General features: G+C 49.2%; 2 protein-coding genes across 4 annotated transcripts in view; one reads left to right on the forward strand and one right to left on the reverse strand.

Moving 5' to 3' along the window:
• The window catches only part of AGPAT2 (1-acylglycerol-3-phosphate O-acyltransferase 2), a 25689-nt gene extending 23440 nt beyond the window's left edge, over window positions 1-2249 (forward strand). The window contains exon 6 of the mRNA XM_075015116.1: window positions 1-2249. This exon is cut by the window's left edge and continues 450 nt beyond it. The gene's annotated coding sequence lies outside the window, so the exon portion shown is untranslated.
• Window positions 2250-3525: 1276 nt separating this feature from the next.
• Window positions 3526-36730, reverse strand: EGFL7 (EGF like domain multiple 7). Of its 3 annotated transcripts, XM_075015114.1 has the most exons (11): window positions 36502-36730; window positions 30001-30070; window positions 24700-24772; window positions 19761-19958; window positions 17019-17141; window positions 16105-16217; window positions 13702-13797; window positions 11218-11397; window positions 7830-7897; window positions 7281-7443; window positions 3526-4593 (listed from the first exon to the last, which is right to left on the reverse strand). In XM_075015114.1, the coding sequence occupies exons 4-11, from the start codon at window positions 19838-19840 to the stop codon at window positions 4571-4573; spliced, it is 846 nt and encodes a 281-aa protein (XP_074871215.1). In that variant the 5' UTR covers window positions 19841-19958; window positions 24700-24772; window positions 30001-30070; window positions 36502-36730; the 3' UTR covers window positions 3526-4570. The 3 variants fall into 3 exon arrangements, with proteins under 3 accessions (XP_074871215.1, XP_074871216.1, XP_074871214.1); XM_075015115.1 differs by lacking the exon at window positions 24700-24772 and having other exon boundaries at window positions 7830-7894; XM_075015113.1 differs by lacking the exon at window positions 24700-24772.
• Between the last annotated feature and the right edge of the window lie 34209 nt (window positions 36731-70939).

Genomic DNA, 70939 nt, shown 5'->3' on the forward strand with positions numbered 1-70939 from the left:
ACCCTGGAGCTGCTGGGAAGCAGGTGTTACAGAACACATTTAAAAGCTCTGGTGTTGGCTGCAGTAAGCCTGGCCCTTGCCAGCACTGAACCATTAGATGCCAAAGACCATGTTCCATATGTCTTTTCAGCCTTTAGATAATTAAAACCCACTTTGATCCTGTTGCTGCTGGAAGAGGTGAGAGTGCGAGGGGTCCAGGTGGAGCTCTTCCCATGGCTGTGCTCTGCTTGTAGGTCCTCAGCATCTTATGCCTAAGGAATCGGTCCCTGCCAATAAGTCTAATTCGCAGCTGAAATTCAGCTTCTAAGCTCTGTCTTGTTCATCCCAGCTGCTCCCCTCTGACAGGATGGACTCTGCTAAATCAGCTTGTTTTGGTGTCTGTCTTTGCACACTTGGCATATGGGTTGCTGCTCAGAGACAAAGATGGGAGACCAACCACTCTCTTCCCCACCTTCTGCCATGCTCCTCTAATTTAAGGACCTGGCAGGGGTCTGAAATGTACAGAAGTCCCGAGGCAAGGTTTGCACAGATGTCTGTCCCCTACTTGCTTTCGAGACCAGTGAATTCCCCACCAGTACTTGTAGTAATCCTGCATCCTAAGGCTTTCTGTGGGAGGGCTTCTACCCACGCTTCCTTCACATTCAGCAGGTCTGACAGGTGGCCCTTCTAGGGCTGGCTGTTTTAGATGCTGCTCTTTAGTGAAGTCAACATTGTGTCCACTGAGTGAACCAGCTTCATGAACACTGATTTAGGGATGGATGGGTGGGAAACCTAAAAAAAACCCAACCCAATCTGATCTCCGGTGTTGGGATCAAACCTACGAAGACACTCTAGCCTGATTACTACCATGATGTAAACTCAATGGGGACTTTATCTCTAAACCAAAATCCCCCAGGGAAGGGATCTGTTAACATACCTCCATAAGAGCTGCACTCTGTTTCCAAGAGTGGAGCAAAACTAGAAGGATGAGACAAACCCACAAAGACAGGGACCCTTCTCTTTTCATTCCCACTTTCATATTTCTGCCTGCACCCCTGACTTAGTATTTGGTTTTGTTCTCTACCAATAGCTGCTTGGATTTTTTTTTTGTTAAGCCTGGGGCCAGGTACGATAGGCTGAGGGTGGATGTGACGCCTCCTTGGTATTTGTTGTGTTCTCATGCTCTTGCTTCCTGAGAGGTCTTTTTTTTTTTTTTTTGTGCAGCGTTTTCAAGCACCACTTGTGAAGCATTGACCAAAACCTGGTGTTTGCTGTACAATCCTGTGTTGGCATGTCTGCCTTACTAGGGTGGCTAATGTCACCTGTGAAATCAGTGATGTTCATGCAAAATGAGTTGGATGGGAAGGGTGTGATGGCCCTGAATCAAGGTTTCCCTCTGTCTGAATGTACCTGCTGGGAAGCAGCAGCTCGGGATTCCTGTTGAGTCTGACAGATGGGTGTGAAGGATTCCTGGTAACCTGAGTTTTTTAGCCTCTTCTCCCCCAGGTGTGGAAATGAAGAGCCCCTCCACTAGAGGAACAGCAGAGATGTTTATGTTCCTGAGCTGGGCTTGGCCATGAAAACTCCCAGGGATTAGCTTAGAGGCCTTGTGGGAATGTTGCCTTCAGCTGCCCCAGGCAGTGTTTCTCTTTGCATAAATGAATCTCTTGCAATGCATCATCCCCTTGCCCGCTGCTTGGGGAGAGGCGTGCTTCATGGTTTTTCCATAAAGTACACCAAATCAGATGTGTAAAGCACTAATGCATAATGGAGAGAAACCAAATAGAGAAGGTGGAGGGGGGTAGTTAGCTCCACCTGGCCACAGAAAGAGCTGCAGTTACAAATGAATAGTTGAGTATGTGCATGGTACGATCCAGATCTGAGATGTGAAAACCAGAGGGATGGCTGGCTTCCTTTCATTGGGTCTGACCTGAAATCACACCAGCACTTTCTTTGTCTGCCATCCTTCTGGAAGGGAGGGAAAGGCACGATAACTGAAGCATGCGCCAGGCTCTGGTGGAGCATTCCGAACTCCTGCCCAGCAGCTCTGCACTAGGTGAGCAGCTGGGCTGGTTAAGGTGATTGTAAGCCGTGGGTATTTTTCTTCAGCCAAAGATGACTTTGTATTAATGTATAAATCTAATCCTGCTTTGAGCAAGGTGGGAAAAGGGATTGAGTGTACACAAAGGCCGTTGTCTGTTCAGTTTTTAGCTGTTAAATAATGTACATTTGATCAAAAAATTTTTATAAAGCAGTTATTTAACTAGAAAGTCTAGTGTGGGGTTTTCTTTTTTTTAAAAAAAAAAAAAAAGTTCAGGTGAATTCCCTGAAGGAGCTCCCTATTGTGTATAGGTGGTGTATCCAGTGCTGTCCAATTCATGCTGGGTATCTGAGCATCTGCCTCACCTGCAGGGGCAAAAGTTCGACTAAGGTGAAGTCACAGGGAGCTGTGAGCACCAAAGCTGAAGGGCCGTTCCTGCACCTCCCCTCTCACAGGCATTGATTGCGATTTGTGAGGTACAGGTTTGAGCAACAGTCAGCAGGCATGACCGTGAGGCTCACTGCTGAAGATGCTGCTCTGATGGCCACTTCTGTGGAATATTGTTTGTGTTCTCACAAACCACAAGGTAGCTTGGGCGAGGTGGGCCAGGCGCACGTGGCCCCTGTTAAAGTGCAGGAGCAACTCTTGCATAGGGGAGTCAAATATGGTACTACAAGCATCTGCATGGCCTGTGGCAGGCCAGGGTGTGAAGCCTACATGGATGCAAAAATCTATTCCAGCCTGTGCTGCAAACAGGGTCTGTGGAGATCCATGGAAGGTTGGTGGCTTTCTTTTGTGGGGGGGCAGGAGGGAAGAGAATAGGCTAAATAGTAACAAGCTGGTCATTGGAATGCTTGTAGGCAAAGCAGTACACCGACCCAAGTGTGTGACGGGAGCTCCTGCGTCCTCTTAGCCCTGGGGAATGTGCCACCTCCTCCCCATACAGAACCAGGAGATAGGAGGAGAAGCAGCAGCTCTTTCCTGCTCCTGAATAGCTTCTTTCACCAGCCCTGCCCCTCTGCTACTGTGGCTCCAGGACAGCTGACTAGGCTGGTGGAGCAGGCTGCTCTCCAGGAGACCCGCTGCCAGCTCTCAAGGGTTTCCATTCCATGCCCCTAAGGAGGGCAGCTGTTTGTACCCCCACCCTCCTGCTGAACCCCACTCCCCTCTGCTGGTCATGAAGGGGACGTGCTCCTGCCTTGCCAGGCTTATGGCTGTATTCGTGCAGGCAGGGGTGACAGAGATACGTCTCCACCTGCTTCTTCTGACTTGGGTCTATGTGCATTTCAATCAACCAGCAGCTGCCCCTGTCTCCATCCAACCTCCCTGCCTCTGCAGTAATTGGCTGGCTGTAGGCGGGAATGAGCAACGCTTCCTTGAGCAAAGTTCTGATGGGGTAGACTAATGCCATCTCACATTTGAGGGGCAGTGAGCCTCCTTCGCATGATGACTCAAGTCTGTCACGTGCCTCTTATTAACCAACCAACGACAAGCCACACGAGCTGTACAGCACATAACTTTTAATGCAAACTCTGCACCAGTGTATGGGGCTTGGCTGAGACTCCAGCTGCTTGCGGGCAGGGAAGTGGTGTACTATAGAAGACTCGCTTAGTTTTCTAGAACTGGTGGGCTCCTTCCTGCCCCAGCATAAGGAGTAGCAGGAGTGCTGCAGCCTTCGCCCCTAGCACTGTGCATCCATTCCTACTTTAACTACAGTGGTTCTGCCCCTCCTGGCTAACAGGCCAGGGGCTGGTTTGCCTCATCATGTAGAGCAGGAAGTGGGCCAGGCATCGCGTATGAATGAAGCTAATTTTTAAGATGCAAAAAGATTCTCTCTTCCCTCTTCTCCCACCCACTAGCATTTTAGTCCTCTCATGAGGAAAGCCCAAGGGCCAACACTGGACCTGGGCCATTTTGAATCTGTTTTTGAGTTCCGGCACCAGTGAAAAGGAATGGTGCAAAAGCCTGGGAGCCGAATCCAACGTTCCTGTCTCTCCAGCCCCTGCTCCAACTGTGAAGCAATAATGACTTAGGCAAAACTGCCCCCTGGCGTGGTAGGAATAGAGGGGTCTGATTTCTAAGGGCTCTTCCTCCTTAAGAACAGACTTCTAAGCTAACCAGCTTCTCCTTGCACAGCTTATCCCATACTGCTGTACTCCAGTTGAATTTGTTTCTGACAGTATGTTAGGTGAAGTCCTGGGCCAACAATTAAGCCCTGCAGGGTTTCCCTTTTGCAAGTCTCTTGTGTGGTACTGGCTGATGCTGTGCCAGCTGGACAACCCCTTGGAAGATGCCATGAGGACAAGGGATGGACACACAGCATTTATTTTGTTATGAAAGGCCCAATCCTGTTTTTCTAAGAATCAAAACTCTTGGTGACAGCTTGTAAAGTGGATTCATTTTTTGCCTTTCTGCCAGAGTTGTAGGAGACACTCAGAGGTTTAACACTTTCTTCTGCCCGGCTGGATCAAGAGGTGCTGAGACAGGAAATGGTTGGGGGGGGGGCGTTATCCATGCACTGCTTCCCCCAGTGAAGTGCCACTCCTCTTACTAATGTTCGGTCTTGCATGAACCTGAAAGCAGACCATTGCAAAGCCAGCATTAGGTAGGGGCAGGCTGGGTCCCAGCACCAGGGCTTAGGCCTGATCTGATCTAACTTCTGAGGGTGGGACTGGGCTTTAGTTTTCAAATTGTCTGAGCTGCTGACATTTTATGTTCAAGCTGAGGGTGTTTCTTTGTTAAAAGGCAACAAGTCCTAAATGTCGATGTCCTAAGCATTAATGGGTAGAATCCTGGCTGATACAGTGTGGGAATGAATATAAACCCAAACTTCTAATAACATCAAATGCTAAACAGCTGAACCACAGACAAACAAACCAGCCCCATAAAATCTTAATATTAGCTGAAAGTGGTCTCTCTTCCACAAAGCATTTCCCCCTTTAATGCTTCTATCCCATACTGCAGGGGGCTCAGAATTGCAGCACACAGTATGAAAGAGGTAGCCAAAGGTCACTCTTATCTCAGTACTGTGGGGCTGTCAAGCTTTGCCAGGCCTGATGCTAAACCAAGAACAGCTGTTTGTGCCTGTCTGTGACTGGTGATTTCTTACTACACTAAGTACCTCATCTGCAGCACCATGCAGAAATGAAACTGTGCCTGCAACAGTGCCCCCCCCCCCCGCCTTTTTTTAAAAAAAGAACAACCTTATTCAATGAGGATGGAGGGGAAATTCCAGACACTTACTGCAGTCTCAGGTTTTGCACCCTCATTACTATTTAATGTAATGTGATGGGTCTTTGTTCCCATCTTATGTTTTCAAAGTTCTTATTTTAAAAGGGCAGAAATGTCCTTCTGCCTGGAGGTGGCCTGGCACCACTTTAGTTGCTGGTATGAACTTCAAGCATCATCACAAGGTGGGGTGGGAATATTCATAGATTCCTAGGGCTGGAAGAGACATCAGGTCATCCCATCAGGATCATACCCAACTAAATCATTCCAGCCAGGCCTTTGTCAATCCTGAATTTAAAAACCTCTAGGGATGGGGATTCCACCACCTTTCTAGGTAACACATATTCCAGCTTACAGCTCCCCTGTCCTGTGCTGTGCTGGTGATAAGAATGGCTATGTGTGAGACTGAGTTGGTTTCTGATAATGATGCTACAGAGCAGCTTCTGTAATGCTTTTGCTGAAACAACCTTAAATGATGGGAAAATACCAGAAAAAGCACTGCAACTTTTCAGCTGGTTCCTGTTCTAAACTGCCTCTCTCTGGTAGGCCCTGTGTTCTTACCCCCATAAGCAACAGCTATTGGGACTAGGTATATTGTAGGCCTTTCTTTACCATTTAGAGGCAGGATAGCTAATCAGGCATTAAGCTGTGTTGTTGCTGTACACCAGTCCTGAGCAGCCAAACGATTGGGTTTCCTTTCAAGTTTGATCAAACGCAGTTAATGGAAAACCAGGCTATTAAATGCACACGTTGTAAAAGGCTGGCAAATTGCATACTAAAACAAAGCACTTAAAATTGTAATGGGAAATAAAACATTATATTAGCACAAGTGACAGCATTCCACTGAGGGCTCTGTACATGGAAATTAATGCAGCTGTGTGAAAACACCACCCTCCATGAGGCTTCATGCTGAAATTAACAGCCAGCATTATGTTGATACTTATGTCCATCATGGAAATTGATACAGCTTGGTGAGATATTAGCTGGATAACTACAGCTGCCATGAACGTTGTGGGGGGAATTAAGCCCCAGGCATGGTCTTTATTCAGCAGTTACATTTTTTCAGTAGCTGAGGTTTTCATCAAATGCTTTTGTCCAAAGTTGTGGTGTGATTTGGCCTTTTCTAAACAGTACTGATTTGCTGCACCACAGAGAGAAAATGTGTTTGGTGCATGTTGCTCCTGAAAGCTTACAGTGTTCCTTGTACTCATGAATCTGACTAGTTCTGCACTCACCTGACTTACTTGAACATACTTTTGGATTGAGTTTTGCTAATGATTCAGTTCTGACATTATAGCCACAAACCCCAGAGTCAGAGGCAGTTTCTGATGTAGACGCCCATGGAGCCTGAACAGCAGCAGCAGGAAAAGGAGCTGAGATAATATGTACCCTTGCCGCTGCCCAAAAAAATGCAATTCCCCATGCTGCTGTTTATGATCTTTGGATGCTGCACAAAGGGATCTGATTCAGCACCCACCCAAACAGCCTTGAAATGGCTGTTTGCCACCATCTTTTATTAATTACGTGCGGCTGGTTTGGGAGTGAGTGGAAGCAGATGAACTGTGGCAAAGCCATCACTGATGCAGTTGGGCGGCATGCATGCGGCATGTCCGCTTTACAAAAGGGAAGCCAGCTGGCATTTTGCACTTTAAAGGGCCAGGTTTTGTGCATTTTTAATGGCTGAATCCAAGCATGTCTCTGTCCTCCTCCCACAGCTCCCCCGGGTGGGCGTGGGGCTTTTGGAAGTGAGCCTGTACAGCTAATGAACAGGTGTGACATTCCCAGCGTGCTCCCCCGAAGTGCAGGCGATTACTGTCCTGTTTAAGTAAAAGGGTTCTGAGAGGCAGAGGCGGTAACGTGCTCCCACAAGGTCAAGCTGGGATAAGAATTCAGGAGCAGGTGGCCATGGCGGTGTCACTGAAACAGCAAAAGGTGCAGCAGAGAAGAGCATGTGCTGGCACAATCTCTAGCTCTGACCCAAATCAAGGGGCTTCCCCTGGCTGCGCCTGGCCCACCTCCTCCTGCCACTTACACGTCTCCAGTCGCTCCTCCAGGAAGGAGATCTGTTCGCTCAAGGAGTCGATTCTGTCCAGCTGCCGCAGGGTGTGGAGCAGCAGGCTGCTGGCATCTGTGCTGGTGTCCTCCACTGCCGATGGCAGGAGGTTATGGAATGGAGCCAACACCAACTGGAGTTTCTTTAGGGAGAGAAGGAAAGGAGACGGTTAGTGTTCATCCCGCTACGTTACACTCAGACCACCCAGGGTGCCTTGCCCTGCAGCTTGGAGAAGCCACACAGGCTCCACCCCCTCCAGTGGCGGCAGAGGGGAATGGTAGCCGGGGGTGACTCGGGCTCTCCCCGAGCAGATTGTTCCTGTGTTTGCTGCAGGCACCGGGCCATGCAGCTGGGCTGGCTGAGCCCAGAGCGTGAGACTAGAGTAGGTGGCACAATTAAAAATAGACGTGGGGCAAAGCTGTGACCTGCTGCGCCAGGAAGCACCGGAGCCAAACACGGTGGCCCTAATGAGAGGGGCATGGGACTAAGGCTGATGCCCAGTGGCCTGTGTCCCTGGCAGCAGCTCACCTGCTCCAGCACCTCCACCCGGCTCCTGAGGGCTTGCATGTCTTCCCTCAGCTCCCTGGAGGCGCCTGCTGGGAGCAATCGACACAAACACCGCAGGAGTTAGGAAAATCCCCACCACCACCTCAACCAGCCTCTGCAGAAGCAGGCTGGGATGGCGCAGGCAGGGCTGCCACCTCTGCCCTGCAAACACCCTAACAGCACAGGGCTGGCGGTGTGGACTGAGCCCCAGTGGATCTCCCACCAGCCTGGGACCACCTGGACAAGAGGCAGCATTGGGGGGGTGGGCGGCAGCCGGAGTGTTAACCCAGAGGCTGCCCGACTGGGGGGAACCAGCTGCTTGTGTTCTGTCCCTGTGGCAGGGTGGGGCCAGGAGAGGAAAAGACAGGAGTGAAAACAGAGCAGAGATGGAGCTGACAATCAAAGCGGGAGCAGCTGAGGAGTAGGTTGCCCTAAAGCAATTAGGGCCAGCTGATCCTACTCAGGGCTACCTTTATAAGCCCTTCTCCACGCAGGGTTGGGGAGGGCGGTTAAGGAGAGTTTGGGAGGTGAGTGAGGAGAAGGAAGGCGACTTAGAGGAACACCAGAGACCACAAAAGAGGAGAGGAGCCTCAGCACCCCAGGGGGGCTGGGCTACCCCAGTCCAGGGGAGGGCCTGTAGTGGCATCAGATACTGTGAGGATCAGGTCAGCTGGAGGAGCCAAACAAAGGAGGGGACTTGCTGCCACGGCTACCACTAGTGGAAGGAGGTACCGGGGGAATCGTTCGGGGAAGTGGCCCAGGGAGAGGCGCTGCAGCGGCCAGGGCGAAGGGAGTCAGCGCTCACGGGTAGCGGCCATCCAGGGTCCTGTGCCGGAACCTGGAATGAGTGGGTGGGGACCAGGTTCCCTCCCGCCCAGACTGCCCCCTGCCCCAGCAAGAGTAACGGGGTTCACATGTTGGGGCCAGTGGACTGAACAGAGGACCTGGGGCCTAGGAATGAGACTGACCCTGCCACAGTCCCCCCTAAACGTGGAGCGCTGGCCTGCTTGGTGAGACCACGGTGCTGCATGGGGTGTTCGTGGCTCAGCTGCCGGAATGAAAACAAGTGGTGACAGTGCAGGCTTCCTCTAGCCCAGTCTATGTGCTAGTCAGAAATCCCCACAAAAAGTCTATCAGCGGCCCACCCTCTGCGCTTCCTGCTGCCTAAGCTAACCCAGAAGCTGTGGAAAGGGGGTGGGTAGCAGCCTTTTCCGCCCATTGCTATGCAAACGCAGGCCAGCCCGCAGAGACGTAGCGCTCAGTCACGTCACCAAAAACACCCAAGCAGTCCCATAGCACCTTAAAAACTCAACTTCATTTCTGAGGTAATGAGCGTTGGCAGGCGAGCCCCCCAGTGACTGCCTGCTGGGCGCTCCTTAACCTGCTCTCCTTCCCAAACCGTTCTGCCCTCGGGCTGACAACCCCGACGAGCTCTGTGCTATTAGTTCGCGCTGCCTCAGTTTCCAGGATCTGCTTGGGCCGCAGGGCACGGTCTCATTCACACACACCTGCCACAGCGTGTGCCCTCTATGCGCCTGTGAGGGGTTTGTGATACAGGAACCCCGTGGGGGAACATACACAGTCCGCCCTCCATAGCACTGAGCGGCCCTTTGGGTTTTTGCAGCACTACGCCACACCAGACTCTCCCCTGCCGTCCCCTGGCAGTCGGTCTGCGGCGGCCACTAACACTACCGCAGCTCTGGCCTAAAGCAGGCAAGCAAGCCACGTGTACAAGCCATGCCTGTATTTGCTGGCGAACGTGGTCTTTGCACTGTCACAAATCAGGAGGCGTTGGACCACGGAGACCTGACCAAGCCGCAGCCTGGGACCATAACCCTGCGGGCAGGTTACCCCACATGCTGCAACAGCCTCTGCCCTTCCCAGAGCAGCAAAGCATAGGCCCAAAATGTGCGCCTGGGGGCGGGGGCACAGCAGGGGAACTGCCTTTGTTCTGAGCAGAGAAGACGAACGCTTCGCATGCTGGGCTGCCCGACACTGATTGATCCCTGGAGCCGCCTCCTGGGCTTCCACCCCAGGCTATTAATGAGCCGAAAGGGCCTTGGCCAGAGAGGTCCAGGTCCCAAAGGCATTTGACAGTGATTCGTTTTCATGCCTTGGCTTTGGCAGGTTCCCAAAGGGCAGTTTCGGGGCTTGCAATGCACCGGGCCCTAGCGCTCCGCTCGTCCAGCACAGCAGGCCGGCCCCGACACCCAGCCCACAAGAGTGGGCAGTAGCAAGGCCCATCAGCAAGGGGGCACCTCCAGGTCCCATGCCAGTGAGCGTCCTCCTGCAGACACTGGGTAGCACTGTGCTTTCCCGCAGTGAGCTGGACGCAGCCTGAGCGCCAGCAGCAAAACCCAGACGACTCGCCCCCATCACCTGCTGGGGGGAGCTGGTGTTGCTAGGCAGTGCCAGGCTGTAGTGTATGTCCTACCGGTCCCCCAGCACGGACAGCAGCCACACCGGGTTGGTGCCACAGCTGAGGGGAGTCAGCCACAATGCCATGGACTTCAGTGGGGCTGTAGCTACCCCACGGGAAGAGTAAAACGGCACCTTCTCCCTGATCACAGGGCTGTGCCCCGCTCCTCACCCACAGCAAGGGGGCTCAGCCAGTCAGGATTTCCCCTCCCTGGGCTCAGGCTGTCATTGCTTCCTGCTACCGGGCTCCATTCCCCATTTACTTCTCGTAAAGTCACAGGCCCCCATGAATTCTTGTTGCCTGTGGCCTGGCCGTGATGGCTACTAAAAATAAGCATGACCCATTAGCAGTCTGTAGTGAGCGAGTAGCAGCCAGCAAGGAGGGAAAGGCCCTGCGAGGGAAAGGGTCCTGCCCCTGTGGCTCTGCAGACAGGAAAGCAGAAAGGTCTGGGCAGGAGGGATCCCATCCACAGCCGATCGGTTGCCAGTGCTGGCCGCAGCGCATTATTACTCACGGTACGAGTTTGAAGTGTCACAGCGCGTACCAAAAGTAATAATGGGCCGGCACCAGCGTCGCCGCCGTGCCCATCCTGGGGGCGCTGCAGTCCCACGCAGAGAAAAGACGACGGTGTGTCGAGTTGCTCCGGCGACCGCTGAGTTTCTGGCCTGGCTGTAACTGGCTTCCAGTGTCCCTAAGTCTCACCAGCTGGGTGTCTCACCCAAGAGTCACTTAAACCTCACACCAAGATGTTCTCCCAAGGTCACGGGCCAGGCATAGGGCAGCTGACTGACCGAGGACAGGCCTCAGAACCTGACCCAGGAATCCTGCCTCCCAGCCCCCCGGCTCTACTCCCCCTGCCTCCCACACTCCAGTTACGGACATGCAATTAACACTCAACCCAGCCTTACACTGCCCAGGAAGAGTTCCCATCCACGCAGACGTGGCTGTTACCTGATCGGTTGAGGGCAGGGGTGGCAGAGGCCTGGGTCTCAGGGGGTGGGTCCTGGGCGTGGCATGATTTCCCATCAGCGGAGAGCCTCTGCCCTGCCTGACAGGCACAGCGATAGCTCCCAGGTGTGTTGACACAACGCTGGTGGCAGCCGTGGCTCCGGCCGGTGCATTCATCCACGTCTGAAAGCACAGGGGATGGTTCGGAGAGGCTTGGGCTGATGTGCGCCAGCGGGAACCAGCCCGTGTTAAGCTGGTGACATAAGTCAGCTGCTAAATCTCCAGGGCTCTGTGCAAACCCTAAGCTCTGCATGGTCCCCTTGCAAAATCGCATCCATGGCCCGGGGGGGTTAGTGGTGGGACAGCTACGACCACAGAGCTGTCAGCCATCTTTTGTGGGAGTGCTGAATCCAGGCCACAGGCTGGGAGACCTGTGTGGTGACAGCAGGCCAGATTCCTTGGGGAGCTAGAGAGAACCCCACAGGGTCTGTCCGTACCCAGCACCCCAGTAAAGAGCCTCCTTTGCTGTCCATGCAGCCACCTCAGGTCTCTCTTCTAGCAGGAGTTAAACGTCGTGGTCCCAATTCTCCACTGTGTGACTCCCGTTTTAGGCCACTCTTGCTATCCCAGGTAAAAGAGGAGCAACCCTATGACACACAAGTCCCAGCGTGCCTGAGGAAGGGCAAAACCAAAGCCCCTGCTCTGAACAGTCCCAAATGCCAGCTCTGGAGCCACACGTTCCTGGCTTGGGTGTAAGTCGTCGTACTGGTTCTGGGGCTCAGCTGGTCAAAGTGATCAGCCCTCGCAGGGTGTGTAAAGCCCAGTGCCCTCACCCCATGCAGGGACTGTTAGAGCCGGGCCCACAAGGGGATATGAGCATGACGGGGCCTCGCCCAGGCCTGGGCATTTCTGCTCTAGGCACCAGGAGAATCACGTCCACTCTCTGAGCTGGGCACCAACATGACACGACAGTGTGCCTGGGAGTGCTGCCTAAACCAGTGTGTCAACGCCACATGAATGCAGGGAGCTTACCAACGCACCAATGCTGGTGAAAATCAGGGCTGCTTTAACAGCTGTGATTTACACCCCAGGGGGACCTGCCTCCACCAATGCACTTGACCTACCAGGCCTCTGATTCAGACTGCGTTTTATGCCGGTCTAATCCGTAGCTAGTCCTGCCTTCCACCGCCAGAAGTGAGCAGAGATGCAGCATTGAGGGCTGAGGAGCCGTTGCCTGCGCTATGGTGAGATTTACTTGAGCTGCGCTGGCCTGGAGCAGCGACAGCAACGCACAGCACTCGGGGGGTATAACAGCGTCGCTCCGTTGGCATCGCTGGAGCCGGGACTGATTTCACACCAGCTGCAGTTTGGGCGGGTCTCTGCCAGGGCGGAGAGACTGCCACCCGAAAGACACACTGCCTGGCACACCGCCTGCGCAGGAGGCTGCGATGGGTTTCAATTCCCAGTGGTGGGGCTGGGCTGGGCAGGCCTATGTGTGACCCAGGAATGGTACATGAGGGCCCCAAACTGAGGCCTCCCAAGGGCATCGAGGGGTGGACTTTCAATGGGCGTAATGCAGCTGGGAGCCTGTCAAGTCGCAGGCACATCCCCCCCCAGCAGAGGCTTTTCAGCAGAGTGCAGTCGCAGCTCCGAGCACGAGCGGCAGGGGCAGGCAATGGAGGGAAGTCCTGGAGCACGTCCCCCAGGCAGCGCCTCTAAATCCATGGGGCAGGCTGAACTCCTCACCTCAGTCTGGCAGCTACAAGCTAACCTCCACCTCTCTCTGCTGGGGCAACAGCGTTAAGCCAGCCAGTCCCTTTGGCCGGCTGCATCTCCCCGCTTCCCGCCTGGTGGCCTGCCAGAGCACTGAACAGTGCTCGGTCCCCTCCGCTGAACTTCTCACAGGCAGCAAAGTCAGCCAGTGGCAAAGGCCAAATCTCCCATCGCGCCCCCCCCGAGCTCTGCCAGGGAAGCATGGAGGTTGTTTTGCACAAGCGTTTGAGGTGAAGGCACAAGGGAAGGGGCAGGAGATGCGTGACGGCTCATTATGCGCCTTGGGTCCAGCACTGACTCCTTGAGAGGGCAGTGCCGAGGTATTTGAGGTGCTGACATGAACCCCAAAGCGAATAATGGAGGCGCCATGCAGCTGACTGCTGGCGTCATGCGTGGGCACGTGCGCTGGGCCCACCTTTACAGGCAGGGCCATATAAAGAATCTATTCCAGCTCACAGAGCATGGAGTTACTCTCTTGGACAAAGGGGAAGGGGCCTGAGCCTGGAGGTGCACAGCGCAGGAGCCGACAGAGGAAACCATTAGGCCTATACCCCCTTCACAGTGCCACTGGCTGATCCAAGAGATTATCGTCAGCTACTGCAAATCTCCTTTTACAAGTCACCTGACTTATCCCCTCCCTGCCTGCACCCCCAGCATTGCAGGGCACTCCAGAGCCGATGCTCGTGTGCAAAACAGGGAATCCAGAGCTGTTACCTGTCTGGCACGATTTCCCCATCCACCCTGACGGGCAAGTGCATCTGTCTGGGGCTGAGCAGCTCCCGCCGTGTTGACAAGGCAACCTGCAAATTGCTGTAAAACAACAGTGCATGGTCACGGTGTTGCCAGGGCAAATGTCTGGGTCTCCTGACACATGCAGACGCGTCCGTGTACCCACCATCGCAAATTCCTGGTGTCTGGGAGATTTTAGTACCCAGGCAGGGGCCTTCTGCATTCCATCCCCGCCAAATGCAGGAGAACGTTAAAAAGGAGCGAAAACAGGGCTGGATCCTTGCTTGGCATTGAGACCCATAGCTCCATTAATGTCAGGCAGAGGACCCCACCCCACCAATGCAACAGTTTCCATGTGAATCGGATCTGTATTACACTCCCTAAGTGGAACTTCCAGCAAGGCCAAAAGTTCTGCAGGAGCCAGGTGGTGCAATACACCACAGGGACTCGCAGAGGGTGCAGGCTGTGAATGCATCACTCCCATGGTCAAGCAACCAGAGACCATGTGTGCAAAGAGCCGCTCCCAGCGGAAGGAAGAGGCTCACTGTTTGTCCTGGGCTGGTCAGAGCTCCTCGAGCAGAGCAGAAAGGAGGATCTGGCCCCAGAAGCACAGTGTTTTCATAAGGCACCTCTACAGGTGGAATCTCTTGAGTCCGGCACCCTCGGGACCTGACCGGTGCCAAACCAGAGACTTTGCCCAACCACAGGACGTTGATATTGTCTGACAGCATCATCACCACTCCTGCTGCTTAGCAGGCTCTTCGAACAGGGGTGTGCAAAGTCGGGGGTGTGAAATTTAATAAGCTGGGCACAGCATAATCAGTGGCTGGGTCTCAGGTTCATCCATCTGATTAAATATGTTGAAATAGGTGACTGCTTTTATGTCCTGTGTGTTCACATTTATCTACTGATGAATGAAGTTTTTACGTCCTACAGACTTGCTTTCTCTTGCATGTGCTGAAAGGTGTTTGTTTGTTTTAATATGAACTTCAACTTTCCATCCGTTTGGATTACATACAACAGGTTGAAGGGGGCCCTGCTAACTGCAGGGATGAAAAATGAGGCCTGACACAAAAGGTTTGCTCAGCCCTGCCTTCGAAGACAGAGGTAAAGCACAGCTATATAACAGCACAGCACGCTGGCAGTCTGGACTAGTGACTGTAAATAAACTTTATGGAACTGTGGGAAACGTGGCCACACCCATAGTAAGTGGACCTCCGGATAACTAAAATCATTCCAGATTATGGATGTTGTCAGACGAGACAGTGCTGAACTGGAGAGGCTCAACCTGCAGTAACTCCAGGAGCTCATCAAATGAAGCAACAGCTCTAGGATAGAGTCTAGAGTGTCACTGAGGCAGTGCCTGGAAAGCAGAAGCGCCTGCCTTTCCGCCGATGTCCGCTAGCTCCACAAACAGCCTTTCCTTGGCAGCTTAACCCCTCTCACCCCTGGAAAGAGGAAGATGTCCTGAGAGTTTTGCTCTTCTTTCCTCCTGCTCCCTGCCCCGTCTGCAACAGCAGCAGCAGCAGCAGCAGCTCTCAATCAGTGATGGGCTCTGGGGAGCATTATTCTAGTTCAGTCTGGTTTGATCTGGTACGGGAGGAGAAGCTGATGTGCTTGATGTCTCATTAGTGCCATACATCACCATTTCCCCCCTGAAAACCGAGCTGTTCCATTACTGCTGATTTATGTGGAAAAGGGTTATTAATTTTCCTGCTGGTCTGAGCCAAGCTCCTAACACTGTATGGCAGAGCAAGGCAAGCAGAGCAGCACCGAATGGCTAATGGAAACAGATTTGTCCTCACATGTGGGGGCTGGAAGGATTAGTGTCTGCTTACAAGAGAGAACGGCACTGGGTTCAGACAGGGCCGGTAATGAGCGACTGGCTGGGCAGGATTTTCAGGCACACTCTGCTGGTGATGGGAGAGGTGTAAAGTGCCCACTACATGGTGTAACCAGCTCCGGTCTGTGCTGTTTCCTTCCCACCGGCAGTCTCCACTAGTACATTCTCTCCTGCCAGCCACCAGCACAGCTGCTAACAGTTTTCACGCAGAGATCTCCGAACACAAAACTCTTTGCCACTGACTTGGTGGGGCCATGTGCAAATCACACCCTTCTTGGCATCTCAGTTCAGCCCCCTGTCAGAAAGCTGGCCAAGTCAGGAGCAGCATCCGCATCTTGACTCATGCTCAGCCCCTGCAGCTGTCCATTTCCGGGCTCTGGGACCGATTCTGTTCTCATTTACACCAGTGGTGATCAGGCAGAAACCCACTAGCATCCATGAAAATATGGGCATAAAATGGGTGTAAGGGAGAACAGGACCCATGCGCCGCGGGGGAGATGCTGCTGTCTCATCACGCTCCGTAGTCTCTCCCTGCACACCTTTACCTTTGCTGCATCCGACCGCGTGGGTGTTCACCCGTCTCCATCCTGGGCAGCACACGTACATGGGCTGGGAAAGTCTCCGGAAGGCCTGGCGATAGGCAACAACGTACGTGGTTCTGCAATAAGGTTCAGGAAAGGAGTTAGCGACTGAGCCTGCGCAAGGTACAGATAGAGCCAAATCCTGTCCCACCTTACTCTGCAGGTTGGGGAGTGACTTGGGTCTTACGCTATTGTGTCAGCCGGGCCATGCCCACTCTCTGCCACATGCTCCCAGGAGTAGGGGCTGTGCCCTTAGCCACACCCCAGAGCCAGGCAGCACTGTCTCCCCACTCCCAGCAGGCAGGGTGTAAGAACCAGGAACAGTGCCAGGTTAGCATAAGGGCAAAAGAGGCAGTTGCCCTGGGATCCCCAGGCATAAGACGCCCCAAGGCTCCATAACTCCATTGTGTTTAAACTATTCACCTTGATGGAACAAAAGAAATGTGTCATGTCGCTCTTATTTTAAAATGAATTTAAGTGTCATTTTATTATACATCATGAGAAACAAGAAGCATGACTAGATTTTAAAGCATACATAATGATGTTACTTTAATGTTTTAATATACTGGGGGCTTCTTGTGACTGTTTTCTCCCAGGGCCCCACTTGTTGTTAATCCGGCCCTACCCAGGAGAGATTCAAATGCTGCACATCCGATTAGCACAGCACCCATCGTGGGCAGCCTGTGTTTCTATTGGTGGTGTACATCCACACATACCACGGTGCATGACCAAATTTATTCCACACGGGGTGGACAAAACTTGTGGGAACACAGATAAACCTTGGACTCAGCTCCCCCAGAGACTGTAATCTGACCCTGGAGCAGAGCGGCCATTCCAGATGGCGCCCGTCACTCGCTGAAGCCAGAGGCTCTCCTCACCTGTACGTACTGCAGAGCCGATGTCCCTGGCACGTGGTGAGGTAGGGCTGGTAGACAGGCTGCACGTAGGACTCCACATACGGCACGGCTCTGTGGCGTACCTCTGACAAGCACACTCTGCGGCTAGACAAGGCACTGCGTCTCAGGCAAAAGGAAAACGCCCAGTGGAAAGCGGGGCGGGTGTAGAATCAGGCCCAGAGGCAGGTGTTGGAATGCAGGTAAGGAATGTGATGTGAAAATCTCAGCATGGGCCCAGTCCAGCTCCAGGGTGAGGGGATGCAACACTGTGGCCACCTGTGCAACTGTGCCCTCTTCAGCCAGTGCTGAATTTGGCCCCTGGGAGACCCAATTCTCAGCTAGCGTCAGTGGTCCCATGGCTTCGGCGGAGCTGCGCCAATTCCCCCTAGCAGGGAATCTGGCCAAGAACCTCGCAGAGGGTCAGGTATGCTGCAATTGCCAAGGCTCCCTTCAGCGCTGGAAGGAGTTACAGGTACAATTGGGGTGAGGCGCTGATAGGGGCTGCCACGGATTAACCCAAGTAAAGCCCATGGAAATCAGCGCTATGTCCCGTCCCGCTGCTGTGGGCTCCACGCATCTGTGAGCTTATCCTCCTCCCATCTCGCATGAGGTTCTGCCCTCACCATAAGGCTCCCTTCTGCCCTCAGCACTGCATGGCTACCTCTACCGTTTGGGTGGGCCAGGCAGGGCTCCTGTAAGCACCATCACTGAGAACAATGCTGCTCGTTCCAAGCCTGGGAACAGATATCTGCAGCGAATGGGCTGCTGGAGTGGGTGTAATGGACTGTCCCGGAACAGAGTCCTATGAAGCCTGCGGTGAAATCACCAGGCTAAAAAGAAGAATCCAGATCCCCTCGAGGGGAATCATTTTCCCATGAGTAGCAGATGACCCCACACCAAGATTAAAGGGGACATGACAAGGCTGTAAGAAAAATCATTTGCTTTTTAGCCGGCCTGCAATTTGTTTGCATTCCAAGATTGTGGCAGAACTGAAAACCACACCTCAGTGAGGACCAAAAATCAACAGCAAGGGCCAGATTCTACTCAGTGGGCTAAAATCCCTTCCAAGCTCTGGACTATTGAGATCAGGATCTGCCTCCTCCCCCGCTGCCCCAAGCACACCACCCCCAAAGCAAGACGTTAATGAAATTCACATCCAAAGAGTTCTTGGTAACAGGTTTTGGTACTATTTTGCCTTTGGCCAGCTGGAGAGGTTCTGTGCAGCTGGACATTGCCTGGCACAGATCTTAGCCTCTGATGTAGGAGCCCATTAAGAAACCCAATTATTTGTGTCAGCTTCCCTGCCACATTAGAAACTTGAATTCAAAGTACCGAAAATTAACACTAACATCAGATGCCTTCCATTAACTCAGGATAACCCATTTCACCCTGCTTGGATTAGTGGGTGGGATGAGGCAGTTTTGCTGACATTCTTGTAAAGATATATGTACTCTGGGTGTGTACACATCAGCAGCCAGCCTTCCTTCTCAGTGTGTGTGTACGCATGTCCGTTCATGCACCTGTGTGCCCACATTTCCATGTGCATGTGCACAAGACAGAGAGATTCAGGGTGTGGACTTCATTACTACAGGACTGCAGAAGATTCAACGCTGTAGGAAGGGCCGGATTCTTCACTGGAAACCTAACCAGAAAAGTCAGAACTACAAAACTGGGCTCCGCAAATAAGTGTGTTAACTGGGGCCAGGAGTCAAGTTCAGAGTTCCCTACATTTCAACATGGCAGTCAGGAGGGAGTTTTGCTTTGGTACTGAGATGCGGATTTGACTCCTTGGAGAGCTGAGGGTTCACCACACAGCTCATCTCCAAATCTGAATTTCCCCGTGGTTCAGTGTGTTTGGAGCCAGAGATTTTGTTCAAACCCATTAAATAAATAAATAACGATAGCAACAATACAACAGAAGTTATACATGACTAGACAGGGGACAACAAGTCTCATACTTCAGGGCACAAACTCTCACTGTGGCCAGGAAGAAATGGTTCCACCATCTCCAGCTGTACACACTTCGCCAAGTACATTAGGGTTGTGAGATTTTGCCCTAATCTGATGTATCACATATTGGCTGTCAACAGCGAGTGAGCTGCTCTGTAACAACAAACCTGTTTGTCACGACACACCCTACAATAACAAAGCAGACACTGAACTTGGTGAACCAGTCATTTGTGCGTACATGCATAGACATGCATACAGGGGTGTGCACCTGGAGTGTGTATGTGTGTGTGAACACCTATGGATGGGTGTGGTGGTGGTGTGTGTGTGTGTGTGTGTTTATGCTTGAGTGGGAGTGTATGCATTCAGGTGTGTGCACTAAATACACAACAAGGAATCATTAGCAGCATAAATGCTCGTTAGCTCTTTGACTCCTCCCCAAGCCAACTGGCAAAGACACTCTCTTTGTATACACTGCAGGGCACTAAACTGATACACTTGAGTTGATTTGGAGGACTTTCTGCTTGATAGACAGCAAACAAATACCAAAGATGGCCAAGACCTCCACTACCCCCGGAAGAACCTGCACAGTATTCTCATGCTTGGCCCCTCACTTAGAAAGCTGCTCATTCACCTGCTGCAGACTTGCTGAACTCAGCTTTAATGTCTCCTTGCACCTCACCCCCCGAACGCCAAACTATTGTAGCCTGCAGAGGAGCCCAGCGGGATGCGTACAGCAAGCCAGACTTTTGAAGGATGGACAAAGAAGAGGCTTACCCTGGACGGGCAAAACACTCAGTGCCAGTCACACCGAGAATGAAGACAAATCCGGTGAGGAGGCAGCTGATTCTCTGCATTTCCTGTCTTCTGCTGGGTCTTTCTCTCCTGCTGTGCAATGCAGTGTGGTATGAAGGAGTGTCCCTTGTGGATGGGGAGCACTGGCTCTTACTGCATGTCTCTTTTCAACGGGGAACCCTGGAACCAAAAGAACAACAGCTTTACCATGCTGGGAGGATGACATCTCAGTGCATCCTTTGGAGCTATAGCAAAAGGAGCTCAGGGAATAAGATGTATTGCCACTTTAACTCCACAGGATTGGGAATTCCCCTGCTGTGCACTAGCAAAGCAGTTCAGGATTTGCTTTTACAGTGTGCGCTAAGCAGATTTTAAAAGTGCAGGGGAGGCAGAAATGATCATTTCGTGGTGAGGTCCCTGGCGTGGGACTAAGCAGATGGAGTTATTCCTCGCTCAGTGGACTCCTCACATATGAGCAGAGGGAAATCACGTATGCTCTTGGTGCCCCACTGGGCAATGAGGATAGTAATATCCTTTGTCTCTTTCAACCCTAAGCATTTTGGGACAGCACTGGCATTTCTTATTGGTCTGGCCAGCATCTGGATGGGCTACATATTACTGTGCTGTTGCAGGTTGAACCGCTCTAGTCCAGCACTCTCTCGTCTGGCAACATCCGTAATCTGGCATGATTTTAGCTAGCCAGAGGACCACTTATCGTGGGTGTGACCAAGCTTCCCGTGGTCCCATACATTTGTTTACAGACAGTAGTCCTGGCTCTCGGTGATCTGTGCTGCTATTTAGCTGCAGTTTACCCCAAATGTCTTCTAAGAGTCCAGTAAGTAGTGGAAGTGGTGATAATGATGCTAAACAATATTGACCTCCTCTGATCCACCAGATTCTATGGTTCGGTACCAGTCAAGGCCGTAAGGTGCCAGCCTAGGGAGGTTCAACCTGTAGTAACATAGGAATCACTCTCATGGGTTTAAAAATAAACAAACATCACTAATGCCAGCCACCTACTGATTACAAGTAACCCTACAATAACAAGAGCATGTGTAGCCCTTCCCTCAAGAGTGAGTTGCCCTGTAACAACAAACCTGACTGTCACGACACACCCTACAATAACAAAGCACCCCTGCAGCCTGTAGCTCACAAGTCACTTCTACAATAACAACTCAGGATGCATGTAATAGGGTGGTTGCCCTGCACTGATACAGAAAGGGTTAAAACACTCTGGGACAGGGCTGTCCCAGGAGCCAATCAAACATAAGGCATGTGGCAGCCAATCAGAACCCAGGAGGGCTGTACATAAAAGAGATGACTGGCCAGGGTGAACTGATGCTCTTGCTCTATCCTGAGAGGGAGAGGAATCTGGCTGCATGCTGGAGTAGGGTGTCATGACAGAGCAGTGCTGGGGAAAGGCAGGGTGAGCCTGGGGAGCTCTGGCCTGAGTTAGCCCAGGCTGAGGCCTACTGACAGGAACCTGGGGGTGGAGGAAGGTGCTAGGGCTGCAGGAAGGCAGCAGGACCTAAACCCCCTTGCTAATGCTGAGTGGTCATTTCAGACTGAAGATCTGGGCCCACATGTTTTAGGAAGATTTTCGTTTTTCTAGGGGTAGAGTAATGGCTTATTGAGCTGAGAGAACATCTGTATCACTCTGAAATATGTGCTAGTACCAGGCAGGGAGGCCCACACACAAATCTACACTGTAGCATCAGAAAGCCATGTGATTCTCACCAAATGAAATAGCAAAATCAGGTCTCCTTTCCTCTTAAACACAAGGGTCCTCTCCAGTGCTTTAGATGCTACATGTGCTCTCTGCAAAGTCAATACTAAGCAAGAGGGGAATAAAGAGGCATTGATTCTGCTAGCAAATATTTAAGGTGGCATCCTACCAGGTCAATATCAATATCTAATTTAAACAAATTATTGACCTCCAAGTGATAGAAATTAAAGGGAGAGGTGGGTTGGGGGAAAGCCAAGCTCAAATTTAAGAAGGTTGAAGAGGGTCAGTCTTTCTGTTTATACCCCGTGGAGCAAGCCACTCGTATTAGGCTTTTTGTTTTGATAGTACATAGACTAGCACAGCTCCCTCTCTGTTACTATTCAATGTATTAGGCTCTGTGAGCTCAATAAGATACATCCCACATATGTGGGGCAATGTCACACTGCTATCACAAAAAGCTTGTAAAAAGGGAACTCAAGGCTGGGAGTAGAGTTGGAACAATTTAAGCTCACGTCATGGCATCTCTTTAGAAGAATTTCCAGCTCTCCAGATCTTCAGCTGGTGTCAAGTGGCAAACCTCCACTGAAGCCCCGTGCGACACCTGCTGAGTGTTTGGTTCAAAGCAGCAAAGATGCAGCTAATAATGGTGATGGGGCATGAACAAACACTTGGTGGACTGGAGCCTATGTCCAGATGTACCCCAGCAAGGTCAGAAGCAGCAAGGGAGGTCTGGGAGCATACAGGGGGAAGTGAGATCTAGAACAGAGGAGAAAGCACTAGAGAAAAGATAACACAGGCCCTTGATCCAAACACTCTTACTCAAGGAGTGACCTGATTAGCTCAGCTGCAGTGGCTGAGGGCATTCCTATTACCAGCTGGATAATATTGTAGAGGACAAGTGAGACAATGTTCAGGCACAAAAACACCCTGGCATAGCCAACAGCTTCATCCAAAGACCACTTAAAACTGGCAAGTCCATTGACACCAATGGGATCTGGACTGGGGCCCTGGGGAACAGGAGGGAAATGGCCCCTAGAAGCCATTGAGAAGGAGAGAGACGGCTTGAATCCAGTTAAACTCCTGAGCTCAGTTTCACCCCTGAAATTCCCTGGACTAGATTCATCGAGTTGAAGGCCAGAAGGGACTTTATAGTCACCTGGCCCTTCCATCCTTCTTGCAGTGCAAGGAACTGACCCAGACAGGCCTACATTTTGCATACACTTGATATGTAGAATACACTGTGCAAATCTGCAACAAAAAATGCAAAAATTAATATCACATAATATGGAAAAACTAACACTGCCTTCCCCATGATGCTGAAAGTTTGTTCTGGTTTCTTGCCCCTGGGTAAATACAATGATTTCACTGGGTTGTTTTGGGGACTGGGGAGGGGGGCGGTCTTTTTACTACTATCCCCTTGGGAAATACAAGAGATAAAATTAAGTCTGTCAGCAGCCTTTTGTCCCAGCTCCCAGCTCCTCACAGTCAATGGTTCATTACTGGCAGCAGGAGCGCTGCCCAGCTTTGTACAGCTGTGTACTAATAAGCAGATTCCATCTCATGGCAAGTAACCGTGAATTTTTACTTCTTTAGACTCAACCAGATCCTCAGCTTTTCAATGGGACAATTAACCCTCTCTGAGGATCCAGCCAGAAAGGCACAGCTCTGACACCATCAGAAGGCAGATGACTCAACCTCCCTCTTCCTGTGAAGGCATGGAGACCACCATCACATCACTTTTTTGTCGGATTAATCCCAAGTAATTTGGTTTTAGGATCTTTGATCGTGTTGGCTGCCTCCCATGTGCCCCCTTGTGGCCAGGCAGCCTGTGCAGTGCCCTCTCTCTATTTTGCCCTTCCTCACCTGGAAGCCAATATACTCTTCCCTCCTTGAGTACACACAAGCCAATCTCAGTACAGCTCCTGTCTCTCCAGGAACCAAACTTGCTCTCAAACAGCTGCTTCTTCAAGCCAGCTGCAGCTCCTTCACCTTCTGTTTCCCCTCCCCAGTTCCTACCCTTCACTGTAGCCACCTATTACTCTTTACAGGGAATTACTTGACCCTGTTCAGGTTGGACTCATCCTGCTCTGAGGCCTGGCTTAGCTCTAGGCTCTCCAGCTATGGGGCAGGCCAGCCCATTACTGGTGCCAAATCATCATCAAGTTGTTTTGTTGGATCTTTGAGGGGAGAACCTTGTGCTTGGCTGCCTATAGAGAATTTCACCCTCTAGCTAGTAATTCATGGTGCCGCCCGCCACAACTCAAGCACAGATTCATTTACAGAAACAACAGCAGCATCCACAACCAACAGAACAGAAACTCGTTTGCACACGTCAACACACTTGGAGACATCTTAGCCAGGGTCATCAGACCACTCAGCACATTCTAACTCTCTCCGAGCCCACCTAGACTAGTGTACAATGCAAATTCATCTGCATGGAGGGTGGCAAAGGATGAGAGGCAGAGGTCTCAATGGACAATTGGTTTTGTTCTGTTTTTAAGAATCAAAGACATAAGTCAGAATGGACTCAGCATCCACTGTGCCTTACGATCACCATTGTTCAACATCAGATAGAAACCCTATCTTGCTAAATTAGAGACGTTTTAATGCACGTACTAAACGAGGACCCCTAAGAGCTGCAGAAAAATGCCTAATACTTGTTTGTCAGATTGTAATTTACCACTGGCTTTTCTCTGAGAGCTTTTCTAAAATGACTGGCAGTGGTTACAATGCTGCTTCTGTTTATGTCACAGAAAAACCTTTGTATGATAACAAAGAAACTTCAACCCAGGACATATTTGCACACTCTCCCTCATCTTAACAGTGTCTTGAGCTTTAGAATGTAAAGCATGTTGCTGTCTTTGTACTAAACTATCGCGTGTAGCAATATGCTCCTGAAATGTTAGGAGGCTTCAAAGCTTTGTCACACAAGTCTCTGTAGCCAGATGTGATTCCAGTGGCTGCATCTGACTTTTATCCAAAAGCATATGCTAAAATTCCTGCCCTCAGAGCTGTTGCCTAAACTTCTGCAGGAGCCAAAAGAAAACATTATCCCATGTTGTGTGTGTCAAATATGCTACTCTCTCCAGCTCTGCAGAAGAAACCCAAACACCAGCTAAAGACTACTATTGAATCATTGTGTCAAGGTCTATGTTCTGCATCGTGCCAGGATTCAGCGCCGCAGCTCCCATTCACCTCAGCAGGAGTGCAGATGGTCCTTCTGGATCCATTCTGATGTTCTTCAGGTGGGACTTCTGGGAATCACATTCTGTCAATAAAGGGACTGATCATACATGGGGATGTGTAACTCTTCTGGACTTGAGCAAGAGACAGGGCAACTTCCATAGGGACGAATCCCCAAACTACTCACAACAATTCTTCCTCCAGACTGCCAGGGCTCCTCTTTGCACCACAGCCTGTTGCAGCAGGGTACTGGGTAGCTGAAGTGTCATTCACTAAGCCAGTGCTCCGCAATCGGTGTGCCATGGCACACTGGTGTTCCACGAAGCAGTGCTTAATATGCCTCAGAGCCATGTGCCAGGAGTGCTGTCTGCTGCTCCGTGCACGCACCCCAAAGCTTGTTGGAAGAAGTGTGTGGCAGAGGCTCTGGGTCAGCAGCAGTTAGAGGTGCTGCTCTGGGTCAGCACTGAGTTAGAGTAGGTGGGGGCTGAGGTTGCCTCGCTCTGGGAGAGGGCACTGAGGTAGAGCGGGGGGCGGGAGCTGGGGACGCCTTGCTCTGGGGAATGGGTAGGGGATTGGTTTCTATTTATTGGGTGTGCCATGAAATTATAACTAGTGCTGAAGTGCGCCATGAGGTATAAAATTTGCTGAGCACTGCACTAAGCATATTACAACCAGATTCTGCAGTCAATGGTGCTAAAGATTAGATAGATGGATAGCTAGATGGATAGAAAAAAGGAGCAGTGCACATGCTCTAATTTTTTTCCATCTGTGTGGAATAACTGTTGTTATGTGCACCAAGGCATGAGCAAATGTGTACCACCAGCAGAAACATGAAGAGCTGCTATGAAACACTAACCCTGCCAATCTGGCAGACAGATAAACGTTTCAGATGCAAACTTCCCCAAACTCAGCCGTGTCCCATTAAACAGCTGACATCTCTATTTTTTAAAAATTGGTTAATTAAAAAAAAAATTCCATTCAAATTCTGCCTTCCTGGTTCACCAGGAAGATGTATCTCCTCTCTCAAGTACAAAGGCCAGAGAGGGGCAGTCTAGGCTAATGAGTGGGCTGCATGAGTGGTCTTGCTTCACCTCAGTGGGTCACAAGATTGTCCTAACCCAGAGGGTAGGGGGTAGCTTTGCTAAGTGTGCTGGCACACCTAAAACCTGCAAGCTGTGCTGACTGCACCGCAGCAGCATTTTGAATGCAGAGGGAGTGCTTGGCTCTCATAGTCACTGTCGTGTGCAATCACCGTTCCCCTCACTTCACCTGCCCCCGCTTTGCGTGCCTGTCACTTTAGTAACACTAGGAGGAAAAAAAACTATGTGGACTGAAACCAGCCAAATCGTGGGCAACAGTAAACAAAGCGTCTCGTGGGCCACAGGCCGAATCCTGATGGGCCGCAGGTTGTCCACCACTGGCCATGACAGTCAGACCTGAAGGTGCATCACCCGCTTATGACAACTGTCAACACCCCTCAACTTCCTGAACTGCAGACCTGTCCCTGTCTTCCTGGGACCCCAGGAGATGAGAGCAGGAAGAGACCTCAGCGTGCATCTAGTCCAGCCCCTGCTCAAATGAGGACCAACCCCAAGGGAGCCTGCAGCTGGCTCCTCCTCCTCCTCCGGGCATTTCAGCCTCAGAGCCGCTGGAGGGAGACCTTTCCTAGGGGCCAAGCAGCCCGCGGGGATTTCTGAGCTCGCCGGCTGCACGAGAGGAGCCGAGGGTGGCGCGCGCTGCAGTCCCAGCGTCACCAGCTGGGGAAAGCCCAGGCCCCCCGGCTGCTCCACAAACTCTCCGCCTGGCCCAGTCCGAGCGCCCCGGGAGGGCCTGATCCTGCGGCTCTGGGACCCGCTCCTGCAAGGCGCGCGAGAGTTTGCAAATGACCCAGTGCTCCCCCGACGTTGCCTCTTTGCAAGAAGGAGCCGCCCCAGCCCCCGAGTGAGCCCCCAACGGACGGCGCACGAGGAGAATCCCAATTGCAAAGGGGTGGGAGCAGTGCGGTTTGCAAGCCCAGGGTTTAGCGCCCCCCAACAGGTACCCTCCCCGGGTAGAAGCCTACTTACTTTGCCGGCCCGGCAGGAGGAAGGCGAGCTTGCACCGAGCGAGCCCGCCCCGAGCTCGCCAGCTGCTGCGCACACGCCGAGCTCCTGCCCCCGGCTTTTGCCTCCTTCATAGACCAGCCAGCGCCGTGTGGCCCCTTTGCATTTCTTCCCCCCACCCCACCCCCCAGCGCCGCGTCCCTCTCTTGTTAATCCAATGAGCTGGTGGGCAGGACCAAAGCCGGGCCCTGCAGCAGCTCAGGGGAATCCTTGCACCCTGCCCCCTGCAACAGGGGGCTCCCCCTGCAGCCTGTCCCTGGGTGAGCCCCTTCCTGCCCGCCTCCTCTCGGAGAGGGGGGAATCCCCCCCCACACACCCGCCTTTGCAACAGCGCCTCAGAGCCACCTCCCCCGGGGTTAGCCTCCGCCGCGGTCCCTGGTGTCAGGATCGGGCCCTGCGGGCGACTCTTCACCCATCGCAAAGAGGGGCAGCGCGGAAGGGGCCGGGGGCGAATTCCGGTGGGGGTGGGTGTCCCCCGCACTGTGCGGTGCCCTGAATTGGTTTCTAAAATCACCCCCTTCTCTAGGAAAGCGAAGGGCGCTCTGCGCCAGCCAATGCAGGCGTCGGATTTCAAGGGACTCCCTCCTGGTTGGCAGGGAGCGCTCCCCGGGTCCTCCCAGCGGGGCTCAGACACACCTCCTGGCCGGCAGCCAGCGCAGAACTGCCCGGGCCGTGGTGGGGAGATGCGTTGGCTGGTCCAAGCCGCCGCTGCTCATAGTCCCATTGTGCTGACTAGGGGGCGCCAAGCAAGCCACCCATCTCAACCTCCGCTGCACCCCCACAGCTTGTGGGGGCAACCCTCCCTTCTCCCCGTCTGTTTCTTTGGCTGGTTAACTGGTTCTCCCTCCAACACCCTCCAAACTGCCTGGTGTAGACAGCTGCTGCCGAAAAGAGAAAACGAAATTCATTCCAGGATTCGGGGGGGGGGGGGGGGGGGAAGGCTGGTTTAACACGTGCCCAATAAAATGCAAATTTAAACCATCTGAAGCTTAATGGCTCATATGTTTTACACCGTTGTTTTAATGCACCTTAGAGCAGTTTTCCACCCCCTTTTTCATGTAAATAGCAGGGTGCGGTTAGAGGGTATTTTGTTTCTTTTTCTTTTGGGGGGAGTGGAGGGGTTTCATGCTAACTTTTATTAACCTGCTTTCCCAATCGTCTCATTGTGATTAAAGGGTTGGGGTTATTTTCAGTCTAATCTGCAAACTCTCTTTCCAGATGTTTGTTGAGACTCACTAGGCAAGAGGTTCACTCAGAAGCAAATCTGTTTCTCTTTGCAAAATTTTGAACAACTTTGCCTAGTGGCATTTGAGCTACACAAAAACAGCAGTGGCAGTCTGGATTTCTCAGGTGCATGACTGAGGAATGGCGTTAATTATCAAAGCGGCTCGTGTGCACGCAATGAGTGATGGTTAATGTGAGGCCTTGACTGTGAGTCAGTGAAATATCCTTCCAAACTCTGTTACCACACCATCAAACGGTGTGTCTAAAGTGCCAGCACAGACCTTGGTGCAGCTGCTTTCTACAGAGGGGAAGGGGTTTTTCCACATACGTGGTTAATTCATCTCTCTGGCTACAGTTACACTAGCAAGTTTTGCTGACAAAAATCCAGTTTTGTCAATAAAACTGGTGGACCATCTGCACACAAAATGCTTTTCGTTGACAGTTTGTCAACAAAACTCAGCGCTTTTGCTGGCAGAGTTCTGCCTCTCAGCCGTGTCTCAGCTGCTGTCAACAGATCTTTTAAACAAAAAAAATATGCGGATGCTCTGGGGCGGGGCGGGGGGGGGTGAGTGGAGGCGTCTCTTGACAGCCAGGGCATCCAGAACAATGGGAAGCCCTGTCTGCTGTGCTTTCCCGTGACTATTTTGTCAAGAGAACAGCCGGACAGTTGGTCTCCTCTGTCAACAGAGCAGAGCACTCTCCTGATTGGCTTTTTTGTGTGGCTGCACTCTATCGACAGAAGTTTTGTCGGGAAAACTCTTCCAACAGTGACTTCTGTTGACAGAACACTGTAGTGTAACCATAGCCTCTGAGAGCTAGTAATTAAATCAGTGGAAGAATTCTTCCTCAAGGTTAGCTACATCTATGCAGAGTCAATTTAGATGTGGTATTGTATTGTGAGGAGTATTGTAAGGAGACACAAGAAGTAACTCTTCTGCTCTACTCTGCGCTGATTAGGCCTCAACTGGAGTATTGTGTCCAGTTCTGAGCCCCACATTTTAGAAAAGATGGGGAGAAATTGGAGAAGGTCCAGAGAAGAGCAGCAAAAATTATTCAAGATTGAAAGAACTGGGTTTGATGAATTTGGAAAAGAGAGGACTCAGAGGGGACAGGATGCAGCTTTCAAGTACTTCAAAGGTTGTTACAATCAGGGGGGAGAAAAATTATTCTCCCTAGACTCTGATGATAGGACAAGAAGCAATGGGCTTAAATTGCAGCAAGGGAGGTTTAGGCTGGACATTAGGAAAAACGTCCTGTCAGGGTGATTAAGTAAGCTGAAATACGTTGATGAGGAAAGTTGTGAAATCACCATTACTGGATATATTTAAAGGCAGGTTAGACAAACGTCTGTCAGGCATGATCAGTGTTTCCCAAAGTGTGGTACACATACCACCAGATTTCCAGGGATACATGGCAGAAAATAAATTACTAAAAAGCGGGAGATAAGCACTGTGATGGCACCGGGAGAGGGGGTGCGCCGACAAGGCTGAAATCCCAAAAGGGGTACGCAAATGTTTTAAGTGGGAGAAACACTGATCTAAATGGTGCTTCGTCCTGTCGTGAGTGCGGTGACCTGTGTCAATGACACGGAGCAGGGGAGTGTAGGACAAGATGCAGTGCAAGTGTGGAGAAGATCCGATCTCTACAGAGGATAACCAGCCCCGTCTCTGGTGGGGGAGCACATCTTGCATTATGTAAGCATGAACCAGGACTTGTTTTACTCCTCTGTCTGAATCCAGCTCGCCCCCTGGGCATTACTTAAACTCATTTAATCTCCTAAACTCAAAGCACAAGCAGCCCTTCCCCAGAGCCCCACAGGGACGGTAATAATCTTAATGCACAGTCTTCCTATCGCAGTACTAGTGCCTGGGGAAAATGTACAGTGCCTGCAATTGAACTCTCTTTCCAAATATATTTCTAACTCCCAGGTGAGTGAAAAGCTTTTCCATAAAGGTGTTGGGTCTCATTTCACCACTGTGCCACTCACCCAATCTGTTGAAATCAGTCATTTGTCATGAGCAGGGGCTGCTTCCTTTAAACCGCACCAGGATTTCTTACTGTTGGAACAAAGAAAACCACAGTTATGTAGTACCTTTCGCCAGGCGTATGATTTTCTTTATTCACATCTGGATCTCTCTGGCCTTGTTCTTGGATTCCTTGTGCACCCACAAGGGGGTAGGAGGAGGACAACAGCAGCAGGAGTACAGGATCAGGCCCGATCTCTATGCACATTTGTAGCAAATATTTATAACGAAACCACCATACAAAAATACAGCCATGTGTTGATGGAGAGAGGATGGAAAGAAGTGACTAGAGTTATTGCAGGATGGCGCCTATGCTTTAGCAGAGTACATTTTCTTCTGTGCAATACAAGTCCCCGGGGACAAATTTTCACAGTGGGGTTGATTCTTCTCTCATTTAAACTGGTCTAAATTGGGAGTAATCTCACCAAAGTCAGTGGAGTTCCTCTGATGTAAAACTTGGCACAGGGGAAACAAGGACCTGGATGACTATAGATTACATCAAACTGCAGTTATACAATAGACAGGAAAATAAACATGTTGATTCTAAAGACCAACATGTGGGACTACCTCACTCAGGCCAGGTTTTCATTGCCCAAGCAACATGTTAGGATGGACCCAATATTCATTTCAATGCAATGGGTGCGGCTGAGATTTTCAAAGGAACCCAAGGGAATTAGGTGCTTAATTCCCATTGAATTCTGATGGGCTGGGAAAATCCATCTTCTGTAAGCTCTTTTGGAAATCCCAGTTTTAAACCTTCCCTCCACATCCCCACTACTCCTCCCTAAGGCTCATCTGCATGGAGAAAGAGCCCAGAATAGCTAGTCTGAGCACCATGTGGATGCACCTATTCCAGACCGGAAGTTTGTTTGGGCAGTTTAACTTAATCCACTTTGGAAGCAAAAAGGCACTTCAAGAGCACACCTTAGTGTATTTCAAAATAGCTTCCCTACCGAGCATGCTGTGCTATTTGCAGTCCACCACCAGGAATACGTGACACCGTCCTTAAACTGGGAGTTATTCCATCCCCAGCACTCGCCCTCAAGCAATATTTGACCATACCACATCAGTGCTCATCTCTGAGCCTGCAGGACTTTCAGACTACTATGGTAAATCTGCCAACAAACACAGCAACACAACTCAATGGGCAAATAGTGTAGTTCTCTATGAATTCCTAGCATGTATAATGCTCCCGCAACACTGCACAGTGATTCCTTATTTCATCCCTTGAAGGAAGTGATATTAACCCCTTTCTGCTAATGGGGAGATGCCCGCAGAGAGGTTTTGTAACTCAGCAAAGACCCCAGAAAGAGTTGGTATCAAAGCTAGACATATAATGCAGGAATTGCTGGTGCCCTGGCTGTGCTCCACCCACTACACTATAACACACTTTGCCAAACTGTATGTGTATTTAAGGCAGAACAATTAACTGCAAATTTGGGGCCCAATCCTGTGAGGTTCCATGCACCCTCAACTTCAAAGTCAACAACTGCCAGATTCTCTGCTTTGCAGGGTCATTCCTTAGTTATATAACAGAAATGTAAAATCGTACTCAGCTATCCATGTGTGAATTAGGGTGAATTAATTCACACCCACCTGCATTCATGGTGTACCGCTTTTAGCCTCACATCTAATAACAACAGTCAAGGTGGGAATAAATGCACCATAATTCAAGTTCTCCTTTATCTTACGTCTTAATTAGGTCTTAAGTGCACTGTAGCAATTTATAACTGCAATTATGTTAGTTGCAAAAATGTTTGCATTTTGATTCCCTTTTCAAGGGCAAATCTTTATTCAGGCAAACTCCAGCTGACATCTGTGCACTTGAGTCAGGACTGAGGATAAATTGATAAAAGTCTATTTGATCCCATGTCTTTAAGGAAGCTGAGGACCATAATTTCACTTTATTGGGCCAGCATCCAGATCTTCAAAGTTATTTAAGTACCACTGTCTGGGCACAGATCCTCAACTAGTGTAAACTGGGATCACTCTGCTGATTTAAACGGAACTATGATGATTTACATCCCTGCTGATGTGCTCTGTTAATGCGAACACTATAGGATTTCTGAAAAAAATTGACACGTGTTTTCGTTCTTGAGTTGAGGTTTGTCTGGATTTGATAACAACCTTAACCAGCTATTCTGGAGGATTCACCCAAAATGCACCCCCTCAGACGTTCAAAGTGGACTTCTGCTGCTTCTACTATTGTGTCTCAAGACCAAGAAACGAACATTTGGGCAGAATCACTTCCTGTTATCAACAAAATTGAAATCTCTGTGCCAATGCAGTCTTATATTAGCAGTGCAGCTTTCTTCCCCTGGATCCCATGCACGCAAACCCAAAACTAAAATGTAAATTATTACACACTCAAAATGCTTCACAACATCAATTTTAAATTAAAAGCCATGTTAAAAATTAGGGGTAAAATTCTTCTCTCACATCCTCACTCTCATATCACCTGCAGTCCAGAGTCTTAGAGTCTGTGCAGCAGACGTTCTAGGCACACAGCTCTGTTGATGTCAGTGGATTTATGGAAAACAGCCATGAAATCGTAGGTCTCACTGCTGGCTGGCTAAGGGCTAAAGGTGTGATCCTGGATTCCTTGCACCCCAGGATCCCAATGACATCAGAGTTCCCAGTGCTGCAGTAGGGCCCTGAGGAAGGTGTATAGGGAGTGGTGGCTCTGAAAGAAAATGATGCCCTGCATGTATGAAAAATGGGTATGAATGACTAACAGAGGGGACACAATAGGAGATGCAGTAGTAAGACTCCATTTCAGAAAACAATCCCTGTTCAGAAAGGTGTGTACATAAGAGCATAAGAACAGCCACACAGAGTCACATCAATGGTCCATCTAGCCCAGTGTCCTGTCTTCAGACAGCGGCCAATACCGGATGTTTCAGAAGGAATGAACAGAGCAGGGCAGTGTATCAAGGGATCCATCCCCTGTCATCCATTTCCAGGGAATCCCAATTAAATCAATGGGGCTTAAGCATGTGCTTAAGTGTTTTCCTGAACTGGGGCATTAGAGGCAGTAATGGGCTAATGGGCAGGAGAGAGAGTAAGCTGGAGATAGATAGACAGGGCTTTATGAAGATAGAGTGTATGGGGGTAGATAGATACATACATACATAGATGGCTTGTATCGTGCTAGACAGACATATAGATGAAGGGGGATGTATGGAGATAGATAGAGTGTATGGGGAGAGATAGCTACATACATACATAGATGGAGTGTATTGGATAGATACATACATACATAGATGGAGTGTATGGGGAAAGACAGACCGACTGATAGAAGGCGGGTATGGAGCTAGCTAGCTAGATAAAAGCAAATTCTTAAAATCTATTTACAATAATTTTGCTATCAAATCAGGCCTGACCCAATACTTGTTCTATACAATGATCACTCCTTGACTGCAGTGGAGTTGGGGGTTGCACGTAGTATAACAGATCCCTACATTGACAATGATCTTTTAGTGCTTCTTTTTGTAAGATACCCAAAGTTTCCTTTTTGAAGGGAAACCTTCTTCAGTTGGGATACTGGAAAGACTTTTAAATGAGTCTTTTAAATTAAGGAAATGGAGGAGTCCCCCAGCCCCCGCCATTCCACAAAGCTTGGTAGGGAAAAAGATTGCCTAGTGTGCTGTTCACTATTGCGCCTGCTGTAAGCCAGATTCTGATCTCATTTTCAGAGTGTAAATCCAGAGCAGCTCCACCAGAGTCAGTGCAACTTAAAGTGAGTGAAACGGAGGTGAGAATGTGGCCCGTAGCCATCAGCCCATCAGCTCCTCTGTCACCCTGGGCTATAAGCACATCTGGTCCCAAGTCTACAGTCATTACTCAGGCATAACTTGCAAAGTTTTGCCAGTGTAAAGACAATCACTGAATGAGGCCCTCAGGGCTGGCCTGTTGTAATTACCCACTATGGCAATATCTCATCGCAGGCTAACTTTCACCCCCATAAAACAAATGCATGAACAACATTAGCATCTTTTAATATTTAGCCATGATTATTTTAGATGGTTACGTGTACTTGCATATTCTTTGTGTCGCATTTAGATGATACGGCAATGGTAGCTGCATGAAAATCAGAGAAACTTGCAAAACACGGTTCTGTATTGCACCTGAATCAGACCCCCAGAGTAACTCCATTAATGTCAGTGGAATTACATGGGTGTAATATTGGCATAAACCAGGACAGTCAATGCCTGTGGTTTTTCTGGATGCTCGCACAGCAAAAGTACTCTCTAAGGAACACATGGCCCTCAATCCACAGTGGGAATCCAGCTGTGCTGCCTGCAAGGATCAAATTGGTCTTTATATTATGCCGAGGCTGACAAATAGTTGCTTCAAGAAGAAATCATTTTAGAATAGATCATTTTGTTCTTATGACCCCTTTGATTTTAAGTGTCTATTTCTGGTTCAAAAGCAATTGTACAGAAGCCTGCATGAAATGGATCAAAGTAGAGTTTTCCTAGCTGATCTCATGTACAAGAAACAGGTCCACTAAGGATACACAACTCTTGAGTGGGTATTGTAATAGGAGAGGGCAGAGAGAGATTGAATATGGGAACATTTTAAATTATCCAATTTGCTTTTTTGGATATCAGTTCTCTTCCCTGTCATTCCCTTTTTTTGTTCTTTTACACATTAAATCTGCCCCTTACGCTCCAAACTGACTTACTCTCACCCATGTATATTGATTGAGACTTAGGTTTATTTTGCTGCAATTGGTAAATCTCCTGCCCCTCCACAGAATCCATATCACAAAGAAATATGTTGTGATGAGCAAGCTTCTGAGATTCAGTTTCTCTACATTAGCTGTGGGGCAACCTAATAGAGTTGAGTCAGATATTACCAAGGGGTGTGATTCAGATATCAGAATTCGTCTGCGGATCATAGGGAATAATGTTTAAAAAGTCAAACACCCATTATAGGTACAGTGTTTCCTAACTCTGCTATGATCCACAGTAGATCTGGATTTAGGGTGGAGGACAGGATCTGAGTCCAGCTAATATATCTGCGTCACTGACTCGTTCACTCAGGTTCCCACGGCCTGAGGAAGACACTGGCAGAAGCTTGCCCATCAGTTCACCCTGCAATTCCTAGTTGCTTTTGTTCCTTTCGTCTTTGCTCAGTGAATTAACCCGACTGCCATTGCTGCCCCCCTGCCATGAGAAATATGCAAAATCAGGTTTTCCCTTAGAAAAAAATGCCCAAGGAGAGAGAGACCCCTAACATAATTCTGCAGAGCCTCTCTCTCTCGTGCCAGCCACCTTTTGGCTCTTAGAATAACTGACATCCAAAGTAGCCTACAAACTAAGGACAAATATTGTCCTCAGACCATGGGCCACCCGGCCTGCCACCCGCATTGCATTCTGCCGTGGATCGAGGGCAGTATCTGGCTGTATACACACTTCAGGCCGAGAGAACATTACCTAGCGCTGAAATGCAGCCCCCTCTGGGGTGAAATGGGACAGCTCTCGAGTAGCACTCAGAACTTGGCCTGCTCTCTGTGCAGTTGTGAGTAGCACAAAGTAGGTAACTCACCCAGCCCTAGCGCTGTAACTTCAGATGAGCTTTGACTCCTTACTTACCAGAATCTGATAATTATCAGCAAGTAGAATCCCTGTTGAGATTCGTGGAATGTTCCCAGCCCCAGGGATCATTCAGTGCTTTTTCACCTAATGACTTTTTTTATTATTGCTAATCAAAACCAATTGGATCTGATTAGAGAAAAGTGTCACATGAGAGATCATTGAATCCCTGTCGCATGGGGGACAAGAGGAGGAGAGAGTGGTGCATATTTACGCAGTATATGTATAATATGCCATAGCGACAGCACTATGAATCATTGTACCACTACAGAGCAGGGGGAAAAGAGACAGAAACGTCAAAGAAATAAATGTGTCGTTCCTGCCCCTGCCTGGGTGCTCTCCCCCAGCCTGAAAAACCAGGCTTTGAACTACACAGGTGCAATACAGACATGATCCTTCTTTCCTTTGTCCGCTGTCACTCTTCTGTTCCAGACAAACTGCTGGAGTGGCAGTGAAGTGAAGTCAAAATTAGCACCAAGGCTTCGAGTCTGCCCTCAGAAATACTGCAGTCAAAGGAATTCCTCTGGATTTACCCCAGTGTAACCGAGAGCAGAGTTGGCCCTCCTGTGCTCTTTTTGAAAGAAGCCAATAGTTGCTTTAAAAAAACTGCACTATTGCTCATAAGCCTTCCCCTTTGCTGCAGTAATGATTCGCTGTGGTTGTTTATTGAGCTAAACCCTGAAGTTCTGACTCACTTTCTCTGATGGTGAAAGCAGCATTGAACCACTGGATAGAGCCCTCAGGAACTGGCCTGTTGTTACAGGGATTAATAGGCATCTCTTCTATTCCTCAAGTGCTGGCTTTCCTACGCATCCCCAGCACCCTGCAGGTCTTGGGCATTGTGCCCACAATGGCATACGGTACCTGCTCTGTCCTCTCCGCCTCTCTGTGCCCTGCTGCCACGGCCATGGAAAACAGTGCCGCCTTCTCCCGCTCCAAGCCACTCTCCACAACCCAGCTGCCACCTCCTCTGCTGTTTGCTGCTGCTGCTGCATGGCCCAGGCCTCTCCTCCCCAGCTGGTTGCCTCGGCTTCTCTCCTGTGCCTCCCCAGCGTGGCTGGTCACTGGTGCTGCTGGTAGGCAGGAGGTCCCTTTAGAGGTGGAAGGGCGGCTTTTTATGCTTTTCTTCCTGTATAAATCAGGATTGGAATGGACAATCCCAGACAGGACTTCCTGTGTGTGTTGCTTGCTGATAACAAGCTCTGTGAGCAGAACAAACACGGGGGACGGCTCACAGTGGGCCGAGAGAGGGAGAGGACCTAGGGACAAAGCAGCCCCCAGAAGCTCCCCACCCCCTGCTGCCAGGGGCCCAACAGTCTCCTCAGGGGTCCCCTGAGCTGATGCTAGAGCGGACGCACCCACACACCCAGCCAACGGCCCGAGGAAGGGAGAGGGCTAGGCCCAGCCCTACGATACCCCAGTCACAACCGGGGGGCCAGGCAAAGAGTGACTCCAGGCCACCAGAAAGCGGTGTGCTGCTCGGACCGGCAGACTGACAGACCACGGACAGCCCGAAGTGGCTGCGGGGAGAGCCCTCCTCATGGGCTCCCTGAGCTATTCTGAGGGTCAAGCCCCAAATGGGGCCAGTGATGGGATGCATTCAGAGACACTGGCGCTTCTCAGCTTTGAGCAATGGCCCTGACCACTTCTCGGGCCCTGTGTTAAGCCCTGCGCATTAAACCTGCCCACTGAAAAACAAGGCCCCCTTGTTCCACAGCTCTGAGATTGGTGCTGAGGGAGAGCTGGGCAGCCCCTTGTGCTCCAGGTAGAACTGTCCTCCCTTCCCCCATCCCCGAGCCTATCCCGGTGCTCTTTGTGGACATTCCAGTGGCCCTCAGCCTGGCCAAGATCAAGTGGGACTATTTCTAGAGGCATTAAACCCCTCCCAGAACACAGCCTCCCATTCGCTCCCACTGCACTGAATCTGCTTATCTACAGGAGATATTAAACTCATGGGCTCTCAGACGGCTTAGGGGTGAAGAAAATTACCCACCCCTAACACCTGGGCAGAAGACAATGAGACTTTCCTATCTGCTCCATCAGTTGAAACTCAACCCAGGGCAGCAGAGACTGGAAACCAGTAGCATCTGTTGCTGTCCGGCAACCTACACAAAACGAGTCTCAGGCAAGTTCCCAAGAGGGAGGTGTGCTGGAAACTAAGGGTTGAAATCCCACACTGACAGGAGAAGCTTGCACAGTTTTGCTGGGCCTGGATTTGGATTCATATCAGATTATATCTATTATTAATCAATATGTGAGTCATCTTTCAGTATGGAATGATACATCACAATCATTAAGGGATTTTTTTTTTTTAAATTCTACCTTGTGAGGTAGAAAAGGGTTACTCCCATTTTACAGATGGGGAACTGAGTGACAGGTCGAATAAGTGATTTGTCCCAAATTGCACAGGAAATTTATAGTCAAGCTGGGAAGTGACCTTAACAGGCCGTCCTTCCTCCTTTAGTATTTAGTCGAGAGATTGCCATCTGCCACTTAGCATCTGCCCTAAATTCTTTGGGAAACAAAAGAGGAAAATATCAAGCTGCATAATATTACAACCCATCAGTGCATGAGAATCTTGTCAAAATGTCTCCAGGGCAACCCTCCAATGTTTTCATTAAAATTTTGTCAAAATTTCCAAATTCCCCACAATTCAATGCTCAGCCAGTTGTAGCTGGTCAAAAACTGGGGGAGAAGGCAGCTAGAAATTCAAGCGTTTTACCCTTTTTAAAAATACAGAAATACATCATTTTGATTTTTTTTTTAAAAAATCACATTTGGAAAAACATGCAATGCCTTGTAAAATATTTGAAGCTGTTGCTAATTTTATTCAATCCACTTGAAAGGAAATAATCTGAGAACCAGCACGTCTCTATAGCTATGCTGCCTCAGTTTCCCTATGCTGCTAGGGGTGAGAGCTTTAAAACCGTGCTCGTTTACTCTGTGATGCAGTCAAACTCTTAAGTATGTCCACACACCCCTGTTCAGCACAGCATTTACTCATGAGAACAAGCTCATTGAAATCAGTGCCACTCCACATGTCTAAAGTTCTGTGCATACTCAGCTGTTTTAAAGTCTTGGGACAGCACAAGACTTTAGCATGTGCTTAACTTTAAGCACACACATGAGCTATTCAGCCCATCACTGACCCTAACCCTAGCCCTAACCCTAACCCTAACCCTAACCCTAGCCCTTAGCATGAATTTAATCTTAGCTGAATTGGAACCTTATTTATTTCCAATATTTACTTATTATTTTTAGTGGGAACCTTTTCATTGTTTTTTTTACTACCATCTTTTTAATTTGAATTTATTTAACAATATGTAGTTTTAAATTGTGTACAATTCATTATCATTATGAGTATTGTTTTCAGAAGCATTATTTGTTGCCCATCACATGGTATATGGATGCCCACTCAGTAGTGTCTGTTGTACTGAACAGTGCATTTAGGCCTTTTCCAAAGTCTGTTGAAATCCATGGGATGACTTCCATTGACCTGAGTGGGCTTTGGATTAGGCTTGCACAGATGCATTACAACAAAAAGCAATACAGAAATATAACTAACCAGAGCTAGGAGGAAGGCATAAGCTCAGATCAGAGACCCTGCAACACTGGGAAGATCAGATCCAGAGCTGATCTAAGGGTCTATAACGTGCGGTCCTGGGTTCAGTTTTGCAAGGGGTTGAGCGCTCCCATGAAGTCCTGATCTCATGTCCCAAGATCTCTGGGTCACCAAAATCATCCTGAGTTTGGGAGGGTTCTGACCAGACCTGCTATCAGCTTCAGAGACTACTGCTAACCTTACCCCATCCTTTCTCGTATCTTTTGTCTATTCATAGCAGTAGGTCACAATTCATTGTTGAGGGCACGTCAGCCACCCACCCAGCCATAGATCACGTGGAGAGCAACACAGAACTCTTTTTCCGACCTCTTCATTCAAGCCAGCGGGAGTGAAAAATGCAATGTGTGGAAAACATTTCCTGTTTACTGTTCATGTTAGCTGGTGAGGCAGGAAACAGTCACAAGAGGCCACACCGTTGTGTATTTTTAAATTCAAAATAAAGACACTTCATCACCCAGAGATTCGTTATCCTCTTGTGGAGGTCAGGACTTTGGAAAACAGGAGTTGGTTCGAAACTGTGTGTGTGTATGTGGGTGTGTGTTCACATCAAATTGCTGTCTTGATTTGTAGCTAGTACTTCAGTCTGTGTGTGTGTGTGTGTGTGTGCACATTCAAAGCGCCGTATTGGCTACTCAGCACTGAGATCTGCTTGTGTGTGTGGTTCTGTGCTCAGCTGTAGGCAGCTGCCGCCTGTGATGAGCTCCTGGATCTGAATGGCAGCACATCATGCTATATGTGCCCCAAGGGGCAGCAAAGACAAGCTGAAGGCCATGCTGCGGAAGAGAAGGCAGAGGTGCTCAGGCGAGCTGAAGGCATGCTGTGGAAGAGAAGGCAGAGGTGCTCAGGCTAGCTGAAGGCATGCTGCGGAAGAGAAGGCAGAGGTGCTCAGGCTAGCTGAAGGCATGCTGTGGAAGAGAAGGCAGAGGTGCTCAGGCGAGCTGAAGGCATGCTGCAGAAGAGAAGGCAGAGGTGCTCAGGGAAGCTGAAGGCATGCTGCGGAAGAGAAGGCAGAGGTGCTCAGGGAAGCTGAAGGCATGCTGCGGAAGAGAAGGCAGAGGTGCTCAGGCTAGCTGAAGGCATGCTGCGGAAGAGAAGGCAGAGGTGCTCAGGCGAGCTGAAGGCATGCTGCGGAAGAGAAGGCAGAGGTGCTCAGGGAAGCTGAAGACATGCTGCGGAAGAGAAGGCAGAGGTGCTCAGGCTAGCTGAAGGCCATGCTGCGGAAGAGAAGGCAGAGGTGCTCAGGCTAGCTGAAGGCCATGCTGCGGAAGAGAAGGCAGAGGTGCTCAGGCTAGCTGAAGGCCATGCTGCGGAAGAGAAGGCAGAGGTGCTCAGGCTAGCTGAAGGCATGCTGCAGAAGAGAAGGCAGAGGTGCTCAGGCTAGCTGAAGGCCATGCTGTGGAAGAGAAGGCAGAGGTGCTCAGGCGAGCTGAAGGCATGCTGCGGAAGAGAAGGCAGAGGTGCTCAGGCTAGCTGAAGGCATGCTGCGGAAGAGAAGGCAGAGGTGCTCAGGCTAGCTGAAGGCATGCTGCGGAAGAGAAGGCAGAGGTGCTCAGGGAAGCTGAAGGCATGCTGCGGAAGAGAAGGCAGAGGTGCTCAGGGAAGCTGAAGGCATGCTGCGGAAGAGAAGGCAGAGGTGCTCAGGCTAGCTGAAGGCATGCTGCGGAAGAGAAGGCAGAGGTGCTCAGGCTAGCTGAAGGCCATGCTGTGGAAGAGAAGGCAGAGGTGCTCAGGCGAGCTGAAGGCATGCTGCGGAAGAGAAGGCAGAGGTGCTCAGGCTAGCTGAAGGCATGCTGCGGAAGAGAAGGCAGAGGTGCTCAGGCGAGCTGAAGGCATGCTGCGGAAGAGAAGGCAGAGGTGCTCAGGGAAGCTGAAGGCATGCTGCGGAAGAGAAGGCAGAGGTGCTCAGGCTAGCTGAAGGCATGCTGCAGAAGAGAAGGCAGAGGTGCTCAGGCTAGCTGAAGGCCATGCTGTGGAAGAGAAGGCAGAGGTGCTCAGGCGAGCTGAAGGCCATGCTGCGGAAGAGAAGGCAGAGGTGCTCAGGCGAGCTGAAGGCATGCTGCGGAAGAGAAGGCAGAGGTGCTCAGGCGAGCTGAAGGCATGCTGCGGAAGAGAAGGCAGAGGTGCTCAGGCTAGCTGAAGGCATGCTGCGGAAGAGAAGGCAGAGGTGCTCAGGGAAGCTGAAGGCCATGCTGCGGAAGAGAAGGCAGAGGTGCTCAGGCGAGCTGAAGGCATGCTGTGGAAGAGAAGGCAGAGGTGCTCAGGGAAGCTGAAGGCATGCTGCGGAAGAGAAGGCAGAGGTGCTCAGGGAAGCTGAAGGCATGCTGCGGAAGAGAAGGCAGAGGTGCTCAGGCTAGCTGAAGGCATGCTGCGGAAGAGAAGGCAGAGGTGCTCAGGCGAGCTGAAGGCATGCTGCGGAAGAGAAGGCAGAGGTGCTCAGGCTAGCTGAAGGCATGCTGCGGAAGAGAAGGCAGAGGTGCTCAGGGAAGCTGAAGGCATGCTGCGGAAGAGAAGGCAGAGGTGCTCAGGGAAGCTGAAGGCATGCTGCGGAAGAGAAGGCAGAGGTGCTCAGGCTAGGGCACTTGTGGGAAATAACCAATGTTGAAGCGAATCCAAACGACGAACAAGCAGGGCTTCCTTGCCTGTGGGAAGGACAATGAAAAAAAATGCTGCGGGCCAAGTGGTGCCGTTTCATCTACCTTGAGTGGGGGTGTGTACAGAACTTCACGATCATTTAACCTGCTCTCTCCAGGCACCTGTCTCCCCTTTTGGGACAATTTGCCTCCCAGGGCATATGCAGGGGCCATCCTCCTTACCCACTGCACCTCAGGGTTTCCCTGTGGTTCCCCCTACCGTGAATTCCACTAGCCAGGTATTGCCATGGAGACCAAATCTATCAGCTCAGTACAGAGATGGCCCAAGGCAACACACTGGCAGCGGGGCCTGGCCGGTGGGCAGCAGATGCTCTACTCAGTTGGAGCATGGGGGGCCATGGGGCCTTGCTCATCTTGCCCTAAGGCTGGGCCTGGCTCAGTACTCATGTAGGGCGCTTCACTCATGATGGGCACTTCAGAAAAACCCAAGAGGAGAGAGCGAGAAAGAGAGAAACCGGGACATTTATTTTCCAAGCAGGTGACCTTGATCCCAAAGTTGTTCTCTGGCTAAGCAGCGTTCCATGGCTGTGATCCTGTGTCTCAAAGCCAGGAGATGACCCACTAGCTTATTTTCTGCATTATTGTGCCACAGCAGAGCTGCGTCTACACGTGCACGCTACTTCGAAGTAGCGGCACCAACTTCGAAATAGCGCCCGTCGCGTCTACACGCGTCGGGCGCTATTTCGAAGTTAACTTCGACGTTAGGCGGCGAGACGTCGAAGTCGCTAACCTCATGAGGAGATAGGAATAGCGCCCTACTTCGACGTTCAACGTCGAAGTAGGGACCGTGTAGACGATCCGCGTCCCGCAACGTCGAAATTGCTGGGTCCTCCATGGTGGCCATCAGCTGGGGGGTTGAGAGATGCTCTCTCTCCAGCCCCTGCGGGGCTGTATGGTCACCATGGGCAGCAGCCCTTAGCCCAGGGCTTCTGGCTGCTTCTGCGGCAGCTGGGGATCTATGCTGCAGGCACAGGGTCTGCAACCAGTTGTCAGCTCTGTGTATCTTGTGTTGTTTAGTGCAACTGTGTCTGGGAGGGGCCCTTTAAGGGAGCGGCTTGCTGTTGAGTCCGCCCTGTGACCCTGTCTGCAGCTGTGCCTGGCATCCCTATTTCGATGTGTGCTACTTTGACGTGTAGACGTTCCCTCGCTGCGCCTATTTCGATGTTGGGCTGAGCAACGTCGAAGTTGAACATCGACGTTGCTGGCCCTGGAGGACGTGTAGACATTATTCATCGAAATAGACTATTTCAATGTTGGCTGCACGTGTAGACGTAGCCCAGGAGAGCCATTTGCTCAGAAATGTTTATTACCCTCATATTCAAAGTCTCATCTCTTTTGTAGAGAAGCCAAATTCTGCCTGCTTTGAACATTCACTTTTCAGAAGCTATTGGCCTCAACTCGGCTGGTGCCCAGTATGATCTGTTTGCTGGCATTTTAATCAGGAGCCAGAGTGATTCTTCTGGGAGATGCGAGATGCGATGGTTTAATTAACGAGTGTAATGTAACGTTAAAAGAAGCAGGGAGCAAACACAAGCAGATGGCAAAAGCACCGTTACATTCCACCGAGTTTTAATTTGACGAGATTTCCACTAAACCAACTCCTTTTACGCTGCTTCTCCTTGCTCATCTCACATTTCTTGAGGCACCTGTGAGGGGGTGCGGGGGGGGCACATCCTCAGCTGGTGTAAATCAGCATCACTTCATTAGTTTCAGTAGCACTACACAGACTTACACCAGTGATTCTTTAGCACTGAATTTTGTTAAGTTTACAGAGACCCTATCAAATGCTGCCACTGAATGAAACAATAGCTAGGGAGCAGTATGAACCCTTTGCAGGTTTCTAGGGCAGGGGTGAGCAAACTTTTTGTGTCAGGCCCCACTTTTCAGCCCTGCAGTTAGCAGGACCTCCTCACCCCCAGATCTGTCTAATGTAATCGAAACTGACAGAAACTCTGGTTATGTTCATATGGGAAAAACAAACAAACAAACCAACCTTTTGGCAGACGTAAGAAAATAAGTCTGTAGAATGTAAAAATGTTATGGATCAGTAGATAACTGTGAATACCCAGACATCAAAACAGTCACATAGTTCAAAATTTTTAACGAGATGGATGAATCTGAGGCCCAGCCCCCAATTGCGCTGCACTCCCCTTACAAAATTTCATGTCCTCTATATGGGGCCACCCCCATCTCTGCTGCGTCGCTGTTGTAGGGCAACATGTTGAGTTTTGGAGTGTTAGCTAGTGATCAGGTTTGGCTCCCAAGCCTCCAGCATTCTGCTCCCAGTGACTTCGTGTGTGATCTTGGGTAGTTATTTCACTCTCCTGCCTCCATTTTCTCATCAGGCATAAGAACATCTCCTGTCCTATCACAGGGTGTTGTGGTGCTAAAAGTCTATAAAGCGTTTTTGTAGATTAATGCATGAAATGTGCTAAGAAACTGGGGCTTCTTTTATTCCCGATGACATGGAATACTGCCAGCTTTCTTTCCTTTGCTGAAAAAGAAATCAGATGCTTACCTGGGCTGGCAAAGGTATTTTAAACCTGAAACTCTCTGGAGACCAGGGATTAAAAAGAAAACCCTTCTGTGTGGGGCCTCCATTGCACCTGGCTGGCTTCTCTCATCCCTTCATGCTCCATTATTTGCTAGAAGCAGGGGCTCACCTGTCAGTAGCACAGCAGGTGTTTGTCACCGCGGAGGACTGGAGGGAACAGAAAACCCTGAAATACAAGCTGCTCTCTAACATGTCCCTATTGCTCCAATTGATTGCGTAGCCACATGTGCATATCCATGAACATGGGCCCAATGCGTCACATCAAACTTCACCTCTAAAGTGCTTCCTGTTTCAGAGAATCCTATGCCCTGCATTGCATTGCAGCTATTCTCTTATTTAGGTACCCATATTCCAAGGACATAATTAAATTTAAGCTTATGCAAAGATTTCAAGAAGGTATTGAATACACTGACCTCAATGATACTTTGTCTAAATAAAAGGCCTGGTATAGCAGGACCACGGTATAGTAATAAGTAGTAAGTAATTACTGTGAGGAAAAAGTGAATAAGGGGGTCACCAAATGAAATGAATGGGTAATGCAGGGAGTCCGTCGTGTCCAATGATGCCATCTTGAAATTTCACAGGCTCATCGGTTGTGGAGTCATGTGGCTGAGGAGACCAAGCTTTGAACGGCATGGGCGTTCACAGTGGAGGCAAGGGAGTTGTCCTGGCTCTGTTGGTGCGGCTGCTGCTGTTCCTTTCTTCCTCTCATGAGCATCAATGAGGGTAACAGCGGGTTTAAAACTAACAAAAGGAAGCTTTTCTTCACAAAGTGCATGGCAGACCTGTGGAACTCCTTGCTAGAGGTTGTTGTGAAGACCAAGGCTTTACAGTCAAAAAAAGAGATAAATTCATGGAGGTTCAGCCCATCAATGGGCCAGGATGGGTAGGGATGATGTCCCTAGCCTCTGTTTGTCAAAGGTTGGAAATGGATGACAGGAAGAGGATCACTCTGCGATTACCTGTTCTGTTCATTCCCTCTGGGGCATATGGCATTGGCCTCCGTCAGAAGACAGGCTACTGGACTAGATGGACCTTTGGTCTGACCCTGTGTGGCTATTCTTATGTTCTTCACATTAATAGGATTCCAGCAGTGGATAGAGCTAGGGATGGACTGGAAGGTTATGATCAAGGCCTCCTCTGGGACTTGCATGCACAGCTCTCAGTAATTGCACTTGGAATTAGCTATGGGGATCCCAGCTGCCCAGATCCTAGAGAGATTCCCCCAACCTTTGTATTGACACAAATAAGGAAGAGACTGCCCCTAAGGAATCCATCCCAGATTTTACCGTAAACCAGACTTTGGGAAGTTAGGCAGTGCTGTGTGACTACCCATGTGGTACCCACAAAACAGAGCTCAGAGTTTTTGTTCTTCATTCTTAACAAGCTGTGCTTTAGGAAGAAAGCTTCCACAGAGAGCACAACTGGCCGAAAAACATGGCTGAGGGAACCTGGCAAAAAGTGTGGACCAAAATGAAAAAGATTTTTTCTACATTTCTCATCAGATGTTTTGCGGATTTCACAGAAAATCTGAAAACTGCAAGTACAAACCAAAGCAGCCAACCACTAGTTTTCTGAGCTTTGAAAACAAGGAGTCACTGGCAGAGGGTATTTCCCAGGGCCGCTTGTTTTGATGAAACAGCCATTTCTGTTTAGAAAAAACAAGGATAACATCAAACAACATGAAAAACAAACGCAAAGATTTCAATACAAAATTTCAGCCAGGGCTAACCAGTATTTCTCAGCAGGGAATGACACAATGCAGTTGGATACCAAGACAATGGGAAATGGAGGGTGTAGAAATTTCTCATATAGACAGATTAAACAGATTCATCAACAACACGATCAAGAGCTTCAAAATGGTTAACGCTTTGGGTTGCTTGTGTCTGTGGGTGTCCAACCAAAGCCCAAAATAATGGAAGCTGCAAAATGAGAAATCGCTTTGGCATTAGTGGGACATATTTTTAATGCTCCTACTTTCATGAGCGGGTCTCAAACAAACCTTTTTAAAAATAAACATTTTGGAAACTCTGTTCATTTTGAGTCGGTCCCATATTCATATTTTGAGTCTGTCCAATATTGTTTCAGCCTGCCTGAGGCTTGTTATAGATGCATATTTCACAGAAAGTGTTTCCTAGTAGTGTGGAGATGCAACCTGGAACCAGTACGTAGGTTCTGACACCAAAGGCAATAACTAGAAAGATCAGATTCTACCCCAACACAGATCTTGTTCCACTCTCATCTCCAGTCCTCAGACAGAATTCAAGAATAGGATTTTCTTGGGGCAAGAGCCATCTGTCATCTGTGTTTGTACAGCAGTGAGTGAACTGGGGCCTGACCCACTACTTGGCCCGCTGGCTGCTAGAAGAATATAAATAGACAATTCACGAACAGCCTGATCCAGCTGCACTGAGGTCAGTGTGAGTCTTTCTATAGGGATCAGGCCTTTTATTTCTGATTGTCATGACTGAACACCAGGAGTTAATCATTACCGATTCCCAGATTCTGAAACTCCCTGGGCTCAGCCTCATATTGGAAGTGACAAGAGTTTTGACCCACCACAGACTGAGGATCTGATCCCACAAATGCCGACTTGCAGGAGCGCTCCTTCTTGAGGCGAATGGCCTCACCGATTTTAGTGGAACAACTTGGTCAGCTAAGGACTTCTTGGGCAGAGTCGGGATTTAAGGCCTCCGACTCAGGAAGATGTCTCTTTGGTGGAAATACTTCAGAACATGTTTATAGTTAAATGCATGCTTATGTGCTGTCTGGAGAAAGGGACGGACAGGAACACATGCTAAAGGGCTTTTCTGAATTGGGACCCAGGTGAGAACTGATCACAGAGCAACACTGAAGTGATCATCACTTGTTCTATCTTGGCAATGTCATGCATACTCCAAAACTTCAGTGAGTTGGAGAGAAATGTCCTGAATGTAACAAACAAAGCAGCACGGATGATTCAGCTGATATGTATTAGGTGAAGGGAATGAACTCATCTCCACACTATATTCTAAGCAGTCAGCCCTTCGTATTATTACATGAAGTGTGAGAGAGTCTAGGATGCAAAGTATATCCTTGAGAGTAGTTTCACAGCCTCTCTTTATCCAATAGTAACAGAGAGATCACTGGGTTTCTGTACTGCAGCAAAACAAAGTGGCAGAAATGTAGCACTCTGAAGACTAATAAAATGATTTATTTGGTGATAAGCTTTTGTGGGGCAGACCCACTTCTTCAGATCAATTTCATTTCTCTTTATCCAAGCTGACTTGGTAAAAGTTTCCTGAGGGCTTTATCTTCTCTTTGATGTGGGAAAATGGTTCAGGTTTGTCTTGCCAGAAAGAATTTTTCCTTATCTCCAAGATAACTCCCTTCTTCGAGCTAGGTGTTGCCCACCACATATTTGTGCAGGTCACGGTCTCTGTGAAGCCACAGAAGAAGGAAAGAAAGGGAAGGTGGGGCAATCACATTGTTGCTTTCGGGTGTTTCTCATTGTACAGCTGGGTACTAATGGGCTGTGTTCAGAAGAGGCACTCTGCACCAAGGTAAATACCTTTACTCAAGGGCTCAGCAACTTGCAGGATTGAACCCGATCTTCAACTGAAGTCCATGATGAAAAGGATTCCCATGGCCTGAAGGTGAACCTGAGTATTTGGCCCTAAACGATTTACACTTGCCGATTTACATTGATTTAAAGATAGAATCATAAAATACTAGAACTGGAAGGGACCTCGAGAAGTCATCAAGTCCCCTGCCCTCATGGCAAGACCAAGAACTGTCTAGACCACCGCAATAGGTATCTATCTACCCTGCTCTTAAATATCTCCAGTGATGGAGATTCCACAGTCTCCCTAGCCAATTTATTCCAGTGTTTAACCACCTTGACATTTAGGAAGTTTTTCCTAATGTCCAACCTAAACCTCCCTTGTTGCAGTTTAAGTCCATTGCTTCTTGTCCTATCCTGAGCGGCCAAGGACAACAATTTTTCATCCTACTCCTCGTAACACTTTGTTAGCTACTTGTAAACTGCTATCATGCCCCTCTCAGTCTTCCCTTTTCTAAACTAAACAAACCCAATTCTTTCAATCTTCCCTCATAGCTCATGTTCTCTAGACCTTTAATCATTCTTGTCGCTCTTTTCTGGACCTTCTCCAATTACCCTTCATCAATAGGGTAGAGTGTGTGTACGATCCATGCATTCTTTGAATGTAAAAAAGATGAAATCCCTGGATTTACCAGCATCTGATCCAAATCTCAGAGATGCCAAAGTGCCCCATTGTGCATAGCAAGGGCTTTGTACATTATAAAACATATATAAATCCAATCATTAATTTCACTCAGTTAATATCAGCTATCTTTAATTTCCATTACAAGGCTATGTACAAAAAGTTAACCATGATTTCCATAATCATGCTTATCTGTTTTGGAAGCAAATAGACCTTAATATTTGTTTCTATTTTTCATTTCCCCTCTTGTTTATATCAGCACAGGATATGTCAACAGATCCTTACCTAATGGCTGCTATCTGCTGCATGCTGTCTGCAATTATGTGCTTCCTAAGGCAATTTTTTTTTTCTACCAACCACTTGCCAACAAAGTGTAACTCCCAAAGCAGGGCTCCTCTTTCAGCAAGTAAATAAAACATACTATAAAACGTATGGAATGTTCTCTAGTAAATGACATGAAGTGATTGAAAGAGTTTAAATCCCAGACACTTCCTACACTGTGGAGATGCTGCAAAGAAACATTTTTCCTTGTTCTCAACCTTAATGAGCTGCTTGTCTGGGGGATGAAATTTTTTGGAAGTAAATCAAGGCTAAATTTATTTAAAAAACGTATAAAAAATCAGTATGTTGCCAATGAGTGATATATCTCATTTCAATCTTTTGCTCTTTCTCTGTCACGCATGTGCACACACATACAAAAAGCATGAACTGGATTTTTGCTGGACCAATAACTATTGTCTGCAAATGCCTTTGCCTGTGTTGGCCCATTGCTTCTGATATAGGGCACCTGCTTATCCAGGTTTATGAGAGCTTCTTCTGTCTTAAAGTCCCCTTCAAGGTTGGGCATCTATGCAGCATTAGAGTTCCCTGTAAGCTGAGCAGTTGGGTGGCCTCCCAGGAGAGATTCAGGTGCTGACCAGCTGATTGGCAGAGTGCCCACAATCACCCATGGTGGGCAGTATGTTTCTATTGGTAGTGCACATCCACACATGCCTCGGCGCACACAACAAAATTTATTCTGCCCATGGATGGAAAAAATTAGAGGGAACCCTGCACAGCACCATGAGGTCTGCTCCCAAAAAGGTGATGGGTGAGCAAAAAAGGGCCCAGAGAATGAAATCCATCCCTAAGCCGCATAAAGCTGTTGCACCATTTAATCCCATGCCAGCCAATGCAACTCATCAGATGAGCAAGTGGGATTTAAATGGTCCACAGGGAATTAGTCCTCCTAGGGCTGAAGTAGGGGTTGAGTGGTACATCTCTGTTGCCCTTCCGCAGAGGTGGATTTGACCCAATATGAACAGACCTTACAATGAGAAAGCAAATGTTTTCCCTGCCTTCTCCAAACAGAGCCCTTTTTATGAATGGCTCAAGATAGGGTTAGAACCTAGAGGCTGTTTCTATGCAACACGCCCATCAATCTCAGCTGTCGTAACATGCACATCACTGAGTGTCTGATTCCAGCCATCTTATTAAAGGCAGGTAAAGAATATGAAAGCAAAGAGATCTTTGGAATGGAAGCACGGAAGAAAGGAGTAAACCCCGCAGCCACTTAGAGAGGTTGATAGTTGATAATGAGGTGTTCTTGGAAGGACAAGAAAACCTTTGCAGGTTCAGGCCTGTTATTGATAAATAGAATAATATTGAGCAATGAAGATTTTCTTTATTAAAAATCTAGTTGTGGGGAACACTGTAGTCTAAGAGCTTGGTTACATTACTGTGCTGCACCTTTCGTGCTCGGGGTGTGAAACACCTGCACACAGCCCAAACACAGCAAGTTACAGCTTTGGAAAACACCACTATAAACAGGCTGCTAGTGCTGTTAGTTACTTCCCTCATGGAGATGGTTCACCTACCATGCTGGGAGAGCTCTCTCCCACGACTGGTGCTATGACCACAATGTTGTGTTAAAGCACCCTGGGCTTTAAAATTACAAAGCCTAAGAAGATAACTCTGATCTCAACGGCACAGGTGGAAATCCAATTTTTTCCTTTCAAGTGCAGAATAAATTTTGTTATGTGCCCCAACGTATATTCAGATGTGCACCATCAATAGAAAAACATGCTACTGGCTGTGGGTGGCTGTGGCACTCTCTGCTAATCAGCTGGGAAGCACCTGAATCTCCCCTGGGCGGCCTCCCAAGCACTCAGTTTAAAGGGAACACTGTAAGTCCAGATTAGCTTTCCTCCTGGAACAGTCCTATAAGATGTAATAAATACTGAATTAATAGGGTTCTAGAGAAATGAACTGGGGATCTAGTGATATTACACAAACACCTACAAAATTTATTGCAACATGATATCTTTCTATAGAATCATTAAAACAACCTATAGCATGGAATCAAAAATTATATCCCCACCACAAATGTTCCCCCTATTCCTTTAAAGACTCTGTACAAAAGAGGCTCTCTGTCTTTCCTTCTGACCTCACCAGATTTACCCCAGCGTAGCACACAAGCAGAATTCTGTCCCAACAGTCACACAGTGAATGCAGAAGTCAAAACTTAGGCAATGAGAGCAACAAAAAAGAACTGTTTTGATATGCCTTTTCTTTGAGATTTGACATGAATCAAAACAGCCATGGCCATTTGTTCTGTTGAAGCACTTATCTCAATCGAAGGAAGAGGAAATTCCCAAGAATGTGTGTTTGTTAAAAATATTAACTAGATCTGGTGATTATTTTTGGTAGCTGAAACTTCCTGGGCTGAGGGTTTTCTGAGTGTGCTGGGCTTTACTGAATATTTCAGGGCAAGTTTCATAAATGCCTATCCTGGTCAACTCACTACACAGTTTACAATGCAATTGAAAAAGGGTGGAGATGTATTTCTCTTTCTTTTGTTTTGCAACCCACTGGTGAAGTGCACATAGTTGAAGTGAATTAGCTTTGGGTTATTTTCTTGTATCCTCAAATAAAGGACGCTGGTTCACACAGTCAGAAATCTCTGTTTCCTCTCTGGCAGGAAACAGGAAGTAAATGCAAGGGAGAGATTTGGAGTTTGCTCCTAAGAACAATTAAACTCCCATCCAGAGAGGAAAGGGATCTGCGTCAAGGGGGATTTTTTTTTTTTTGAAGGGAAGGGAGAATGACCTTTAGTTTAAAAGCCTGGAAGAATAAAAAGCCTGGACATTTAGAGCTGCCTGCACAAATACAGTCATAAAGACCTTTTCCTGATGAACAGTTTTCCACCAGCCACCAGTGACATAAGGGGTTCATAGTCATTGGAGTAGTGGGTTCTTACTGAAAATGCATTGAGTCTAAATGCTGGGCGTTGCTCACAGCTGCCAACTGTTCCTGTTTAGGAGAGACAGTCCTCGAGCTGTGAGCAAAACATTTACCGCTTTTTTCTGCACCCCTCCATAAAGGTCACCCAGCCCGAGGCACATGAATGGGCTTTAAAGGATTGTCCTTGTCTTCGATCCCAAATATGCCTATTTATAGCTCTCCTACGCTGGCCAGTAGGAGTTCTTGCCACCTGCCACCGAGACAAGAATTAACAGCGGAACAGCCAGTGCTGCTCCCTTTAAGGTCATGGAACTTTCTCAGTCCAGGTTGTGTCCTTGTGCCCTGATCTACCCGGCTCTCCCCACCCCTATAAAAGGAATTAAGGAGAGTATTTCATCAACTTCACCAGCTGTTGAAATAAGCCCTTAATTAGTGAACAGGGTCCACTCTAGGAGCCATATAGAATGGTGTTATCTGTGTGTAAAAATAAAATAAAAGATGATAATTTCAATGCTTCCCAAGGGATGGGGCAGCCACTTCCTGCTAAAATGAATGAGAATTAGGGGTCTGAATTGCGTCAGCAGCACTCAAGATCTCACGTTGACTCAAGTTTTTATTCATTTGGTACCTAGTCCTTATTCAGATTTAAATGTGGTCTGGGAATCATCAAAATACAAAACCTAATTTAGGATTTATCAGAGCCTCACACTTCCAACATAAAATTCTAGAGCAGAACGTAGGGGAATGACAATGTACGACAAGTCCACACCATCTTCAAAGGGGCTCAGACAATTTCTCTGTATGTTTTGGTCCAGAACAGGCTCAAACCAAGATCTAGTCACACAGTGCGGCCAAGAAAACATGAACGCTGAGATACCAGGAAGCGCTGGAGAGGGATTGGCCATGTGTTTCACATGGAAATCGATTCCTTCCCCAGGATAGCATTAAGATATATACTTGAAGGCGAGGGAAAAGGAGGCCATCTGGAAAAAAACATGGCAAAGGACTGCGGAAGCTGAGCTGAATATTTTGGGGCACAGCTGGAGACCCATTGAAAGAGCTGCCAGAAACAGACAGGGTGCAGAAAGCTTTAATCTCTGCCCTCAGCTCCGGAGGTGTAATGAGTAAAGGTTGAACCTCTCTAGTCCGGCACTCTCTTGTCCAGCAACTTCTGTAGTCCAGCATGATTTTAGTTAACTGGATGTCCACTTATCATGGGTATGGCCAAGTTTCCCGCAGTCCCATAAAGTTTGTTGACAGGCACCAGTCCTGGCTCTCAGGGTTCTGTGCTGTTATTTAGCTGCAATTTACTCCTAAATGTCTTCTAAGAGCCCAGTAAGCAGCAGAAGTGTTGGTGATGTGCTGGACAATATTGACCTCCCGTGGTCCAGCAAATTCTCTTGTTCAGCATCTGTCAGGTCCCAAGCATGTCAGATTAGAGAGGTTCAACCTGTATTAACTAACTTACTCAGGGAAGGTTCCCATTGGAGATGAAGCCACTGGGGGCTCTGAAGGGGTGAGCATGGAGAGGCTGATGCTGTGGGATCAGGCACCCTGAATGCCCATGAAAGTCAACGCTGTTCTACACTGTTCAGGATGAGCCCCTGCAATACAACCTCAGAACTTGTCCCACTGTAACTAAACACAGGGGAATCACATGTTTCACCTCTCTCGGGTGTTTTTTGCCTGAAGCTTCTGCAAACAGCTCACAAACTCTCATTAGACCGTTCAGTGGCCCCACTGAAGAAGGATCTGTTGAACTTGCTGTGCGGAGGGAACAGTAGAGGCAATGCCTGGCAAAGCTGTGACTAGAACCTAAGAGCCTTGCTTCCAGGACTTCCGCTCTAATTACTATGCTCCTTGGGTCAGAGCCTCAGCTGGTGTATCCCAGCAGCGCTCTGCCAGCTGCAGCGAAGCTATGCCACCCTTTGCACCGGCTAAGGATCTGCTCCGCTGCCATACAGGGATGCTCCGGCTCTAGCAGCCAAATGTGAGGTGACAACTGGAACGTTGCTGTCCCCGTCATGCTTGCCACAAGCGCGATAGGTAATTTACAAGGGGGTGGCTGATTGAGGGCCTTTGGGATGTTGCTAGAATTCTGCTTCCCACGTCTTTAAACAAGCTACTTCCAACCCCTTTTTCTCTCCTCCAAACAAAATATTTGTCCAGCTCGGGAGACCACAGCTGGGCAATGTCTGCAGTGAAGGTTGGTGCAGTGTCAGTGGAAGGAAAAGAAACTAATTAGACAAAAGGGGCCAAATGCCTCCCTGGCAGAACTGCACTGAAATCGACACAGGCATGCTAGGGTACTGAATTTTGCCCGGGCCACAGTTCTGTGCTGCCTTCGCTCATGGACCGGCTTCACTCAGGCAAGCAGACCCACTGATCTCCATGTGTGTGGGAGTGTGCCCCGAACCAGGTCCTTAGCACCCAAACCCAATGCAAATGGACTCACGGAGATCAGACTACGACCCAGTGACCATACTGATTTATTCAGGGCAATCTGCACTGGCTGCCCAGCAAGTACCCGGTACTAAGGCTCTGGGGACAAAAACTGGTCTTACTGAAGTCAGCGGGAGTTGACACACAGGCCAGCTGAAGGGGAGGGACGGGGCAGTTGCCCCCAGGCCCACCATTTCAAAGGGGCCCGGAGCGCCAGCCACTGCCACCACTGAAGTAGCAGCAGCAGCAGCCAGAGCTCTGGGCCCCTTTGAAATGCCCTAAAGCACTGTGCTGTGGCTCTGTGTGCAGCTCTGAGGGATAGTGGGAGACACAGGGCTGACTGCCCTAAGCCCGATCCCTTCCCAAACTGGCCCCACCAGTTCCGGGCAGGGAGCCTGACCCCATCTCCTACCTTGTCCCAGGCCTGCAGCGGCTCTCGGTGCTGCAGTTGACACAGGTTTGAACCATAGTCTTTTTGTCTCTCAAGCCCTCATAGGCTAGAACAGGGATCAGCAACCCCCGGCACGGGTGCCAGAAAGGCACTTGAGCCGATGATTTTCATCAGCACTCAAGGCGGGAGCTCAGCTCTCCCCTTCTCCCCAGTGCAGCCGGGAGCTTGCTCAAAGGCAGGCCGGCTGTGTATTAACAAAAGACCAGCTAATGCTACCAACCGCCACCTACGCAGCAAAGCTCTGCATCTTCATTTATGCATTAATGAAGCTGTTGCAAGTAGAACTATGAGTGACTTTAAACCGTATCACCAGCACTCGGGCTGTACCTAGAGGTCAAAAACTCAAATTTCGGCACTCCGCCTTGGGTAGGTTGCTGACCCCTGGGCTAGTCTAGGCCTTGCAGTGTAACAATGCGCCCCTCTGAGATAGCTACAATCCATGGGGAAGCTAATGCCGGTGGGGTCCCCAGTTCAGACTCTGTGGGAGCAGATCCACATTGCGTTCAGCACTAGGGTGTTGGTCATGGCATTCACAGCCAAGGCAGCTAGACTGAGCCTATGCTGTGCTACTTGTAGGCAGCACAGCTCTTTTTCTGCACATCTTCTCTCCCATACTGCCTGGAGGAACTGTCCCCGGTGCGGACTCTAGAGAATGCATCTCCTAAAGCTGATTCCGCCTAAATGACGGCTTAAATCTGCCCACGGGCTGGGAGAGAGGATGCCCTCCAGCTCTTAAATGTAATGATTGCTACCAGTGTTCCCTGTAAGCTGAGTGCATAGAAAGATTCAGGCACTGCCCAGCTGATGAGCAGAGCACCCACAGCCACTCACAGCCAGCAGCCTGTGTTTCTAGTATTGGTACACATCCACACATGCCTTGGTGCACATAAAATTTATTCTGCCCATGGATGGAAAAGAATAGAGGGAACCCTGATCACCCACCCCATCTTGCCTCACTAATATCCTGGGGCTGACACACCCTGTAACAACACTTCATAGAATACAACACTCTATAAGCTGCTCTCTGATTACATCAGCTTTTGATGCTAAAACTGCCATCCTCCAGCTGTATCTTGGCAGAAATCCATGTTCCTCCTTCTAAGGACCTGGCTTCAATTTGCATGCAGCTGGAGTCGTGTCTCCATCTGTCCAGCACTTGGAAACCGCCGCAGAGATCACAGAGGACTTTAGTAAAAGATGTATTTGTGAATGGAGCGAGCATCATCTTTGTCAAGATCGTGTGTCATCTGAGCCCGGTGCTGGACAAAGGTGCATCTGGAAATGGCCTTTATTGGTATCAGTCACTATTTCAGGAAATGATGTTATTCTCGATGGCTGCTCAGACTGTCTTCGGCAGTATCATTCCCAACGTTCGCCTCTCAGCTGCTCAGAATTTACAATCTTGTACCTTATTAGCTTATTCGTTTCACCCAAAGCTTAATGACCGGAGCCAACCAACCAACAGCAATGCAACAGAATTCATTAGAATTCAAGGATGAAATTCTCGTGGCCCTGAAGACTTCAGTGAGATTTCTCTCCTTATGTATTAAGCGGTCTCTTTAACATATTAAGTCCTGGTCAGAGAGGACAATAACGAGGCTATGCATCCAAGTATGGTTTATGCACAAGAATGAATAAGAATGTTCACTATCAGGCTGAACTCTATTCCATTCATATTTCTGGTTCTATTTGAAATCCTAGACAGCCTGGCATAAAACTCTCTAAACTCTCCGCAAGGCAAGGGGACAGCAGAGCTTCCATTAGCAATTGTATCTTCTTTCTCAAGAGGCCAGCTACGCACGCTCTTTATCCATCTCGCTATCTTTCCCTCTCTGCTATAGACCAGTGTCTCCCATCATTTTTTCTATAAAGTACCCCTTTAAAAATGATAAGTACACCCAGTATCTACAATTTTCAGACATACAAAATTTTTTTCTACCATTGCAACACATTTGTTTAAACAACTTAATTGTAATGGGTTGGTTGGAAGAAATTGCCTATAGCTACAGCTCTCAACCTTTCCAGATGTCTGTACCCCTTTCAGAATTTGTCTTTCATAACCTAAGTTTAACCCAGCAAATGGTTCTTAGAAAAGCCAGGAGCTGACTTTGTTCTGGATAGAACAGAGTGCTCCATAGCACCGATACCCCACATGTATTTTGTCTTCCATGGGGAAGGATAGTTCTGGGAAGTCACAATGCTGGAGTGGAGAATTGGGAGATCTCTGTTCCCTTCCCAACCCTGCTACACCCTGAGTTCAATTACCTGGAGCACGTCACTTTGACCATCTGTGCCTCAGTTTTCCCTCTGGGCAAAGAGGGGCTAACACCTATTCCTATTCTTACTCCTAAAGGACTTTGAGGAAAGGGACTGTAGGAGGACCCAGTGATGAGCTCAGGAAAGTTGTGCTGCACTCAAGGGGGCTGGCAGAAGAACGTATGGAGGTGACCATGTGTGAAGCTGACAAGCAGCTGGACAAGACAGGGAGTGAGTAGCAAAACTTGATGAGCGCTCTTGTCCAGACAGCTCCACAGGCTGCTTTCAGCACAGAGGCCCTGTTCATTTTGTGCTCCATCCTTTTATATTTAGGCTTCCCTGAAATCAGTGGGACCTCCCCTGGAAATGAGCTGGATGAAAACTGGCCCAGGAATGGACCTCAAGAGTTAGACCTTGAGCTGTGTATGTGAGTTCCATCTATATGCATTACATGCTTGTGCAGAGAGGAGAGCACAAGGTTATGCAGATATGCTAGAAGCAGCTATAGTTTTCTGCGTGCTCCAAGGAGAATCTGGAGATGTTATGGCTTTTTCTCTATGGCTATAGGATCTTCCTGTCTCAACAAAACACAGTGGAACCACCACAAGCCAAAGAGGCCAAGATTTGCTGGTGGAAAGAAAAATAACCTTTTAGCTACTTTATTCCTGGAAGACATTGGGCTGCAAGGAATCAAGCTGTGGAAAAGCTGCTCCCTCACTGTCTGGCATGTACAATGGGTCTGCTCACTATGCCAGCGAGGACTTCGAAGGTCAGTAAAGGCACAGAGAGTTATGTCATGGACAAAGTGATAACATCTCCCCCGTGGGTTGATGGAAAAAAATCAACTCATTGGGCCAGAACATCATCACATGACCAATGCCTACTGCTTTGAAAGCAAACATTTCAGTTTCAAGACATTCCTTTTCCATCAATGCCTCAAGCTTTTGCTTTGATCTTGAGCAGGGTAGAAGCAGAAGACCATTATCTCCAGAGAAGCTTCATAGCTTCTGAACACTCTGGAGTCCTATGGCTGTTCTCTACCAGATTATGTATCTGGAAGTCCGAATCATTTGGAATACAATGGAATAGATCAAATACGTGTTTCATCTGCTTGGTTTCCTTTGTGTACTTTTTGTTTTTCTGGTCTGAGACCTAACACAGCAACACACCCTACAGTTAATTCAAAGGAAGGAGTGTTTTAGCAAGGACACTGTTTTGAGATGCAGTTTGTTCCAAATTTTCATTTGCTTGCACCTTGGTGGCTGATGCAGTTTATTGTGAGAGCCATTCACGAGGGACGGACCATACATGGACTGGGCAGCCCTTTGCACTCAAACGATTTTGTTCAGGAGAGAACAGCATGTGGGCTTTGTGTCCAGGGGGATGATATTCATTTCCCTATCAGCATTGCTTTTAGCATGCCAGGGAATATGGCAGGGAACAACATGCTCATCAGGAGCTATTTTCAAAAAGAAACACTGGGAAAGAGATAAGAAACTGAATTTTTGCAGAGCTGGGAAGCCCTGGTGCAAAAGGAGAAAGACAAAGAAACGAGAAAGCACTTTACTTGTGACAAATTTTCCAGGCAGGGCAGCCAAACAGGACATCCTGCTTCAGTTCTCCTTCCTCTCCTTAATTAGCATTGTGTTCAGGACCCCACCATTACTGTTGGCTCAGCATTTCCATTGCAAAGGCCTGTTCTCGAGACAGTTTAGGAACTTGGCCCTAGAAAATTTGCTGTCAACATTACCCTGCTGAGCAAAGGGTTGTCTCTCTCTTTCTCTTTTCCAGGGGAAAGCAGGACCACTGTATGTTGCTATTGTCATGATCGTTATGCAAAACGGATGAGTTCAATGAGCAGGGGGAATGTTTACTTTGTTCTGTACTTACAGACAAAGACAAGTCTGAAACCATAGATCCACATGCCTCTGGACTTTGGAAAAGTTTTGATTCAGCTCCAAACTCTCCATCATGGGCTCATCTCAACTTGAGCTGTTGTCTTGGTTATCTGAAATGTTCCAGACGCTGAAATCTATCAGCCTGATTGAAAATTCGGAGGGCTGCATTTTTCAAGAATGCCTAGTGATACTAGATGCCTCGATTTTCAGGTGACCTATGTGAAATACTTTACGTGATGGTTTTCCATGGAGGAGTGCTCATCCCCACTGGAAAATCATTTTCAAGGGTCTCATTTTGGGCCCTGTAAAATCAAGGCACTCAAAATCTCTAGTCACCTAGAACATTTAGAGTATGGTATCTTCATATAAGATCTGCATTTTCAGCTTCATTCTTCCGCCTGAAATTAACATCAGTCCAATTTCTCAAATATCCTACATTAAAGTGAACTCCAATTTCTCACTGGAAAAGCATCAAGTTAGATTGTTGATTGTTCCATATTTTTATACCAATGTTTTAGTTCCTTCTCAACAGAGCTCAGGGCTTAGAGTATTTCAGTACTTTCCTAAGCAAGTTTTAAAGGGTTCTACCTTTTTTGCTCTTTCTCACACATGCAGGAAAACCAACTACAGCAAATTTTTACGTGCTGTAAAAATGCTGTTTACAATAATAAACTAAATTATATGGGGGAATGCAAGAGGGTTGTAAACTAAGTAACAGGACCACAGATCCCCTGCAGGCTGGGTGGGAACAACATGACATTAATGGCCATGCGGGCAAATGGTTTAGCTATCAAGTGTCTTGTAAAACGGACTTTTGATCACCCCCAACTGAAGCCAAAGAAATACGGGGAAAGGTGGTTTGTTATGAGGCGTAGTCTGACTGGTGGGAATCCTCTTGCAAGAAACCCAGCTCAGACCCAATTTAGCTTTATGGGATTAAAACGTCAAATGAAACCACCTCATTTTAGGTCTGTCCTTCAATGGCAGGTCCCATAGAGAGAAAGGTGTATTTTAGTAGCCTGAGTAGCAGGCAGGAATTTTTCACTTCCCATCATTAACACAGTACGCTCTGTAGCACTCAAAGTTACCTCCCTGTGATGCAGGAACCTACTCATAGTAGTGTAGATACAAGTGATTAATGAGTGAAATGCAGCCCGGGGTGCTGAGTAAAGCAGCGGTGTGCAAACTTTTTACACTGGGCCCCACTTTCATCCCTGCAGTTAGCAGCTCCCCTCCAACCTGTCTCACGTCATCCAAGCCGATGGAAGTTTCGGCTATGTTCATATGGGAACAAAACGCTTTCGGCCCATGTAAGAAAAGAAGTCTGTAGAGTGTAAAACCTCTGTTAATCAGTTTATAAATGTGAGTGACAGATATCAAACCAGTCACGTATTTCAACATTTTTAATGAGCTGGATGAGCCTGAGACCCAGCAGCTGATTGTTCTGCATACCCATTTCACTCTCACAGGCCTTGGGAGGCAGGCCTGTCCTCGCCTACAGCCAGCCTGCCAACCTTAAACAAATCCTCTCCAGCCACTTATAGATCACAACACAATAACTCTAAACCTGGAACCAATCCCTGCAACAAACCTCGCTGCCAGCTCTGCTCACATATCTACACCACTGATATCATCACAGGACCTAATAACACCCACACCGTCAGGGGCTCCTTTACCTGCACATCTACTAAGATAATAGATGCCATCATGTGCCAGCAATGCCCCACTGCAATTTACATTGGCCAAACTGGACAGTCGCTATGTAAAAGAATAAATGGACATAAATCAGATATCAGGAACGGTAATGTACAGCAACCTCTGGGGGAACACTTCAATCTCCCCGGACACTCAGAAACAGATTTAAAAGTAACAGTCCTAAAACAAAGAAATCTCAAAAATCAAATGGAGAGAGAAATCTCTGAGCTGCAATTTATTTGCAAATTGGACTCCATCAACCAAGGATTAAACAGAGACTGGGAGTGGCTCGCCCCTTACAAAAGCAGCTTCTCTGCCCTGGGTATTAGTATCTCCCCATCAGACTCTGACAATGGGCCACTTCCCCCTGTCTGATCTGACTTGGTTTTTCCTCTTTTGATACATATTACTTATAATGGGACATTTCCACCTTGCTGAACAGACCTTGTCAGCTCTGGCCCTCCCTTTTACTGCGCCCCCCACCCTCTTTAAATACCCCTTTGAATGCCCCCCCATGCATCTGATGAAGCAGGTCTTTGCCCACGAAGGCTTATGATCCAAAATATCTGTTAGTCTATAAGGTGCCACAGGACTTCTTGTTGTTCTCGTCCCCATTACGAAATTTTCATGCCCCGCACTTTGCCCACCCCTGGATTAAAGCACAAAGTAGAAGAAGCGTTTCTATACTGTATACAGCACAGCGGTCTGATCGATCATATCTTTGTGTTTCTTGCAGGCCTACCACACAAGAGAAAATAGTTCCCCTCTGTATAGCGGGTCACTCTAGTACCTGCTGGTATTTACAGAGCAGTAACTCTGGAAGAAGCTACAAAGCTGCATTTCAGCAGAGGATAGCGAGAGGCCCTAACCGAAGACAGAGTCGAGCCAGACACCCTTTCAGTTCATCCAGCATAGAACTGGCCTTTCCCATTTCAAAGGCAGCGGTCCAGCAAGCCTGTCTGCCCTGTAGAAATGCAGGGTTGGGGGATCCCCTCGCCTCACTGCCATCCCTAAAGCATGTTTAGAGCCCAATCTGGTCTTGTTCAGCCATCAGGGCAAGCAGTTCTCAGCTGTGGGCTTTGCAGGGGTGTAGCACCCACCGGGAATGCAATTGAACTATGATTTAGCTCCCGTCTATGCTGCAAATTCAAGCTTCAATCATATTGGGGGACTGAGTGTTGAAACAGGTGCCCTGGTGTGATGCTTCCTCAAGTGTGTATGGAGCCTACAACACACAGCGCACGTGTCAAAAAAGTGCATCAATAGTCAGAGAATCTTCATTAATAAAGCCTATTTCAAACAGTCCAGAGCAGAACCTTCAGCCCTGACAAATTCTGCCAGACTTTAGCTTCCCCCCGCCCACCCCCACGACTGCACCTTTCCTAAACAATGGCCTTTATTTACGTTAGACCTCTGGCCTGTGTCCAGAACCCTTCGCCGCATGCTCCTGTTTTCAGAGCTGCTGTGTCATTAGCGATTACCACCCTGGACTGAGACATGTGGGGACAGTTGTTAACAACAGATTTTCTTGTCCAGGAGTCTTGTAAACAAATGCTCTGGAGACTTCTCCCTTTGAGCCAATGAAGCAGGGATGGAGAGGGGGCTTGAATTAAACTGACAGGAGGGGAAAACATGAATTCCCCTGCCTCAGTAAATCCCAGTCTTGTTTGTTCATCGCCAGCTTTAACAACGGCAGCTGAGTCCCAGGAAGGGAGATTGTACTATTTATTATCACTGCTAGATTCGGAGCAGGGGTATGATGGAGAGAGGTGGCTCCCCTCATCAGACACTAGGATTTTCCACACATCAGAGCGGGAGATTTTGCTATCCAGTGTCCATGACATTTAATTTTAATGGGACTTAGGCCAAAAGTAGTGTTACCGTATTTGACCTTTGAAAACAAAGGACACACCTGACTGTGAGGGAATGTATCTGTATCAGCATTGACCAACTCATGCTGTATTCATGTACTATGTATATGATAACACATGAATACAATGTGAATTGGTCCATAGTGATACAGATACACTCCCTCGCAGGGGTGCCCTCTCTTTTATACGGTAACCCTACTTTAGGCAGCTTTGGAAATGCAGAGCTCATGGAAGGGGAGCCACAGCACAGGCCCTGCCTGGCCAGTGGCAGATTCCCCAGTCACGCCATGCCAGCACACTGCCAGCCTCACTCACGGAGCAAAAGAGGTTTTCCGCCTCAGTCCCAGGCCGCTCTGCTAACTGGAGCTATGAAGCCAGAACGGGGGCTGTGTGGTGGATGATGGTCATTGGGGGAGCTGGGGTGGGACCATGAAGTTCATTTCACAGACGGCACCAAATAGCTGTCAGCTGGGGAGGACGTGGTCCTGACCTGGGCTGCACTGGGTTTTGGTTAACATGCTCACTGTTCTGCACCGGGGCTCCTGAACCGGTGTGCCGTGCCTGTGGCAGAGGTGGCAGCAGCTCTGGTGAGTCGCCGGCATTACGGCAGAGTGGGGGAGGGGTCTGGCACTGGGGGAGGGGGAGGGTGATTGGGTTAGAGTGGAGGCCTGGGGGGCGCCTGGCTCTGGGGGATGGGGCGGGATTGGGTTATACACATGGGGTGTGCTGTGAAATTCTAACGGGCGCTGAAATGTGCCACAAGGCGATAAGGGTCGCTGAGCACTGTACTACCCCACGCTGGGCAAGATGTAACGATGCCCGGAGAGAGGCAGCTCTCATGTAACTGCACCACGGGCACGAGCTCCATTTGTTAATGACTTTCATTAGCTCCCATCCTTTCAAAGCTTTTCAGTGAGCCCCCAGCCCAGCAAAGCTGACGCCGGCCCCGTTGGGACCACGCACTGTGGACTTACCCCAGTGCAAGCGCCTCTCAGGAGATCAGAGAACTTCTAGCTCTGCTGAGAACTACCAATAAAAGCATTTGCACTGCTGTTGGGGCAGGCAGCTGCCCCTGGGGCTGGACTCCATCACCCCTACAGAGCTCTCAAGGTGGTGCTGTCATAAGACTGCCCCAGGCAGCCACCACAAGCAGAAGGCTTCTAGGATCAACCCCTCATTCTCGTGTTTGGTAAACCACAGCTCTCATGCTCCGCCGAGGCAGGAAGAGCCCTGGCGGAGATGAGTATTTCCTGCTTCTCTGGCATGAAACAGAAAAGAGCCGTCAGTCAACAGTCCCCCAAGTGCAACGGCGAGATAACTTCAGATACGGCCGGCATCACTTCCGCCTTTTGTCCCTGGCTTTTTTCAGGCCTTCCTGAAGAGCCGCGTTCCGTCTCCAAAGGAATTTTGTTTCCACCAGCCGGGCAAGCTGCTCGTGAGACCCTGTGCGGCCACCTTGTCGGCTGCTTTCTTTTCACACCGTACGAGCGTATGCTGGCAGGGCCTTTACAACTCATTGTGGATGGCACTGTTGAGTCAATTCATTGTTGGATTCTTTGCTCGGGGCTCCAGGGTCTACCAAACAGACACACTCACTGAAGGCAGGTGGGGAGGGTGTGATTTTGTGGGAAATGTCCGATCTGCTGATTTGCCATGTAGCGGGTGCTGGAAAAGTGAGACCTGAAAAGGGGGTAAAAAGGGCACCTCCTGTCCATTCCTGACCTTAGTTGCTGCATAGTTTGGAGTAGAATGACCCTTAGTTGTGACTCTCAAGGGATCCCCATAGGAAATAGCCCTGGTCAGATAAAGGCAGGAAAAATTTTGCCTCAGTGACCCTGTGCCGTATTCATGGCTGGTACCAAGCTGGCTGTGCACCAGGGCAGAGCCGCGTGAAGGCTGCAGCTGCCCCTGTGGCCCATATGGCACCTGTTGTGCACACACACCCCGTCCCCACCCACTCCCCCTGCTACACACGTCCCCCCCAACACCAACATGCTGCAGCACTGAGTTGCATGGACCCACCTCCAGCTGTGAAAATGACAATTCCAAACCCCTGTCCTCGCCTACTCCAGGCCTCTGTAGCCAGACAGCCAGCCAGCCCCCTCTCAGACCAGCATTGCTGGGAACACAAGGGAGCCAAAACAACAGGGCACTTAACATAAATTCCAGCACAGCCTTTGAAGCTGTGAGAAAGCACAGGTGTGCTGCTACAATGTGCCTCTGGGAACATATACAACGATTAGGCTCACAGCAGACAGAGAAGCTGTGACAGACATGGCTCTTAGCCCCTACTAAATAACGTGATGCACACACACCCACATCCTAGGTGGGAAAATATTTACCCTAATAAAAGAATGTCCAGTAGTTGAAACTTATTGTTTCTCTCCCTTGCAAGTGTAAACTACTCTTGCGAGAGCTGGCGTCGCCCAGACAGACCAGCCCCAATTTGGCATAAGAAAGGAGAAAGAGAATAAAGGAGTACAGAGGTATAAGTATGGGACCTACAGCACCATGATTTTTGAGTGCTTTTCACTATCTATCTGCTGGTCAGATAAGTGACAGCCTCCCAAGGCTTCTGCAGCTAAAGGGGTCCCTAAGCCTTGTCCCTTATTCGTCTTTCCGCGGAATTGAGTGACCGATCCTGGCTTGGCACCGCTGGAATCGAGAGATGCAAGGAGGGTAAGAAGCACCCACACCTGATCTCCTATCTTTAGTGTACACATATTTTGACATAGAGCTCTATACTTTGTTTTCTTTCTTTGGGATCGTGGCTTCAGTTTTGTAACTCGTTTGTGTGTGTAACATCTATACATTTAAATAAGTAGGCACTAGCAAGTTTGTAACCATATGATTAGAATCTAGTTTAATAAATTTTTGATAACCGTTTGTGCATAAGCCTGACTTGTTTTCTCTGGGTTACTGTAAAGCAGCCAACACAATTAAAGAACCTCAGCCGTTTTGGCAATAAAGCCTGGCCATTAGGTGAGAGTACTAAGAGCCTAGCGTTGAGTTGTGCCGCCTCCACAGGGCAAACTCTTGGGGCGCCTGTCAGTCAATCCTGACTGCCCACTGCGAAGGGGCTCTGAGCTCTAGCAGTTAAAGTCACGGGTGTGGAAAGGCTCTTAGTGCTGCCATTGGGGCACCTGTCAGTCAGTGTTGACTGCCCACTGCGAAGGGGCTCTGAGCTCTACCAGTTAAAGTCACGGGTGTGGAAAGGCTCTTAGTGCTGCCATTGGGGCACCTGTCAGTCAGTGTTGACTGCCCACTGCGAAGGGGCTCTGAGCTCTAGCAGTTAAAGTCACGGGTGTGGAAAGGCTCTTAGTGCTGCCATTGGGGCACCTGTCAGTCAGTGTTGACTGCCCACTGCGAAGGGGCTCTGAGCTCTAGCAGTTAAAGTCACGGGTGGTTAGGACCTTGGGGCATCCGTCAGCCTAGCCCGGGCTGCCCGCCGCGAAGGGACAGTGCGTCCTAGCGGTTAAAGTCACGGATGGTATAAAACGGGCATAGCTGGCACCTCACCAAACATCCTTGGCCGTCGGCTAACAGCCTCTCAGCACGAACAACCCTAGGTGTGACCTTTGCTGGGGGGGTTGTGAGGTGGAGAGGGGACTGGAACCACTCGGTTCCCATAGGCCCCTAAGCAGCCATCAGGGCGTGCCAGTTTCAGTCTCGGGGTGGGGGGAGCTGTCCCAGGGGTGGATCCGTGTCTGCTCCAGACTCGACGGGCGAGCCAAGAGGTGCAGATTAAAGATGCCAGAGAGTGCAGCGCCCCCCCCCAGTAAAAACAGTGCGAATGCAGCAGTGGGCCAGGGATTGCGCCTGCACAACCATCCCAAGAGTCTGAAATTATCCAGCCCAGGGCTGTGCACGTGGCATAGCACTTGGTGACGGGACTTACGCTGCTCTGGGTTCTGTGGATGTTTCCAGGGATGTAGATGCAAGTCAAGATTTATTGATGTCAGAAGATCAGGTGCTTTATTACCCGTGTACCCAGCAGTCACTGCTCTCTAGAGGATGGGGCAGGTCTAAACCAACCACCTTCTAGAGGAGACTGAAAACTAAATTTGATGAAAGCTTGGCCAGCCATTATGCCACAGGTGAGACTGGGTAGTCAGAGGGGTCTCTGGAAGTCTTCCCAAAGCTACACACCTCCTTCAGTGTCTGAGCTTTAAGAGCCCATAAGGTGGAGGGCTGCACAGTTTGGAGGCGGAACGAATCCATGGGGGTAAGAATTAGAATTTTAGGATCTGTTCTGAGCAGTCTCTTGGCAACTGCGGGTCTCTTCATGTCCGTTTCCCCATTTTATAATCACGCTTGCCCCCATCTCACACTGCTCTGAGATGCAGAGCTGCAGATTGCACTCTCGTTATGTTACTATCAGTGCTACGTGTCAGAGGGGAAGCCGAGTTTGTCCATATCATCAAAAACAACAAGAAGTCCTGTGGCATCTTATGGACTAACAGACATTCTGGAGCATAAGCTTTCACGGGCAACATGCATCTGGCAAAGCAGGTCTTTGCCCATGAAAGCGAATGCTCCAAAGTATCTGTTAGTCCATAAGGTGCCACAGGACATCTTGTTATTATCAATGCTGTAACTGATCGCGCTGAGTCTGGGAACAAGCAGGTATAAGGTTACGTCTACGCCACAAATGAGGTGTCTAACCCCCAGCTGGCATTATATTTATTGCCAGTTGTGATGGAGTTCAGGGGTACCCCTGCACTGCACCCCGTCCGCTGGCAGGAGTGACTCTCACTCAGCAGGTACAACAGGAGGTTTATTAGGCAACAAATGCCCAGTTTCTCACAGAAGCATCAGTGCAGCAGTCAGAGACAGTCCTTCCACCCCGTCCTGGGGAGAAGACCCCGAGGGGTGCCCCTCTGGGGTGTAGCTTTCCCCCTCCCCAGGCTTGCTGCCTTCCCTCTCTCTTCCCCTCACCTCTAACTGCTGCCCCCGATTCAAAAACCCAGCTCGGCTCCTCCCTCCTCTTTGTTCAGGGCAGAGGTGTTACCTGCCAGTTGTAGCCCCAGGGTCATCCTTAGCCACTGGGAGCTGATCTGCTTGCCTCTCACGTCCAGCCTGAGTCTCGCATTCGCACTCCCCCCACTCCATCACACCAGTGCTGTATCTGATCACACTAACGCTGGGGACACGCAGGTCTAGGGTCCTGTCTACACTACAGGTGAGGTGTCTAACCTCCAGCTCACACCCATGTGCTTGCGCGAGTGCTCATTGAGTGAGGATGCCTGTAAATAACAGCGTGACCAAGGTAGCACGGATTGTGACAGGCTGAGGCGTGAATAACACGTGCCTGCTTGACGCCAGCGGGAGCCCACTCAGCACAGCCAGCCACACCTCCACAGCCACTCCTTGTGCTGCCAAGGCCAGGCTGCCATTTATGCCTGTGCTCGCACAACCAGCCAGTGCCAGGGTGTGCGCACTAGGACTGCACAGCGCTGGTGGGGTATTCACTGGAGTTACAGCTGTGTAAAATTTCTCTAAACAACACATACATCCCCTTTACTGAAAGCAAACAATGAACAATTCACGTCTCGGTGCAGGGGTGGAGTTCCCATTGACCCCACTGGCCCCAACAGTCAGGAGGGACAAGGCGCACGCCCTGGCCGTCACACCCTGGGGAGTATGTGGCGCTGTCCTCTTGTCTGGAATCCGATGGGTAGAGCCATCCGAGACTGGGACTCCTGTAGGGCTCCTCAGTTTGAGGGGGGGTTGATTTCCAGGGGTGCTGAGCACCCACTAGTCCATTTGGAGCCAGTGGAAGCCATCGGTGTCTAAAAGTGTGCCCCCCACTGAGAAGCTGCTCGCCTCTCTCTGCCTCTTTGCTTCACCATCTGTACAATGGAATACTGCTTCCCTATCTCAGGCTCATTAGGAGGCTGGATTAATCCACGCACGGAAAACTCCCCAGACGGGAGGCGCTAAAATATTTCTCTGTTATGACCCAACTACACATCAAAGGAAAATTATGTTTCCAAGATTTGGATTGTTCTCAAGACTTGGATCAGAAATTGCTCTGCCAGGAGTTGCTCCTAGTAGATAGAGACACTCCTGACCTTAAATCCTGGAAGGATGAATGTGTGGTTGAAGGCACTGGGTTGGGACATAGGAGGATCTGAGGTCATTTCCTGGCTCTGCCACGGCTCCTTGTATGCTCTTGGGTAAGTCAGTTAACCCTTCCGGGCTTTGGTTCCTCTTACATAAAATGGAGATAATGACCCTTCGCCCAGCTTGTTTACATAAACCTGGGCTTCTGAAGGTGTTTAGGTGCCTAACCCTCCTCTCTTGGAAATCAGTGGGCATTTGGTACCTGACTACCTTTACAATCTGTTTCTTTGATCCCAAATGCCATATGTGGTGCAGGGAATAATTTCACCTAGGTCAGATTAGCAGTGACCTTGGGGGAGAAGGGTTTCAACTTCCTTTGTGGGTCTGTCCCACGAAAGCTCATCACCTAATAAATCATTCTGTTAGTCTTTAAAGTGCTACATGACTGCTGGTTTGTTTTTCTGCAGTGTGCAGTGGGGGGTCGCTTGCCTGCACTACCTGGGCTTATCTCATTTCATCCTTTCCCTACCTTTGCTGGGGTCTGAGGCTCAGGTCCCCCTCATCTTCTCTGCCTGTGGCACATCATGGGCTAGTCTCCTAAGGGCCATGACACTTGGGTCTTGTTTCCATTGTTGGGTTCAGCAGGAAAGCATAGGGTGGGGTTGGAGACCTGTGACAGGCAGATGAGCTTCGGTGTTCCAGTGGTCCCCTGTGGCCTGAAACTCTGCCGCTCTTTGCGATCTCTGAGGCAGTAGCTCTGTCTTCATATGCTACCGTCCATTGTTGGACACACCAGGCTCTGATCTCAGCTGGAACCTCCAGGAGCTGCACGTAGCAAATCATAATTGTAAACAGCCCTGAACTTTGGCTTGGTTCAGAAGCCAGACCAGATTTGTCACCCATATTTTACACCCGGTCCCCCTGAGACACGACTGTAGCCAAAGATCCCAGAATGAGGAAGCATCAGATTAAAAGACCACTGAAGAATTTCACTTCTTCATGAGAGGAGCAGAGCTGATATGAGTCTTCAAAGCAGCACAGGGAAATTAAGGGCTGTAAGTAGCAGGGTCCTGGCCATCTTGCAGAACTGGGCCCTAGAACTGGGCAGCACCCACACTTTCAAAGAGAAATCCAGAATATTAGTCTTTTGTATTTTGCTTCACAAATACCCCTTTAAGGACACACACACACACACACACAAATACCCCTTTAAGGACACACACACACACACACACACACACACACACATTTCCCGCCTGGGGTCCTTCCTTACCAATCATTGTCCCCTCTAACCCCATCTCATTTCCAGCAGGAAATAACTACTTAGAGATAACCAGCCCTTTGGATGATGTTTAATGGTTGCCAGGTACCCGAGACGTGTGTGCATCTGTCATCTCTACATATTCTTTCCACTCTCTAAAACTTTCTGTTATGATACAGCCTCTGCCACACGACCCTGTCTCTCAACTCCAGGGAATGCCAGATGATGGATCTTTGCCCTACCCTGACCTCGCTCCGTCATTCAAAATGTTTACCATAAAGAGGGACCAATGCCTGTTGCAGACAGATCCGTGTATACACAGCATCCAGCCCGCACCTTGGAACATCACTGCAGAGGTGGTCAGGGCACAGGGTGGCTCAGTTTTAAAGCCTTCCTCCTGGCTGCTAATGGCTCAGCCATGAATATTTGTGCCCAGCTGCAGATTTCCTGGCTGGGATCTTAGCCTGAGACCTGTTTTTGTTTGAAATAATCATATGCTGGATGTTTACTTTTCATCCTCCTCTTGGTTAAAAATGGCTTCAGTCTAAAACTAATAATAATAGTAAATCCAGGACGGCAGCTTTAGGGTTTTTTAAAAGAACTAAGGAAACCCAGGGCCAAAAATGTTGTTTTGGCTCATGTCATCTCAGCAATTGAAACAAGACCTGACTCAGCCCTTGACCTCATGTTACTTTGGGGACTTAGCTGATGACTTCACAGGTTGTCAGAGCTAACTGGGGCTCTGGGTAGCGTCGGGTTCTTTTGCAGGCAGCTGGATCCAAAGCAAAGCCCTGGATGTCCATCGCTGTTTTCAGTGCTATTTGGAAGGCACTTTGGAGCCAGACCTTCTGATGGTGTTAATGGCTGGGGATCTGCCCCGAGGGCCTGTAATACAAACAGATGAAAGACCACATGGTGTGTGGGATTCCTGTGCAGTCTCGGGGGCTACCTTCACATGCTGTTCCTAGGTAGCAGACGCTCCCTAACATCAGTGGTTACTCAGCGTGAGGAAGCAGAGCAGGATACACGTCGCTGCAGGGCCGAGGGAATCTGCCCGGAGAAGAGAGCCCTTGCTCTGCTCCCAGCCCCT

The sequence above is a fragment of the Carettochelys insculpta genome, chromosome 21 (assembly GCF_033958435.1).
Source record: "Carettochelys insculpta isolate YL-2023 chromosome 21, ASM3395843v1, whole genome shotgun sequence".
Taxonomy (NCBI): domain Eukaryota; kingdom Metazoa; phylum Chordata; order Testudines; family Carettochelyidae; genus Carettochelys; species Carettochelys insculpta.

What these genes read in the sequence shown, in the direction of transcription:
- EGFL7 (XM_075015113.1), bottom strand. Translation starts at nt 19,840, where the DNA reads ATGCAGAGAATCAGCTGCCTCCTCACCGGATTTGTCTTCATTCTCGGT. An exon ending in GAGTGTTTTGCCCGTCCAGG is followed by an intron (nt 17,142 to 19,760) that starts GTAAGCCTCTTC and finishes TGCCTTGTCTAG; the next exon opens with CCGCAGAGTGTGCTTGTCAG. An exon ending in CGGCTCTGCAGTACGTACAG is followed by an intron (nt 16,218 to 17,018) that starts GTGAGGAGAGCC and finishes ACCTTATTGCAG; the next exon opens with AACCACGTACGTTGTTGCCT.